This window comes from Piliocolobus tephrosceles, chromosome 13, assembly GCF_002776525.5.
Source record: "Piliocolobus tephrosceles isolate RC106 chromosome 13, ASM277652v3, whole genome shotgun sequence".
Classification (NCBI taxonomy): Eukaryota; Metazoa; Chordata; class Mammalia; order Primates; family Cercopithecidae; genus Piliocolobus; species Piliocolobus tephrosceles.
In genome coordinates, this window is record NC_045446.1 from 66,826,714 (window position 1) to 66,887,942 (window position 61,229).

Consider the following 61,229-nt stretch of genomic DNA (forward strand, 5'->3'; position numbering starts at 1 on the left):
CTCTCCCGGGCAGTCTCGGCACATTTTGCGCAAACCCGCCCCCGGGTCCCACCCCGCGCCAGACCCCGGGGTCACGGCCCGAGGAGGCGCAGGCCGCTCAGCTGCCCCACCGGAGCCCCCGCGCTCCGGCTGCAATTTAAATACCTCTCCCGCCGGCCCGCCACGCCACGCCCCCCTCCGGCGAGGCCGCGGGGTCCTAGCGCCTGGCCCCGTGCCTCGGTTTATCCGGAGCTGGCGGAGGCGGACTGGGGCGGAGCGGCGAAGCATCTTCACCACCCTGGGACCTCGGCCGGGAAGGGGCGGGGACCCAGAGGGGTGAGATGAGAGGGCGGGAGGGAGAGGGGTCGCAGAGGAAGCGCCGTGGGAGCTAGGCCCGTCCCGGTGGCCGCCGCACGTGCAGTTCGCGGCCCCGCGGGGTCCGGAGGGGGGCGCGGTGGCTCTAGGAGCCGCAGGTCCACAGAGGAAATCCGGCCAGGCCCCGATTTCCCAGCTGCTGGCGCCGCCGCACTTAACGCGGGGGCAAACAGGCTAGGTGACGGCGGGGCTGAATGCGGAAGGAAATGACCCTTCTCTGGCCCTGGGGCGGCCGCGAAGGGGGTTCCCCGCACCAAGCCGTCCGCTCTGGTGGGTCCTGGCAGGTCACTTTTCCTCTCCGAACTGTGCTCCAGCGTCTAGACCCGTACTTCTCCATCATCTGCGGGGCCCTTCAACAGCCTGTGAAATAGCACCATCAAAGTCCTCAGCTTTTGGACGGAGAAACTGAGGCTAGGGCGGGGGCAGTGTGTACAGATGAAAACCAATTGTCTGAGACTAGTAAGGTCCCTATTTATAGTTGGGGAAACTGAGGCTCAGATAGGTTAAGTGGCATGTCCAAAGTCACACAGCTTATAAGAATCAGGGATTTGAGCCCAGTCTGCCCATAAAGCTAAGTCTGCTTCAGTTTGGGCATTATCTTGGCCGATTTTTTAAAGTATTGTGCAAATATAGGGTGGCGGTATTGTCGTTTAGATCGGAGGTTGAAGCAGATCTTCCCCAAAGCCACCCCTCTTCTAGATGCCTTGTCCCCACCAAATCACAGGTACCCTGCTCTGCTGCCTGTGGGCTCCAGGATGCGGGTCCCTAGAGGAGAGGGGCCCTGGCTGTCCTCCAGGTCCTGGTTCTGGGGGTAGAAGGTGCCTCTTCCACAGTGTTTCTCTTCCCTGATGGTCACCAGTCCTAGAGTGGGGCAGGGTGCCCCATTTTACAGGCATGAAAGTGACCACCCAGGGCCTTCTGGCAAATCAGGGTAAGGCTGGGCTCAGAAGTGGGATTTCCTGAAGTCTCTACAGTTACTGTCTTTTCTTCTGCCTGTTCAGTCTTCTGTGGAGATGGATCTGAGCAGATGGGGTCAACCCAGAGAGGACAAGCTGTGACAGCAGGTGCCCCAGGGGCCTGACCTAGCCTTAGAGGAGGAAATCAGGGAAAGCTTCCCTAAGGAGGAGGCCTGACCTGCACTGAGGGGATGGGCAGGAGGTGCAGATAAGGAATCTCTCAGCAGGGCCTGGGAAAAGTATCCAAACCTCTTTCTCTTCCCTCCCAGCCACCCAAGGCCTCAGATCTATGTCCACAGGGTCCTAGCTGGTCCATCCAGCCCCCTCTCTGGTCTCTAGTGCTCCATTTGGTCAAATGGAACCTCAGTGCCCCTATCTGTAAAGTGGGAAAGCTAGTAGCTACTACTTGGAGTTGGTGCTAGAACTAAGTGCAATGGATCCAGCTGGAGCCTGCACCCAGTGGTTGTTAGGCAATTTCTCACTGCCTTTATTGTGGCAGTTGGTGGATACTCCTATATCCTGCGGGCTTCCTTTTCCAAGTCCCTGTCCAAGGGGCCAAATGTCCAGGAAAGTGCATTGAAGCTGCCCTGCAGCATGAGCAGAGTGACTGGATCATTCAGGCAGTTCCTGGCCTTGCGTATTGGACCAGCTCCCCGCCATCCAGGCCCAGGCTGACTGAGCACTGCCTCACCCTTCCCGGAGCTGCTACCAAACAGAAATCACTGGGCTATGGCAGAGCTTCTGCTAGGGCCCAGGAGGGCGGGGCTGGGGCTATGGTGGGCTGGGAGTGAGTGCCCTGCCTCTCACTCCCCTGTCCCCCAGAGGCTGTGGTTGTGGTTAGTCAGCTCTTGGGGGTCCACCTTACTCAGTGCCCGGATAGGGCTCCCCAACATTTGAGGCAGATGGGCAACCAAGTGTGCCCACCTGCTGCAGATGCCTCTGGGGACCAGAGGCTAAAAGCCGGGAAACCCACAGGCTCAGCGCCCCTTCCTTCATCTCTTCACTTCTTCGGCAGTCATGTTGTTGTGTGACTTTTGGCAGGTCGCTCGACCTTCCTGACCTCGGTTTGCTGACCTGAAAAGTGAAACTAATAACAGTACCCGGTGTATGAGAATGGCCTGTAATGACATGTGTGAAGTTCCTGGTTGCGGGGGCCTTTGCTCAGTAAACACGACCTCTCTTCTCTGGTGGGCCCAGGACAATCGCTGAATAAAAATGTCCCATGCCTACCTTTTTGGAGCTCCCAGGCCAGATGAGAGCACAGAGGATGATTGAGTCCAGAGGCCTTGAAGGCCAAGTCCAGGAGGCAGAGCTTGAGTTTGCAGAAGGAAGGGTGGGTGGAAACTAAGCAGACTCAGGCTTGCCTGGCAGCCTTGTGGAGGATCTTTTAAAGGCCACCAAGTCCAGCTTTCCATCCAGTGTCACTTAGCTTCTGCTGGCACACCTCCAGAAATGGGGAGTTCTGGGCAGCCCATCAGCAGACAGCTAAGGCTTCACGGTGTTGATACTTTTGTGGAAATGCTTCCATTCCTTCATGCATTGTCAGTGAAGATATAAGAAATGCATCTCTTCCTGTGTCCTCAGGACTACCTTTCTGAGATGAAAAAAATCCGCTCGGGCCCCAAGTCAGGCTCAAGGCTCCCTCGGAGGAGTTCACCTCAGGCCAGATTGAAACCTGAGGGTCCTACACAGGAGCTAGTGGCCCAGAAAGGTGATGATGTGCACATCCTGTGTAACCTTGGACAAGCTGCTAAACCTCTCTGAGCCTTGCTGTCCTGATCTAACTGTAGAACCAGGGTGGAAAGGCCCATGGCACCCTAGACTGCCAATTTAGTCTCCACTGCTGTTTGCTGACCGCTCACTGTGGGTCAGTCCTTCATCTCATGTGGCAAATGAGAGTATAGGCAGCCTTCCAGTTAGGTGTCTTTATTCTCAATGACTGACCAGGAAACTCAGAGACCTTTATTCTCAATTACTGATCAGGCTCAGAGAGGTTAAGTAACTGCCAAAAGTCACACAGCACAGCTATGGAGCCAGTAATTGAACCAAGGTCTTCTGATTTTCAGGCCAGATCTCACTGCAGAGATGTGGCTGTCCTCACTCCCTGCTTCTGCCCAGCACCCACATGAGCCCCTGAGAGTCTGGGAGTTCCCTCATGAGCCCCTTCTGGGCCCTGCCTTCTAGGGCAGAACCCTGGGTTCCCCAGTTCTTCCCCTGACTCCCCTCACTTTCTCCCTAGGGCAAATGGGCTCAGGCCACACCATCTCTAGGCCACCTCCTGGAGGGGCAGGAGGATGTAATAAATGGCCCAGTGGTGGGGAGTAGCTGGTCTGTTGAGTGGGAATATCAAGGGCTTGCAGGAGCAGGCCTGGGGCCAGGTTCTTTACTTATCCCCTGCCCATAGCTGTCCGACGAGGAGAGGCCGATCTCTGCCCCCATTTGACAGAGAGAGATGAAGCTTGCAGGGACTCTGTGACTTGCTGGAGGTCACACAGAGGACATGGTGGGCATGCCCATCCAAGTCCTCAGGCTCCAAGTCCTCATTCGTGGCCAGAGAATGAGGACTTACTCTGCTGGCTTTCTGTTCTTGATGGAGGCACGAGGCACCCCCTCATGGAAGCACTTAGCGTTACCAAGGCAGGGGAAGCAGGTGCTGGTGAGGCCCCATAGACCGCACAACCACCACACAAAAGGCTCCTGGCTCAGAGTCCCGTCAGTGACTACTGTGGCTGAAGGGACTGGAGGCTCTCAGAGGCCCCAAGGGAGTTGGGGGGATGGACCAGGCAGGGCAGGATCAGAAGTGTCTCCACAACCTGATGCTGTGGTGAGCTGTGGACCATGAAACCGCAGCTTTCTGCAGCACCAGGCTGCTGGGAACCCGAGGGGTTGTGCCTTTGAGCCATGCAACTTTTTCCTCCGTTTTAACTGCTTAAAGGCTAAACCCGATGTACCCTTTTCTTGATGATCCAGTGTTTATCACTTTGGGCTTTGGTTATGGTCCATGAGGTCACAAAGTGTCATCTCCAAGGTACCAGAAACAGCAACAGAGCTAAGGCCAGGATGAGGTGGCCGCAAACACATGAGCTCCTGAAAGCAGCACTCACAGGGGCAGGGCACCGGCACAGAGGAGGAGAGGTGGCCATGAATTTCAGAGCATCTTCCCTGCCTCCTCTACTCCCATGCCAAGAAATATGACAGATTCTAGGCCCAGAGAGGATGAGGACGTGGCCTGAGGTCACACAGTGGGCCAAGGGTCTGACTCTCTTCCTCCTCCACTTTCTTCCACAGGCCTCACGTAGGGTGCTCCTGGGTTCACAGAGCAACCCCTTCAGAGGTCTAGCCCAGTTCTTCTCAAGCTTTGGCAAGCATCAGAATCCCCGAGGGCTGGCTAAATAGATTGCTGGGCCCCACCCCACAGAGCCTGGTTCAGTAGGTCAGAGGTGGGGCCCGGAATCTGCACCTCCAACAAACCCTCAATGGTGCTGATGCTGCCAGTCCTCAGACCACCCTTTGAGATGCACTGCTCCAGGGAAGCACCGTGTTGATGAGGAGCAGGCAGCCTCTGCGGTGGGGCTCAGGGCAGGCCCTGGCCTCTGCTCTCACAGTTGCCCAGCCTTCACCTATGAAGTGTAGATAACACCAACTCCACACTGCATCGCAGAAACGAAGGAATGAAATGTAAAGGTTAAGGTTAATAGAATTATTAGTCTTTCTTACTGTGAGTAATTTCAAGTCGGAAAGGGAATAGGCTGGGCCAGGCAACTTTCTAATGCAGCTGTCATATTGCAACCCATTCAATCCTTAACTATACCCAAGAAGGTAGATATTATTATTATTATTATTATTAGCAGCAGCAGCTCAATTTTGCAGATGACACGTGAGGAAATGCAGCAAGGATGAGTAATTAACTTAAGCTTGCACAGCCAGCATGGGTGAGTCCAGGCAGTGGGGCTCCAGCGCCTACCCACTGAATACTAGATCATATCGTCACTTGAAGGAGCATTAATGAGCCCAAAGAACAAATTATCTAAACGTTCTGTGTGTAGTTGCGTTCCCCTCCCACCTTAGGTGGGGTGAGGAGGGGACTGAGAAGGGCGGAATGGAGGAAGGGAAGCAACCTGGGTTTCGGAGAGAGATCCACCCACATTCCCCCTCGCCGTACCCCTCACTGCTGTGTTACTTTGGGCTGGCGGCCTCACCTCTGAACCCAGTAGAGTGAGGGCAGCAATGGACAATGGACACCTAGGGCAGTCTGAAGAGTGAGTGCGCTTGTATTAAGCTGTTGCTCGCCGGTCAGTGGCACAGCTTGTGGTGCTCCCAGCCCAGATCAGCATTTGAGGGTTTTGGTAGCAGCTATGGTCTTTGTGCTGGTTCGTTTCAGGAAGAGAGAAGTGGTTTTGAAGCTTCCCCTGGCTGTGCTCAGGGGATGTAGGGAGGAAACCTGCCTGGAATGTAGCTGTGGCTGCCCCTCGGGGACAGTGTGGGTGGGCAGCATGAGGGTACAGCGTTCCTCAGGAGGGCAGGTGGAAGCCCTCAAGGGGCAAGCGAGGGGGCGGAGGCCTGGGCACACCCAGTTGTCACAGGGACACGGTCTTCTTAGGCACAGGTCACAGAGCCCCTATCTTGTCCTAGTCATGTTGCCATCTTCCTCATGACCATGGGGTGTTCCTAGAGTCCTTCAAGTACTGTCCATTGAGGGGAAGCTGAGACTCTACAGGGGCAAGGAGGAGGCAAGAGCGGGGCTGCCCTCTGCTGCATTGGACTTTTACCCCTCCCCCATGGCATTATTCCACCTGTTGGTGACAGCCACATGTGCTCGCCCCACAGACACAGTGCACCTGCATCAGCCCAGCCACAGCCACACATATACCCTTCATATGCATCCTCAGAGGCAACACGAGATGCACAGGGCCACGACTCATGAAAACAACAAGCATGCATTGACCTCACACACAAATTTCACATACACACACACACGACTCACAAACATTCAGACATTTCAGAGATGCCCTCAAAAGTCACAGTCACTACACATGGTTACATACACCCTGCACAAATCCAACTCTCAATTAAACACCACAAGTGCAAAACACAACACAAACATGTACATTGAGCATACACAGTGTACACACACTACATCCATACATCCTACACAAACACCACACTCACAAACATACCACACACATTGCACACAAACAGTATGTACAATGAAGACTTAAAATACCAAGGCTCCTCAAACCCAGTGCACCAGTGCACACACAGCAGACAGAGAGCACAGATAAGCCTCTTGCTTGTGTGCATGGATGTGTACACACACAGACACGTGAGCACGCCTGTATACACAGGCACGGGTGCACATGCTCATGGGAACTAGGCTGTCATCTCGCATGGCTCGTGACTCTGATTTTTCTCAGAAGCAGACCACACATAAGTCAAGTGGCTTCCACTAGGGCTGGTTTCCTGACGTGAAAAAGGAAGGGAGGGCTAAGGACACAGTTTGGGCTAAACAAGTCAGACAGACTCCCTTGGCCTCCCAGGAATCTCATGATTAATCCAGCTGGGATGCTGTGAGCTTTGGGCCCTGGGAGCTGGACTGGGGCTCCAGAATGCAGAGTTCTGCATCCTATCTACTGAGGGATGGATGCCAGGCCTTGTCCCCAAGCCAATCTCTCTGCAGGTCTGGAAGCTTAAAAAGGGGTTATGTGGCCTCAGGGCTACCACTCCCTGACCTCTTCTAGGCTGTGTGACTTCAGCCTGCTTGCCGGTTTTTCTCTCCTGTGATGCTGGGGTCAGGAGACCCAGGTTTGAGGCCTGAACCTGACTCCCCAAACCAAACTTGCCTCTGCTGGCATCAGTGACCACCTGGCCTCCTGGTGGATGGGCTGTGCTTCCTGCTGGCAGAGGCAGCACCTGCCTCCTGGCGGAACCTTCGGCCCAAGCCCTCGGTTACCCGCCCCCGTTTCACAAGCCCTTTCTGGGCCTTCCAGGTTCTCTTCAGCTGTGTCCCCCTCCTCTCTTCTCCTCCTAGCCAGACCCACAAGGGAGCTACCTGCAAGAAAGCCACTCTTGCTGCCTCCATTGCCTCCACTCTCCACCTGCCTCCAGCCCCTCATTTCAGCAAGCACATCCATGGCAGAACTGCTGTGGCTGGACCGAGGGACAGTGCCCAGGTCCCTTGGCTATGTTCTTCACAGCTTCCCCTCCTCCTTTAATGGCCCTTTTCCCGTGGCACCTTGGAACACCCGCTCCTGGCCCTCCGGTCTCCTCTCTGACATCTCCTTCAGGATGCTGCTGCGGGCCCTTCTCTTCCTCCTCCTCCTCTACCTGGAAGCTCCCGGAGCTCCCACTCACTCTTTGGCCTGGCGTTTTGTCCCCTGGCCCTTTCCCCAGGACTGCTTCCTGGCCCAGGATCTCTCTTTTCCCGCTCATTCACTCAGGCCCCACATGGCAGCCAGATGGAGTCTCTCCAAAACACAGGTTTGACCAGGTCACCCTCCTGCTTAAAAGCCTTTGATGGCCCAGGGCGTCTGAGTCCATGTCACACTTCCCGTTTTCCTGTCTCTTTCATGACACACAGGGGCCAGGTTCTATATCACGAACCCACATACATCCTCCACCATGTCCTCTCCCCTTTCCTGCTCTCCCCAGCTGTGCCCAGTTAGCTCTTTCGAAGTCCCTCTCCCTCTCTCTTTCTCCTGCCTCTCCCTCCCCCTCTCTCTCTTCCTTCCCATCTATCTCTCCCTCTTTCACCTGCTTTAGAGTTACCAGAGGTGAGGGCTGCAGAAACTACATTGTGGGGTTTCCATGCCAGTAAAAAGAAAGAAAAAAAAGCCGAGCCTCCAGTTCCAAAGGCTCTTCATTTCCCTGCTACATAAGTCCAGGAGGCCGAATGAGAGGGCATGGTGGCTGTGGGAATAAATGGCCCTCCAGTGCGCTTCCCCAGGCGGGTGGCCAGAGTTCATTAGTTTCTCTGCCTTTTCACTCTTCCGTGTCCAGCCTACCCTGTAAGTTCTGACCTTGACTTAGGTCCACAGCACACTCTGGCATCTGCCCCCTCAACCCTTCCATCCACATCCAGAGACCTGGCTGCTGGCCTTGGCTTCACCTGGCCTCACCTGCCCCATCCTCCGCACTCTACTCCAGCTCCGTTCGCTGGGCCCTACCTTGCAGCTGGTGACCTTGTCTGAGTCACCTTTTTCCATATAATATTTGACTGGGGCCCATGAAGCCACTAGGGTGGTGCAGGTGGTGGGGGCTTTGGAGTTGAGGTCCAGTTCTGCCCCTGGCTTGCTGGGTGACCTTGGACTGAGTCTCAGTAGCTGCATCGAAAATAGAGCAAGAATAATCTTTGCCTTGCATGATGGAAGTGAGAGGTACATTGCAGATATTCCATCCACATTAGTTCCTTCTTTCTAGTGAAATAAAGACCCTCCCATGGGCTGCCCACAGGGGAAGCCTTGGAGACAGTGCCTGGGGAGACCTGAGCCGGCCCTTTAAAGGGTTCCTGGACCTTGGATCAGTCTTGTAGTTGTTCTTTGAGTAACCACCAATGAACCAGGAAGCTGAGGCTGGGTGCTGGTGGGTTAGGGACAACATGGAGATTTGGGGACAAGGGAGTGATGGGAAAAGGATGGAAAAAGGTAAAGCAGCTTCTAGGGAAGGGACTCCTGGAAGGAGAACTGAGGCTTTGAAAAGTTCATGAAATTTGGCTGCATGGTGAGCCATGAGACGCTGTCTTCTCTGGCTCCCAGAAATTCTTCACCGACTCTCCATTTCTCATTGGTGCACTGGGTAGTTGGATGTGGTTTTAGTTTCTGTCAAAGTGAAGAGTGTGGGCTCAAGGTGGACACATGGGAAGAACAGAGACTGCGCCCATGGCCAGCTCCCACCAGCCCATGTCTGCAAGAACAATTCTGAAAATATGCTGAGAGGATATTGTGATATTCCTCAAGCTGGAAGGATTTTGTACCCGGACACAGAAGTTATGGGGAAAGTTATCTCTAGTCCGCTGATTCCAGGCCTTAATGGGTAATTAAAACTACTGATAGGAATACTTTTTTAGAATAAAAACCCTCTAGGTTGAAATTGGGGATCTGAAGGATTTGGAAGGACAAGACGGGCCAGGGCATACGGATAGAAAGGGGCTGGGCAGCCAGGGGAGAGAGCTGGCAGGGCCAGTGGGCAGGAGCTCCTCAGCAAAGGCCCTTGGCCACCAGGAGCGCACACTTGCTAAGTCAAAAAGTGACGTCGCAAGGTCTGTGCTGCAGGTAGACTAGTGGTGGGAATAGAGGCAAGAGAGCAGCATGAAGCCTGGTGCACTTGCTGTGGACCGAAGTCGGAGACCATCGTGACAGGCTGCGCAGGACTTGATGACTGATTGTGGAGGTGGTGGAGAGTTGTCATGAGAAGAACAGGGAAGAGAGGGCCATCACCTGTTTCTGCGCCAGGAGACTAGGCAGAGCAGTCAGGGTAACCCGTGGCTCACCAGGAAATGTGCACAGATCAGAGATGCTTCTCCTGTCTGTGGATGGGGTAGTCACACCTGCCTGCCAGGAGAGAGTGTGATAGGCCACAGGAGCCAGCATCCGGGAAGGAATGGTATCAAATGATCACCTACGCGTTATGTCATAGAAAATGTCAGTGTCTGGAGGCTGGACACACCCTGGACACATGCCAACTTGGGCCAGGCCTTTCCAGTGGGGAGGGGACCCTGAGATCTGCTGTTTCACATGCACAGGGGCCAGGTTCCATATCCTTGAGCCCACACTCTGCACGTTGACAGAGCCTAAAACCACATCCAGCTCCCCAGTGAGAAATAGAGAGCTGCTGAAGAACTCTCTCTGTGCTTCAGTCATTCAGGGAGGTTCCCCATGTGGGACTCCTCCGTGGGGTGCCCCATCACTCCGTGTATCCCCCTCCTGTCTCTCCCTGCTGGGCAGCCGAGCCCCGGGAGCCTGTGGGCTGGGGAGGGATGGGCAGGAGTCCACGAGTCTCCAGGGGTTGCCCGAGGGGCTCCTGGTTCACTCTGGAACAACTTGCCTGCCCCCTAGTGGATTGCTCAAAGAGTTTCTCAGGCCGCGGAAACCTGCGCCGGTCCTGATGGAGAGACTGGGGCCTCCAGCAAGAGGGACTTGTGCAGGGAAGTCCAGGTCACAGCCTATGGGAGGTGGCATGGCCAGCCCTTGAGAAGGAGCCGGGCTTGGGTGTCCCACAGCCCTGGTGAACGCAGCAGCCCACTTGGCTAGTCAGTCTCCTCTCAGAGCCTCGTGTCCTCACCGCTTAATGAAGATGCAGGGTCCTGAGACAGTGCACACAGCAGGCGCTCAGTACATGTGTGGCCTTTCCCTCCAGCTCTGTGTCACTTCACCTTCCTCTCTGTGAGAGTGTAGACTCCATTCTGTCTTTTGAGCAAATCTGGATTGTCATGCACATGGATTTCCTTAAAGGGAGGCTCACCTGCCTCCACAGTAGCCTCCTTCACCTTCCCTGGTCTGTCATATTTCTTTCCCACTGAACTTTACTGGCCAGACACTGGGGTCACACAAACAGGGTTCAGACCCACCTTTGCCCTCCAGAAGCCCCCTTCTGCAGGGAGAGGCTGACACAAGACCATACCTAGAGTGTAGTCAGTGACGGACAGGGTGGCCCAGGGCTGAGGGGCCAGAGAAGGTACTCCTCCCACAGCACGTTGGGGTGAAAGGGATTGTGTCAGGGAAGGCTTCCTGGAGGAATTGGCAGAGGAACAGAGATTTGGAGAGGAAGGAGTTAGCCGGAAGGAGTGGGAAACAGGGAGCTGGCAAAGAGCCTCCAGGCCCGTACAGGGGTTGGACGTGAGGGCAGTGGTGAGGGGAGACAAGGCTGCAAGGGGAGCCATGAGCTGACATGTTGCCTGTGCCTGGTGTGCCGGGATCCCAGCTAAGCATCAGATCAACCAAGCCCAGATGCAGAGAACAGCAGAGGAGACACCAGGAAGGCGACCTCAGGGGCTGGCATTGCCGGAAGGGAGATTATGTATTAGATGCCTTTGGGCTAGTTAGTTCCTTAATTTGTTCATTCATCAATTCAGCTTTCTAGTACCTGCCTCTTCCTGGGCATTGGACTAAAGGAAGGAACGAGATAAGGTCCCTCCTGTCAAGTGAGGGTCAGGCATGGCAGCTACTAATTCCATACCGAGGAGGATTGGGAAAGGGTTTCAGGAAGAGGTGTCATTTTAGGTAGACTTTGAAGGATGTAGAGGCATTCACCAGGTGTTGAAAAAGGGACAAGGTCATCTAGGTAGAGAAAATAACAAGAGCAAAGATGTAGCCTCATGAGGGGTTTGCAGAAGAGTATGGAGTGTGTCATAGCCAAAGAGTTGGTTGTGTAGGGGGCAGATGAGGTGGGGCCAGCCTATGTAGGGCCTTGAATGCCAGGCTAAAGTATTTGGACTTTTCTAAGGAGTCCATCCCAAAGTGTGCCCACCTGAAGAACCAGGGACCAAGCAATTCCAGATCACCCAGCCCTGCAAGGACCTTCTGGAAGCCCATAGCTCCATCTGCCATAGCAAGAACCCAACCTCTAGAAATGTGCCCTTGCTGGGCATGTACTCCAAGGGACAGGTGAATGGTCACAGGCTGCTGAGGGGAAGGCAGGGGGCCTTCATTGGCACCAGCTGGCATTGACTCATCATGTCAGCCATGACTTGGGGCTGTATCTCTGGAGTCCTGTCTGAACATGTCCATGGAAGCCCATGTGAATGCTGGGCTGGCTCCTCCTGAGGATTTCCTCAGCCTCACCTGAAAGGTGCTATCCTCACTCCTGTTCTGCAGAGGAGGAACTTGTGTGCTCACTGAGGCTGCCTCCCCTGGGAACCCTCCAGGGACCATTGCTGTTTTTCTGGGCTTTTGTAGCCCTGCATCACCACCTCCGATCAGAGACAGATGGGCTGACACATACAAGGCACTTCACCCTCGAAGCCTCCAGTTCCTCATCTGTAAAGTGCGCAAATAACTCTCATTTTAGAGAGTGGGCATGGTTTAGTCAATGTGCGTGAAGCTCCTGCCACACACCTGGCACATAGCAGGTAGCAGGTAAATGGGGAATAATTGAGACATAAAGCCTCCCAGGAGGAAATGGCCAGCCCTGGACTGGCGCATGGGCCTATCTTCCTTTGTCCCTAACTGATGGAGGAAGATTGGAGAGAGGTGAGAACCCTGGTGTGTGTTGTTGGGGTAATATGGTTTGGCTGTGTCCCCACCCAAAACTCATCTCGAATTGTAATCTGAATTGCGTGTCAAGGGAGGGACCTGGTGGGAGGTGATTGGATCATGGGCGGGGGTTTCCCCAGGCTAGTCTCATGGTAGTGAGTGAGTTCTCATGACATCTGATTGTTTGATAAGTGTTGGGCACTTCCCCCTTCTCTCTCTCTATCTCCCTGGACACCATATAAGAGTTGCCTTGCTTCCTCTTTGCCTTCTGCCATGATTGTAAGTTTCCTGTGGCCTCCCAGCCATGCAGAACTGTGAATCAATTAAACCTCTTTTGTTCATGAATTACCCAGTCTCAGGTAATATCTTTATAGCAGTGTGAAAACAGACCAGTGTAGGGAGTCTAGTTGCGTGCAGTATGTCAGCTTTGGAGCCAGACTTTCCTCCTAGAGTCCCTAGGAGCCTCTAAGAACAGAGCTGACTCAGCCTCTCTCAGCAACAGCAGTTCAGGGAGTGAGCAGAGGGGCGAGAGCTGCTCCCACCCTACAACCTTCCAGAGGGCCCAAGAGCACGAAGACCCATGGCTGAATCTAGTCACACCCTGACAAACAGCACACATGCACACAACAGGTACTTGGACACACATCACACGTATGGGCACACATGGTATGCACACAGATACATGTGCCACTGCCCCAGATTTTGGGACAGGAGGGGATGTACCACTGCCCCAGATTTTGATGATCAGACATGCTCAGACACATAACATACACAGTAAAGCTGCATACATGTAGACACACCAAAGCCATAAATGCATATATACAGAAACACACGGACACATAAATGCACATATACACAGACAACATGCACAGATGCCTACAGACGAGCACGTACATGCAGACACAGACACAATGACAACCCACACATGTCCACAGGTACAGGCACAGGCTCACTGTCACTTGCCTGCAAAGGGCCTTTGAGCTCTGGCGTCCACTTAAATATACAAGGTCACACAGATCTGTCCACCCACCCCGCCCCCCCAAGTCACATCTGCACTGTCAAGTGAGGGTCAGGCATGGCAGCTACTAATTCCATACCGAGGAGGATTGGGAAAGGGTTTCAGGAAGAGGTGTCATTTTAGGTAGACTTTGAAGGATGTAGAGGCATTCACCAGGTGTTGAAAACTTCTCAGTTGAGTGTGTGTTCACACACACTGCCTCCTTGATCTAACAGCAGCCTCGTAAGGCAGTTAGGGCAGGGGCCTGGGCCCTCCTGTGCAGTGAGGAACAGAAGGCCTAGAGGCACCAACCGACCAGCCTGGGCCACTCGGCTCCTGGCAGGTGTCTTAGTCAGCTTGGGCTCCTGTAACTGAATAACACAGATTGGAGGGCTTCAACAATAGATATTTGCTTCTCACCGTTTTGGAGCTTGGAAGTCCCAGATCAAGTTGCCATCAGGGCCTGGTGCTGGTGAGGCCTCTCTTACAGGTTCACAGATGGCCCCTTGTTGCTGTGCTCTCCCTTGGTGGAAAGAGCTACCTCACTGGCCTCTTCTCACAAGGGCACTAATCCCATTTGTGAGGGCTCCAGCCTTATAATCTCATCACCTCCCAAAGGTACCACCTCCTAAACCATCACATTGGGACTGGGGTTTTGACATAGGAATGTGGGCGGAGAACACAGGCCTTCAGTCCACAGCAGTAGGAAAGAGGAGTCCTGGTCGAGCTCTGGTCTCTTCCTGCCCAGTTGTGGTGCCAGGGCACGAACCCATGCGTATGCTCATGGATGCTCACGGCAGACACACAGCTATGCACCCAGAGGGGCTTTAGGAGTCACCTAGACCACATGCTCATTTTACAGATGAAGAAACTGGAGCCCCAAGAGAAAATCCGTAGGCCTAAAGGGGGCCACCCAGAGGGCCTGTGGAGAAGCCAGGGCCACATCTCTGTCCCTGTCCCCCACCCCACCCCACAGCTATACCACATGCACAGACACAATCACACACTAGCCATGGGCACATTCCACAGACACACGTGTGCAGATCCTCCCTGCTCAACACTCCTGCAGGCTCGCAGGGCCAGGTGTGGTATTTCTGCCGTCCTCTCATTTAACTCTCATGATGGTATGGGATGGAAGAGTAACCAGCTCTGTTTTGCATTTGAGCAAACTGAAGCATAGAAAGGTTAGGCCCAAAGTTGCACAGGTAGGGACAGGCAGTGGCATCTCCCAAAGCCAATTCTACATACATCATCACATCCTTACATACCCCTTTTCTCTTACATGTGTGTGTGCGCGTGCGCACACACAGACACAGACACACACACACACGGGCACCCTGGCCTCTGCGGGCACAGCAGCCCTCAGGCAGAACATTTTCCCAACAACCACCAGTTCAGTTCAAAGTTTTTGTGCCAGTTCCCCCATCCTAAGGGGTCTTTTGAGGAAAGGATACATTTGTTTGGGGTTTAACCTGCCTGCTTGGCCCATGCCCCTCTCCCCTCAGTTTGGAAAATGAATTCCACGTGTGCCTGATCTTGCCTGCTCTGAAATCACCCGCGGGGATTTGGTGAACACTCTTTGATGTTAGAAGCCAATTTAATAAGTTGGCTGTTGAGTTTTTTTTTTTTTTTTTTTTTTTTCTGTAAGACAGAACTCTCATCTCATTTTCCTGAGAACTGAGGAATTCTCACCTTCCCTCCTCCATCTTGAGTTTCTGAGTTCCTGTGTCCCAAGGCCTGGACTCATGACACAGTGCTCACAAGACGCCCAAAGGTTTAGCCTGGCTTGGGGAGGGAAGGCAGGGAAGGAGGCAGCGTACTTTGAGCATTTCCTAAGGGCCAGGCCCTGTGTTAGAAGCTCTGAATCCTCTCAATGCCCCTTTTAGAGATGACAAAACAGGTATGTCGCAAGCGGGAGGCCCAGCTGAGCCTGGAGCCCTTGTCTGCCTGGCTTCCCTTCCTCGTCCCAGCCTTGCTTCTGCCGGAAGCAGTTGTGCCACCTGGGGCAAATGACCTCCCCCTGGGCCTTGGGCCCTGCAGCTAGACAGTGGGCACAGGGCTCCTCAGGGTCTGCTCCCATGGAAATGAGCTCTCTGCATCAAAACCATTTGCTGAGAACAAAGCACCATGTGAAAGGAGGAGAGGGTTTCTATTTTTATTGCTTTTGTGTCGAGAGGCAAGTTCAGCTCTAGGATTCGTATGGGAATGCATCAATTACTATCACTCTGGGGCACTTAGGGTTTGGCCACCAGGGAGCTCAGCAAGGAAGTCTTTGAAGGAAGTGGAGCAGGGAGGGGGAAGGGGGTATACACAGGAGGCTCCATGCTGGTGCAGGCACCTGCCCCACACCGTTCTCCTCAGGGCCTGGCCAAGGTCTTCCATGTCCTGACAGGCTTTGGCAAAGGCCGCCCTGATTTCTTGGTTTATGAAGTCTTACCAAGGGGCTCTGGGGAAAAAGGAGAAACAAGAATCATAAAGCGACCACTGAAAGCCGCAGTCGTGGGCATTTACAGCCCCACCCTGCTGACGGGGAGCTCCTTTCACTTCCTTCGTGCTCCTAGGCCCCAAGCAGCCTGGCCCTGGGCACATGCCACCTGCCCTACCTTGAACTTTAGGGATCTGAGGCTGGGAAAGGTGAAGTGTCTTCTCCAAGGCCGTGCCATTGCTGACTCATCCACAGGTGCGGCTTCAAGCACAGTGGCCTCCTAGGAGATGGGGAGTTACCCCAGCTTCCACCCCTACTCAGGACGTGATCTTGGGAGGTTGGGAGGCCATGGTGAGGGCTTCTGTGACTCCCAGATATTATACAGATCCAGGTTAGGGACCCTGGACTCCTGCACACTTCCTTTTTCTCACTTGCTGCCCACAGGTGCCGGGAACAGGGTGGAGCTGGGTCACTGCCGTTACCCAGAGAAGAAAGCCAGGCTCTGAGGGACAGCCAGGGTCTCACAGCAACCCAGCTGGCAGGGGAGGAATTTGTGCCTGTTTGGCGAGGGCAGAGAGAGGGGGCCACTGTGTGGAGTGTCTCTGTGATGTCTGGTGAAAAGCGCTTCCGTGCGTACTGCTGCTTGAGTCGGTGGCTACACCAAGACGTGGTTGCTGGGGCGGGGGGCCTTTGTCCCCTCCCCCAATCTCCACCTCAAAATCCCCAGATAGAAAGATAAATCACTTCTGCAGATATGGGAAATACATAAAGTGGGGATAAAAACACTTTTAGGAAACTTGGCTTCAAAAAAATAAAAATCAGATTATAACATACAGTGCAAGCAAAAATTTGATAACTGCTTTATAAATGCGGCTCCAAGACAAGTTCCCATCCAGCCTGTCCCGAGCCCCTCCTGCAGAGATTCTGTGTGTGTGTGTGTGTGTGTCTGCACGTGTGTCTGTCTGTGACCTCACTTCTAGACAAGCAGAGGGGCATGTGGTGTTCCACACCCATGACAAGTGTGTGCACCCGGCGAGCTCACATGCAGGACTGGGGTACAGAGACCTCCCCTGCCTGCCTGGAGGTCTGGGAGGCTCCCATGTCAGGTGGTGCCCACTGTGACTTATCTCCGCTCTCCTCCCTCCCTCTGAGCCAAGAAGATGGAAACATTTCTGGCACTTTCTCAAGTTTCTGTCCAGGAGTGGAAAAGCCATCAGCTGAGGGGGCGCAGGATGACAAATGGCTGCCAGATCTGCAGGTTCCCGGTTCTGAGACAGGATGGGCGGGGTGAGGACTGGGAGCTGAGCTTTTCAGTAGTGCCTGAAAGGACAGACCAGGGCAGGGGACTTGGTGGAAGGTGGCTGGTGTGTAGGAGACTCAAGAGGTCACATTCCCTGGGTGCTGAGCACCGATGGACAGATGTGCCCGTGCCTCGGCAGTCTGGGACCTCCTGAGTCTTACATGGGCAGGGCAAGCTCTGCCAACTGGCAAACAAGAAATGTCAGTAGTTACAAGTGCTGTGGAGGCCACCACGCTGGGAAATGAGCTGGAGGGTGACAGCAGGGCCCGTCTAGAGTGTGTGACCTGTGCCACCTCCTGACTGAAGCAGCATTTGACTGAGACCAGGATGACAGAAAGGGCATTCCAGGTACAGGAACAGCAAGAGCAAGTGGCCGGAGGTAGGAAGAACATGGTGTGCTTTCGGGACAGCGAGGAGGCCCATGAGCAGCTGGTGAGCAGCAGAAGGTGGCAGGAGAGGCCGGGCCGAGGCACAGTCACTGGCTGGACAGCGCAGTGCCTTGGAGGCTGCATGAAAGGCTGCTTAATCTCAGGGCGATGGGACAGCACAGAAGGGTTAACAGCAGCAACCTGTCCTGTCCATCATGTCTGTGGCTTTTGTTATTGTTGTTGTTTTGAGACAGAGTCTTGCTCTGCCGCCCAGGCTGCAGTGCAGTGGCACGATCTCAGCTCACTGCAACCTCCACCTCCTGGGCTCAAGCGATTCTCCTGCCTCAGCCTCCCAAGTAGCTGGAATTACAGGTGCCCACCGCACACCTGGCTAATTTTTGTGTTTTTAGTAAAGATGGGATTTCTCCATGTTGACCAGGCTGGTCTCCAACTCCTGACCTCAAGTGACCTGCCTGCCCCGGCCTCCCAAAGTGCTGGGATTACAGGCATGAGCCACCACGCCCGGCCCATGTTTGTGTTTTTAAAAGATAATTCTGGCTGCCAGGTAGAGATGGATGGAAGGGAACTGTCTAGGAGCCCTGCGACGGGCCACCTGAGAGGGGTGGTGGCTTGGGCCAGGGTGGAGGCATGGAGGTGGAGAAGCCAGCCAGAGGAGGGATGTGTGATGGAGTGGGGGCTGCTAGGCACACACACATGCTGTGTGCAGGATCTGAGCCTGAGGCCTGGGTGGGGGCAAGGACTCCCACCTGCCTCCCCGGAGGCTCTGGAGGCTCCAGACTTGCTAATGGATGGGGGTAGGTGTGGAGATGCCAGGAGCCCGGGATGGTGTTGGGCTGTCTGACTGAGGATGTTGGAGAACCAGGTTTCAAGGGTTGCTGGAGCTTTGCAGTCTGTGGTGCTAAGAAGCCCCAGAAGGAACCACTGAGTGAGCAGCCAGAGCGATGGGAGCCTGGTGCCCAGTGGGGTGGGAGCCCGAGGCGTGTACTGGGTGTCATTAGTGTCTGGGTAGCAGGGGAGGCCCCAAGAAGGGGAGGATGAGCTGGGGCCAGAGGAGAAGGCCAGGGAAGAAAGAGTTTTTAGGAAAAGAAGGGCAGCAGGGTGAACACTGCTGAGCAGTCAAGTTGGGAACTAAAACTGTCCCCAGATCTGGTGACATGGACAGAAGGTCACTGGAGACCTTTCGAAGAGCCCTCTGGCCCGAGGGGGTGGAAGTCAGACTGTGGGGGCCGGGAAGGGAGTGGGAGGTGAGGAAGTGAAGTCAGCAGCAGCCGCCAGCTTCTGAGAAGTTGAGTTCTGAGTGGAGATGAGCAGTGGGGTGGGCGCTGGTGGGGAGGCAAGGCCAGAGGAGGGCTTACTCCTCAGGACACAGGGAGGAGAACGGGAGGAGAGGCCCTCTACGTAAGGGAAGGGAGAAGAGGATCACGGGGCAGCTGAAGACCAAGTCCAGCCAAAGAGCCCAACGGGCTCAGACAGGAGCAAGATCTGCCACACAACAGTCAGGGCCAGGCCTGAGCCCTGTGCTCACACCACGTTGCCTGCCCCGCAGGCCATCCATCACTCTGCAAAGGAGAAGGGCCCCAGCCACGTGAAGCCCTTTCCACCAGCACAAGCTGGTTCTCCCCGAGAGGCTGGTGTGTCCCTGTGAAAAGGGTGTCCCTGCGTGTCTGCACCCCAGGAGGCTCGCCGTCCTACACTGGCATCTGCCCACACACTCACTCTCTTTCCCTCCCTCCCTTGTTGGGAGCCCCTCTGGACCCTGATGTGTGTGTGGCACGGGGGAACTCAGATGAACTGAAGCCTGCTGTGCCCCAGGCTTCCTGGGTTCCCAAGGCCTTGGCCCCCCAACAGTAGGAGGGGAAAGGCGATGGCTGCTGTGACCTGCCCTGTTCACATCAGTTCCACCTGGTTGGATGATACTCAGCTTGGGCTGCTCCAACTCTGGTCCCTTCCCAGGAAGCCCATATTGCTTGTCTATGAGGGATGGGAAGGGGTGGCCTTGGGTGGGGGGCCATCTTGGAAGAGCTGAGCAGAGCCCGTTGGAAGTTTTGATGAAGGGTACATTCTGGGCAGGGAGATAGCAAGCCTGAGCTCTGGCCCAGGCACTGATGTGGTGGTGCTGTAGCACTCCAGGTGGGGCCTTGCCCTTCCCCAGGCTCAGCCTCCCCACCGGTGCAATCAGCCAGTCAGTCTCTATGGTCCCTGGGACCTTCTTGGCAATTGGCAACACCTGTGCCCCTTGCCCTCCGACTCTCTGCAGACTGCCTGCCCACTGATGGGATGGAAGGGAGTAAGGAACAGCACTTTGAAGTACAATGTTATTAACTTTTCTCTCTTCCCCAACCCCATCCACGTTGCCCTCAGTGAGGGACTTGGGTTCTAGGGGACAGAGAACAGAGGGAAGAGACAAATCACCAAGCAGGCACAAGCTCTCTGAGAATCTGCTTCTCATGGCTCCCAAAATGTGGGTGCTCTTTTTATCTAAAAATTCCTTATCTGCAGAAATAGTCTGAATAGCAATAAATGCATGATAATGTTTACCAAATCATGACCTGTAGTCAGTTCAAAATGGAAAGACTCTGCATTCTCTGCAATAGAGATAGGCTTTGCAAATCCTGGAGTGTCCACATGTTGCAATTCAGATGCAGTCACTGCGGGTATGTTTATGGGTTTTTTGTTTATCGTTTTTTGAGTCAGAGTTTTGTTCTTGTCACCCAGGCTGGAGTGCAATGGTGCGGTCTCCTCTCACTGCAACCTTGGCCTCCTGGGTTCAAGCAATTCTCCTGCCTCAGCCTCCCAAGTAGCTGGGACTACAGGCACCCACCACCATGCCCAGCTAATTTTTGTATTTTTAGTAGAGATGGGGTTTCACCATGTTGGCCAGGTTGGTCTTGAACTCCTGACCTCAGGTGATCCACTTGCCTCGACTTCCCAAAGTGCTAGGATTACAGGAGTGAGCCACCATGCCTGGCCTACTGCGGGTATGTTTATAAAGTACTCCGAACAATACAGGAAGGTGCTCAGGACAGTGAACTGAGGGCACAGTTTGGGATGAGAAGTGATCTGGGCTGCATGACCTCATGCACGCCAAGCACATGAGAAACAGGCGCGTGGGAGCCCTGCTGAAGTGCTAATAGCAGCTGTCTTCCAGGAGTAGAAAGATGGGGATTATTGAATATTCAAAGAATTCCGTATTTTCCAAGTTTTCCACACTAGGCGGGAAATACTTTTAAAATCAGAAAAATCACAAATATTGAATATAAAACAAAAACATCCAAGCTTTTTGGGAAATCTCTCTTACTCACCCAGGTTTGATGTCCACAGGTGCGAGGAGGGGCCTGGGGAAACCTGCTTTCCGCTGCAGCCAGTAGGTCTCTTTGATGCCCTTACCCTGGAAGAGAGAGGGAAGGGGATGGGAAGGTCCCTCCCCATGCAAACCTCCTCAAGCTGAAGAGCAAGGGCAGAATGTGTGATTCCAACAGCTCCATGGAGAGCAGCCTAGAGCCTGGAGATTCAAATCCTGGCTCTGCTGCCTTCTAGCTGTGTGACTTTGGCCAACTCACTTTACCTCTCTGTGCCTCCATTTCCTCAGTACTGCATAAAGTTGTAAAGATTAAATAAGTTAATATTTCTCTGTTAAAGAAATAACCCGGCCAAGTGCGTGGTGGCTCACGCCTATAGTCCTAGCCTTTTGGGAGGCTGAAGCAGGTGGATCACTTGAAGTCAGGAGTTCAAGACCAGCCTGGCCAACATGGAGAAAGCCCATCTCTACTCAAAAATACAAAAATTAGCTAGGCATGGTGGCACATGCCTGTAATCCCAACTACTTGGGAGGCTGAGGCAGGAGAATCTCTTGAACCTGGGAGGTGGAGGTTGCAGTGAGCCGAGATTGCGCCAGTGCACTCCAGCCTGGGAAAGAAAGAAAGAAGAGCAAAAGAGACAGAGAGAGAGAGAGAGAGAGAGAGAGAGAGACAGAGAGACAGAGCAACAGAGACAGAGAGAGAGAGAGACAGAGAGAGACAGACAGAGACAGAGAGACAGAGACAGAGAGAGACAGACAGAGACAGAGACAGAGAGAGAGACAGAGAGAGACAGAGAGAGAGACAGAGAGAGAGAAAGACAGAGAGAGAGACAGAGACAGAGAGACAGAGAGACAGAGACAGAGAGAGAGAGACAGAGAGACAGAGAGAGAGAGAGAGAATCATGAGCTCTGTGATCAGCAGATCTAGAGTGCTAAGATCCCACCATCTGTGATTGTCTCCAAACTTCACAATGGAAGGACCTGGTGTGGTGGCCTCCCCTGGGGTGGGAGTGCAGCTCCTGGAGGTCAGGAGTGAGGGGGCTTGAGAACATGAGGGTCGGGGCTGGCTGGGCTGGAGGTTCCATGCCCCATCCTGGGCCAGGGCTCTATGGGATGAATATTGTCCTTGGAGCCCCCAGGCCAGCCTGAAGAGCCTGAGGTTGGCATGCTGCCCTCTCCACACCTCTCTGCCCTCCTCACACCTCTCTGCATCCCTTTCTGGCATAAGTCATCCATTCCTCAGGATGCCCAGTGTTCACCCTCCTTAAATAAGACACACCTGCCCTGACTTATTCCAGCTCACTCTCCTCTAACCCCAGCCATCCAGAGCAAAGGATTCCATGTTTGCTGGCCTTCACAGGCTGTGTGACCATGAACAAGTTGCTGCCCGTCTCTGTGCTGCAGCCTCCTGCACCGACATTCCACAGTGTAGTGAAGCGAGTCCCATATGGCACCCAATTTCCGGGACCCAGTGCATCAGGCCTTTAAGCTAGATTGCTCCGGTCTCCCTGCCAGACCTGGCTTCAGCTTAGGAATTTGAGGAATAAGAAGAGAAAGGGTAGGAAGAAAATCACTGAAAGGAATGCTGAACCATTGCCTTTATAGAATGTTACCGTTAAGAGAGAATGCACAGGTTACAGACCTTTCTCTGCTTTTGAGGTGCTCATGAGCATTAGCAACCCAACATTACACTGTAACAGCAGAGAACTGGCCTTGGGACTGATGGGTACACAGAGAAGGCATGACAGTCACTGTGTGTGGGGAAGGAGGAGAAGGAGTGTTCTTGGGTCAGGGTGGGTTGCAGTGAGAGATGGTGTCTGAGCTGGGGTTCTGAGGGATGGGTAGGAGCCCAACAGTGCTATGGAGAAGGCACAAGCTTTGGAGCTGTGAGATCTGAATTACGAGCTATGTGACTTTGATAAGCCACTCTGTCTCTTTAATTGAATTTTTTCAACTGTAAAATGGGGACAACACTGCTCCTCTCGTTATTACTATGAGTGATAAATATTTTGATGTGTGTTGTACACTGGCATGCTACACAGATAGGTCATCAGGAGAAGTGACTTCTCTGTCCTGGCCTTTCCTCTCACAGGGAGCCAGATGGCTCCCAGGAAGCAATGTTTCCTTAGAATTTGGGGAGCATAGAGGACATGTAAAGGTGACCAGCTACATCCCCAACTCTGGGCAGTCACATCAGTCAGATGAGAATCTTCCCTGCTTCCCACAGAAACCGGATCCTTGGGGACTTTTCCCAGAAAGACCATGAAATTCTCTTGCCTTCAGTTCAGTCTGACCTCTGTTATCAATTTGGTAGCTTTCATCAAGGCTGAGCAGTATCTGGACAGTGCTTCGGCTGACATGAATTCTGTACACTGAGAAGAAAGGCAGTCATCAAGTCACCACCTGGTGACAGCATACCCAGTATTTGGTAAAATCATTAGGAGCCTGCAGCGACTGCAGTTCCAATCAATCATACACATAGTGATGATTTATGCATTACCCTTCTTCTGGCCCTCTTGTCCCTCTGAATTGTCGGTCACTAAAAGAGACCCAGAGGAAAAGCAAATTACGTAGATTGAGTGTTAAGGGGAACTCATGACTGAGTCAGAACCCCTAGGAACATAATTTCTACTTGTAAGGAAGTCAGTGAAGACTGAGTCAGGGAAGATATGCAGTTTTTAGTTTTCTTTTAAGAGCAGGACTTTCCAGTAGAGCCATAGTGTCCAGTTATGCAGGATGTACCCTGAACATTAAGGAGCAGCAACCTACATAGCCAGAGGCAGAGGACCTGGGGCTTCAACATTTTAGCTGCTCTAGCCAAGCCATTGTGGTAGCTCCTGCTGCCAGTAAGGGCCAAAAACATTGGGGATGTCTTCATGGTGCTGTCAGGGCTGCCCCAGCATAAAGGGAGGTGGCACGTGACCAATTAAAACACACACACACACACACACACGCACGCTTTAAAGGGTCTCCTTTTTGTACAATGGGGAAACTGAGGCCTACAGGAAGAACATTGTGCCCAAGGACACTAAGCAAGCCAGTTGCAGAGCCAGGGCTAGGACCCAGATTTCCTGCCTCTTGAGTCATTGTTTTCTCTGGCTAATGCCCTCATGAGATCACCACAAATATTGTGTGGAAAGTTAAAAGAGCCAATGACATATATCATCTCCTTCTATTAGGCTGGTGCAAAAGTAATTGCAGCTTTGGCCGTTAGTTGTTGTTTTTTTGTTTTTTGTTTTTTGTTTTTTTTGCAGTCTTGGCTCACTGCAAGCTCCGCCTCCCGGGTTTGGTGGTTCACGCCTGTAATCCCAGGACTTTGGGAGGCCAAGGCGGGCAGATCACGAAGTCAGGAGATGGAGACCATCCTAGCTAACATGGTGAAACCCCGTCTCTACTAAAAATACAAAACATTAGCTGGGTGCGGTGGCGTGCACCTGTAGTCCCAGCTACTCAGGAGGCTGAGGCAGGAGAATGGTGCGGTCATTAGTTTTAACGCCAAAATGGCTATAACTTTTGCACCACCATAGTAGTTGCTTTCCTGAAAACTAGGGTACGCTGCCACCAGGTGGTGATTTGGTTACTAAGAACTATATTAAACAGCCAGGCTGCACAGGTTATCGAAAGAGTCTCTGCCTTGGACAGGATAGAAGTATGAGATACACACACAGTCCTGTGGACTCCATCCGGGAGGCCGTGTTGACAGTGTCCCCAAAGAGGCAAGACAGAGGCATCCTGAGACCCGCGACCCCTGCTGCACAGGACCCTGAAACTCGAATGTACCCGGTGAGCTCCAGCAGGTCTTGGACCAGAGAGAGAGCCCAATGACAGCCTCACCCTTCTCTGCCGCCTGTGCCATTCCCCACTGCACATCCTGGGCTCCAGTTGTGGGGTGAGGATTAAGCTAACTGGAGTCTCCAATGACATCCAGAGAGCACCTGATGCTTGTGCCAGGCTCTGTGCCGGAGGTGAGGGGTCATAGATAGATCAGAGCTCCTCCCTGCTCTTGGGCAGCTCCCAGCCTGGTGGGGAGAGATGTGTAACCTGCAATCAAGACTGTGATGAAAGAAGCACCAGGACTGTGTCAGCACCAAAAAGGGCCCCTAATCCAGCCCAGGGGACTTGCTGGAGAAGAGGATACACGTGCTCTGTCTTGAAGGATGAGAGAATGAGTGGGCAGGGAACAGCAGGCGCAGAGGCACAGAGGCAGGGAACCCGTGTGTGTGAAATTGCACACAGCTGAGTGTGGATGGAGGGCCATGCAGGGAGTGGGGGGAGATGGGGTTGGAGAGGCTATGGTGGTGGTGGGGTGGTAGTGGCAGTGCCAGTGGACTTTATCCTGCAGGTGAGGGGAACCATGGTGGAAGGAGCAGGGACATGGGAAGGGTATATTCATGACTCTGAGGGCTCTCCCAGACCCATCCCAGGAAACATTTGGTTGTTTGCATAAACCACAGAAGGTTTCTGTCCTGCCTCTTCCATCAGACTATCAGCGTCACACATTCTCTCTCTCTCTTTTTTTCTTTTTGGAGACAGAATCTTACTCCGTTACCCAGGTTGGAGTGCAGTGGCGCCATCTTGGCTCACTGCAACCTCTGCCTCCCGGATTCAACCGATTCTCATGCCTCAGCCTCCTGAGTAGCTGAGATTACAGGTGTGCGCCACCACACCCAGCTAATTTTTGTATTTTTAGTAGAGACAGGGTTTCTCCATGTTGGCCAGGCTGGTCTCAAACTCCCGACCTCCTGTGATCCCCATGCCTGGGCCTCCCAAAATGCTCAGACTACAGGCGTGAGCCACCATGTCCGGCCTGACTCTCTTATTTATAACATAATTAGGACCTTAAAATAATGTAAGGAAAAAGAAACATAGAATGTTTTTACCATAGAGTTTTAGAATCTCAGACATCCAAAAGCATGCCACTGGAGGCGTCCCAGCCAGTGCCCCAGGGAAGACTGGGAGATGGATGTGGCCCCTCACCCTGGAGGCCCCTAGCCCGTACCTGAATGCAGGCCAGCCCTCATGCAAACGGGCACGTTGGGTGCATGCCTCATCCAGAAGTCACCCACAGAGCTGAGCATATCCAGGGCCATGTTGTTGATTTCAGCGACATGCTGACTCCCATTGCGCTGAGGCAGCCCCGACACCACCATGTAGGCATCCCCAGTGGTCTCCACCTAGAAACAGCAGCCTGCACACTCCAGCATGAGAACATATCCTCCCTGGCCCACCGCACATCCTGCTACACATGGCTGCTTCTTGGGAGTCCCAACCCGCCCCGTGGGTCTCTGGCCCACAATGCCATCTTTGCTAGGCCTCCAGTTCCAGGCACTTTAGCAACGATTGGATCTGTACATTTCAGATCACCTTTGTCTGTATTCCAGGCGACAATGGCTCTTTTTTTGGTCTCTGGTCTCAGGCCCTGAGCTCCTTGGTGGCAGACCTGGGTACCCCATCTGTTCAAGGCCATAGTGGCAGATCAGGGATTAATTTGGAGAGGACTGTATATGCTTAGAGGACGCTTCCCATTTTCCAAACCCTGCTGGCCTTCCAAAGGTGTACTAGAAAGAATGTAGGTTTTGGAATGAGACAAATGTAGGTTCAAGCCCTGGCTCTGCCATTTACCTGGACAACTTCACCTGGGTGAGCCTCAGTTTCCTCTTATGTGGAACGAATGTTAGAGGTGAAGTATTTACAGAAGCAGGCATACCAATGCTGAATACACAGAGGCTGCTGTCGTCCTCCTCCTCATCATCACGGTTTTGGAATCTCCTAACTGGAAGGGGCTTTGCTGGTCACCCACCCAATTTCCCCCACCCCAGTGGCTGTTCTCACCTATTCACATCCCTTGATAGGAAAGTTTCTCCTTCTTCAGTAGCCACTTCTCTCTTTAGGCAACTCTGATTTTCTTCTTCCTTTCTTCCTTGCTTCCTTCCTTTTCTTTCTTTCTTTCTTTCTTTCTTTCTTTCTTTCTTTCTTTCTTTCTTTCTTTCTTTCTCTTTCTTTCTTTCTCTCTTTCTTTCTCTTTTCTTTCTTTCTTCTTTCTTTCTTCCTTTTCTTCTTTCTTTCTTTCTGTTCTTTCTTTTTCTTTTTTTTTTTAACAAGGTTGCTCAGGCTGGAGTACAGTGGCACAATCTCAGCTCACTGCAACCTCCTCCTCCTGGATTCAAGTGATTCTCATGCCTCAGCCTCCAAAGTAGCTGGGACTACAGGCGTGAGCCACCATGCCTGGCTAATTTTTGTATTTTTTGTATAGATGGGGTTTCACTATGTTGGCCAGGTTGGTCTCGACCTCCTGACCTCAGGAGATCTGCCCTACTCGGCCTCCCAAAGTCCTGGGATTACAGGTGTGAGCCACTGCCCCCGGCTGTAACTCTGATTTTCAAAACTTGAGTTGAGTTAAAACCTGCCTTTCACCGGTTGGTTCCAGCTCCACCCCCTGAACTGTACCTGTATACCTTTCCTAAGCACATTCTTCTATTCCTAAGGCCCTGTTTCAGGTGCTCGGAATACAGATGTGAATGAAGCATAGCCTTCTCCCCTGCCACAGGCCAAGCCTGCCAGGGTGAAGACAGCAACTCTACCCTCTGAGTCTTTCCCGGCTCCTGCACTGTTCCTCCTACAGCAGGCACGTGTTGGCCTCACCAGTCCTGGGCAGCAGAGCCTCCCCTGCCAGGCACTTCTGCGCTTAGTATCTGGTGCACAAGAATAGTGATGCACCACCGCCCATAGGGGGCGCTGTAATTCAAAAACTTTCTCACGCGACACACAAGTGTGGACTGTGCCCCACTACCAACGCCCACACAGCCCTGTGATCTCTCCCTCACCCTGGCTATCCTCCACCGCACTACCAAAAGGTGATCTGCCCTAATGACATCACATTCCGCTCTGATATGCACTTCAGTTTGCTCCCTTTGGTCAGTGGCTTAAAATTCAGGCCCCCTGGCCTAGCTATCAAGGGCCTCCTTCATCTGCATGATTGCCTGACGTTTTCTACTAGTTGCTTCTGGTTCCCCACGCTTCAGCCAGACAGAAACCTTTTCTACCATTTCAAGAGACACCCAGTGCTTGCTCACCTCGAGGCCTGGAGCACCAGATCCCTCTGCCAGAAAAACTCTCCCCAGTCTCTATCTGCTGAAATCCCACCCCTCCATCAGTCCCGCTCACATGTAATCTAGGGCACAGAATCTTACCAGTCCCCAGCAAGAAAGATGGCTCCCTCCTCTGGGCTGTGGCCTGCTCTCCCACCCTGTGGCCTGCCTGCTGCTGTCCACCCAGCATTCATTGACTGGTGGTAAGAGTGGCAGGGGTGGTGGCAGGGCTGCCCCAAGCTGTGCACCTTTCCACAAAAGAGATTTTCCACTCCACTCCCCAGGAGGGAAAATTATGAGAGACTCCTGGCTTTCCCTGCTCTCTCTTCTTCCTCACTGCAGGAGGAGGAATGCCTTACTTGATAGGCAAGACTGGAAAAAGGACTAAGTGCCTCTTAAACACTCATATAGTGCTTACTATGTGCCAGACACAGTCCCAAAGCCTTTGCAATTATGAACGCATTGGATGGTCACAAGACTTCTGGGATATGGGTACCATTACTAAGGCCATTTTGCAGGTGAAAACTGGGTCAGAGGCATTAAGTCCCTTCCCAAGGTCACTTGCAGCCAGTGCCTGGGTTTGAACTTGGTCAGTCCAGTTCCAGAGTCTGTGCACTATGCTGCCTCTTGCTGCACATAGCTTGGGCCCTTTCTCTCTCTCTTTGAGGAGGTTCTGCTCTCACCCTGCCTGCTGGGTGTGCAGCTGTGATACAGGGAGGGTGCACCAGCTCTGGGGACCCAGCCCTGCCTCAGATGTGTGACCCCACAGTCCAGACTAGGGGAGAGGAGTAGAAAGCCCCGCGGTGGCCATACAACCAGACCACATTCTCTGATCTGCTAAAGCTGATCTCTAAGCTGCTGACCTGCCTGAGGCCTGAGCTGGAAGGGAACGCGCAGGGTGCTTAACATTCACTCCTTAACCCTAGAGACAGAAAGCTGACCAGGCACAGGCATGTTCTCCAGGGACTCGGAAAGGCGATGTACTCAAAGTTGCCTATCATAGTGGGCTCTCAGCTGAAAGTGAGGCCGTGGTTCCCTTCACAGATGGGAGAAACAGCCAGGGGAGAGGTGCAAGCAAAGGGTCCCTACTATCAAACGCAGATGTGAATTCTAACCCCACCACTGACTTGCTGTGTGACCCCGAGTGAGTCATTTACCCTCCCTGTGCCTGCGTCCTCATCTATACAGTAAGGATAGTCATCCATACCCTGAAAGGCACTGAAAGGGTTAGATGAGATCAGTTGTGAAATTTCCCCAGCCAAGTGAGCCTCTGTAGGCGATTAACTAATGCTGTCCCCTCCCTCTGTGCTTTCAGGGATGCCTCAGCATCTGGCATGTGGCAGGTGCCCAAGGGTAAGGTGATGACTAAATGAACAATGGTGCTTTCTCTCACATTCCTTAATCTGCAGAGCAATCCTATACCAGAGACACTTTCATCCCTGTTTTATAAATGGAGTACTGAGGCTCAGAGAGGTGACATGCCCAGGGTGGCTTGGCAGTAGGGCCAGGGCAAGACTTACGTCTGGCTGAGCCACAGGTGGGGCTGAGGCCTTGCCTCCGCGACAGCCCCCAGTGGCTCCGCTCTGGAGTCATGTCCATGAAAGTACACACTCGGCCGGGCGCGGTGGCTCAAGCCTGTAATCCTAGCACTTTGGGAGGCCGAGATGGGCGGATCACAAGGTCAGGAGATCGAGACCATCCTGGCTAACACGGTGAAACCCCGTCTCTACTAAAAAATACAAAAAATGAGCCGGGCAAGGTGGCGGGCGCCTGTAATCCCAGCTACTTGGGAGGCTGAGGCAGGAGAATGGCGTAAACCCGGGAGGCGGGGCTTGCAGTGAGCTGAGAGCTGGCCACTGCACTCCAGCCTGGGCGACAGAGCGAGACTCCGTCTCAAAAAAAAAAAAAAAAAAAAAAAAGAAAGTGCACACTCAGCGAGCGCGGGAGGGAATCGCAGACCCCTGCGAAACCAGGAAATGATTGCCTGGCTGCCTCCCAACCCAGACCGGATTAAAGAGCAGTAACCAGATCCTGTTGGGGATGAAGGGGAAACCGAGGTGGATGACATGAGTGATGAGAGATGCTCGCACATCATGAAGAAGGGGCCTCCTCTTTCCCCACATCTGGAGGGTTGTGTGGGCCTTGTTTGATTTCATTTCATTCTGCCAGAAAGATGCAGACCTCCTGGCCAGAGTTCAGAGCAGATCAGAAGGGATGATTCAGAGCCAGGCGACACATGTGTGAGGAAAGATTAGCAGCGGAGGAAGAGATGAGGCCGGGGTGACTCAGGGCAGATCAAAGCTGTGGGGCTCAGCGAGATGAGATGAGGAATCTTTTCCTGGGGCTGTGGGGCCAGGGCGACTCTGGAGACAAGAGGGAAACTCAGGAACGCCTTGGAACCGCGGGCCAGGGCGGGGATCTAAGGTCCTGAATGGGGAATAGGAGGGAAGCTGCACCCTTGGGTGTCGGTGGCGCAGGTCCTGTGGGTGCGTGTCGGTCAGTATGGTGCAGTGGATGGAGCACCGTGGTGGATGCCGTAGGTTCCTGTTCTGGCTTTGCTGCTGGCCAGCTGTGTGACCTCAGGCGGGTCACTTCCCTCTCTGTGCCTCAGTGTCCTCCTCATTCTGTCAACACACATTTCCTGAGGATCTATGATGTGCTAGACACTGCCAGCCACTGGGGAGTGATTCAGGGTGGAACCATAAAGTACAATGTGGGGGGAGTTATGCAAGCATCAAACAGGCGCCCCTAACTGTGTCTGGGACGGGGGGAAGACTAACCTGAGACCAGACACACGGCCAGAAGGGAGCTAGGTGAAGAGGAGGGACGGCACTGCTCCAGGAGGAAAAACAGAGGTACCAAGGCCTGGGGGCTAGAGATAGCGAGGCATGTTTGAGGATCCAGAGGCCTGCAGAGGTGGAGACACAACTGGGGAGGTAGGTGGGGCAGCTCCTGGAGGGCTTGTGGACCACTATGAACCCGCAGCTTTATCCTGAGGATGTCTATCTCATGGGGATGGTGAGCCTCCCTGATGAAGGGCCTTTGGACCAAATCTTGGCCTCAGATCCCACTGAGATTATGTTAACAAACAAGCCACTTAGCCTCTGTTGCCTCATTTTCCTCATATATAAATTAGCAGTACCAGTCCCTACTTCATAAATTGTTTTGCTGAATAAATGGGCTAATACATATAAAGCATTTGATACTAGCATCCAGTATACACTAAACACTCCATAAGTGTTGGCAATTATTGTTGTTGGGATACCATAAATAATGCTATCAGCAGATTGTCTGGCATCTCAGAGTTCATCGTGTCCTCGAAAAATTCCTCCCAAGGCATCCTTTTCAATCTGGCTCCAGCCCTCGGGGCCTGGCCCTCCCCTGTCCCTGCCTTTGTGGAGGGCTGTGGCTGGACAGGCTGGTGAGTCACAAATTAGGGCTAAGGCCAATAGAGCCTTGGCGTGGTGTTTCCTGGGACCTCCCTCCATACCTTCCCCACCATGTCTGAAGCTGCCTCTAGACCCCCTGGATCAGAACAAGGGGCAGTGTTGGGGTTGGAAGGTCCCCACAGCATGGGCAGAATGGAAGAGGGGCGGGCAGGAGGTGGCTGCCTCTCACACTCCGTGCTTGACACCCACTTGTGCATGGGGGACAGGATCCTCCCATCCTCTGTGAGCCCTCCCAGAACTGTGGTCACCATTCATGTTCACAGTCAAAGAAACAGAGGACCAGAGAGGGGAAACTGTTAGCTCAAAGCCACACAGAAGCTGGTGGCCAGGCTGGGACTCAAACCCAGGACTGAGAGGTGCACAGGGAGGGGCCTGAAGGCCCTGCTGAGGCCTCTGTTGTCCTCTCCAGTGCCCCCAGCTCCCCACTCCTGGCCCATTCATGCCCAGTCAGCCCAGCTTATTCAGCTTCCCCACATTCACCAGGCCCTCTGAAGCCTCAGGCTTTAGCACATTTTTCACCCATTGTCTGCCTGGGGCTGCCACTCCCAGATGGGACAATGCTGGGAAGACAGCACCTCTTCCAGAAAGTCTTCCCTGCTCTTTACACATCTACCCCTAGCTGGGTTGGGGCCCTCTCAGCCTCCTCCGCCTCCCAGGATTATTACTTTCACTGCGGGTCATTATCTTTTACCTATAGGTCTGAGAGCTCCTTGAGCATAGGAGTGGGAGCTGAGTCATCTGTCTGCTCATGCCCAGCACAGGGTCAGGCACAGAAATGCCTGCTGATAAGATTGTAAAGGGATGGATAGACAGAGAATGGACAAGTAAACACTGTGGTACATTAAATGCAAAATGGCCCACATCCTTCACCCACTCCATGTTCACCCCATTGCAACGAGACTCTGAAGCTTCTCCCATCAAGAGGTGGACTTTGTTTCCTCAGCTCTTGAATCTGAACTAGTCTTTCATTTTGACCAATAGAATACATCAGAAATTGTAATATGCCTGATCCCAGATTAGATCTCAAGAGCCTTGTGTACTTCTGTCCTCTGTCTTAGAACCCTGCCACATCATGTCAACAATCCCGGGCTAGCCTGCTGGAGGAAGATAGGCTGTGGAACAGAGCTGAGTTCTCTTGGCCGAGGCTCCAGAGACATGAGAGAACCCAACTGAGATCAGCAGAGCCGCCACCTCACCCATAGCTGACCACAGATGCGTGAGTGTGTCCAGAAGAAACTTCTGGTGGCCCCATAGGCTTGTGAACAATAGTAAATGCTTATCATTTTACCCTATTGAGTTTTGGGGGGTATTTATTACACAGCAATAGCTAGCTGATACAAACACATAAATAAATGAATGGAACTAAATGTACTATCAAGACACAGTAGTAAAGGGAGGAATGGAATGCCAGCCTCCTGGTATTCTCACCTTACACACGTCATGGCTGCCCAGAACAGCATCAAACAGCATGTAGGGATCGTTGAGCAAGCCCACCACCTCAATGGGTTCACTCAGGGCTGAGATGATGGTGAAACCTACAATATTACTGAAGTATATGGTAACCTGTTCCACAGTTACCCCCATTTTCAGAACTTCGGCCACAGACCTGAAGGGATGGGAGGGGCCAGACACATAAGGTATGAGGGCCTATTTTTGACAGTTTGGAGGCTAGGAAGGGATATTTGGGAGGAAACTGTGTTGAGCATCAGCAGATCTGGTACAAGTCTGTTGGTGTGCTGACTGTCCTGGAGTGAATACTTGCCCTGTCTGGACATGACTTCCTGTGAAGTGATATTGGGGTGGGGGAAGCATTGTGCCTAGCTCCTTGCTCCCAAGGATGTGAGAGAGCAGAAATTCCACTCACGTGCCCAACAGAGTACCTGGCATATAGAGTGAGGGCTCTATAAAAATATGTTGTATGAACCATGTGCAGTGGCTCACGCCTATAATCCCAGCACTTTGGAAGGCTGAGGAAGGAGAATCACTTAAGGGCAGGAGTTTGAGGCCAGCCTGGGCAACATAGTGAGACCCTGTATCTAAAATAATAATAATAAACAAAACTAACTAAACTAACTAAAGTAATGTGCTGCATAAGAAGAATGTTAGATAAATAAACATGGATGAGTGAATTGAATAAATTCATGGAATCCAGATCTGCTGAGTACCTACTATATTCCAGGCCCTGGGCTTAGAGCTGAGGCTAGAGGCACACTCAAGTCCAGGGGCCACTCACAGGGGAATCATCTGACAGAGCAGCCTTTCTATCTTCTCTCTCTTCAGCTCCAATTCCTCAGTCCGCTCCTGGATCAGGTCCTCCAGGTTCTGGGAATATTTCTCCAGCAACCGCAGCATGGAGTCAGCAAAACTGGTCTTCTTGCCTTGGTTGATGCTTTTGAACTGAAGATGGAACAAAAATGCCAAAATGACGTGAAAGTCAGCACACCTGGTCCTCAGCTGGGAGTCTGGGGCCACAGAAATGCACCAAACAGAATCCCTGCTTGAAGGAGCTGCATTGTTGTGGGGAACAGATATGTAAATGACAGGGGGACGTTGGCTCTGACAAGGGAAAAGTGCAGTCAGCTTTCTATCAGATTAATGGATTAATTTTGTGTAGGGTGGGTGGGCAGCAAGAGGACTTTGCAAAGGAGCCTGTACCCAGCACAGCATTATGGTTAACAAACACAACCCTCTTGCACTGGGTCTCACAACAACACTGTGAGATTCTTTGTTCTTCTCAAAGATAGACAGACAGATAGATAGATAGATAGATAGATAGATAGATAGATAGATAGTAGACAAACAGATGGATGGACGGACAGATGGACAGACGGATGGATGGATGGATGGATAGATGGATGGATGGACAGATGGAAGGGTAGGTGGATGGATGGGTGGATAGAAAGAATATATGTAGATTATTTATATGTATAATCTATCTCGATTTCTACTTTGTTTCTCCAAAATTTTAAGGATGAAGAAGAATAAAAGCAGTACCACACAATAAAAGAATAAACATGTGCAGATATTAGGACCAAAGGAGAGTAAAGGCTTTTTTTTTTTCAAAAAAAAAAAAAAAAAAAAAAGGTAAATCTAGGACTGAAATCTGTATGCAAAATCTATGCTAGAATTTGGTCACCATTTTGGATATGAACTTCCTAGCAACAAAACAAAGAGGGAAATATAGATTACACAATCCATGGGGTCCATAAGACAATGGAACATTAAACTAATTGCTCAAAAGAAATATAACTACTACTAGTGCCAAGCAAAGAGAAGAGCCTCTTAGTTCTTTGTATGAGAACCCGTATGTGTGATCATAAACTGCATTTTCAACAACCTTACAGGAAATCTGGCAGCAGTTTTCCTAGGGAGACTTGCCAAAACCTTACCCAGTGTGGCTTGCACCTTCCCAGAGTGCAGTCAGTAGGAGAAGCAAATCAGTGATGGTCAAAGTGAAGGGGTTCATGCTTGTCAAAATCCAGCATCTTGAACTTGTGAGTGTGTGTGTGTGTGTGTGTGCTCTGTGTGTGTGTGTTATGTGTGTGTAGGTATGCACATCCAACCTCCATTAATGCCACATCTCTCAGCCAAATGTCTGCAAGGTAGGGAGTGGCAGCAGCCCTGAAGTGCACCTATTTTGTATTGACCAAGAAAAGCAGAGGCACAAGCTTTACGGGGTGGGCATGACAGCTGATGACCTTGAGACATCAACAAGGACCTGAAGCCAACTCCAAGGTCACCTCTGCGTCGAAGGTCTTCATTTCATAAATGAAGTGACAAAGGATCTGAGAGGTGGAATAACTTGCCAAGGAGCACACAGTGGTGGATCTGAGTTTCAAACTAAAGTATTTTATATTAATTTTATCACCAGACCCCCAATGAATTATTTTATCATTTGGAATTATACATATTTCTTCTTCCTTTGCAATATTAATTTTCTTGTCTAATTGCATTGGCTACTACTCCTAGAACAATGTGAAATGAATATAAACCTAAGCTTTTTTTTTTTTTTTTTTGACAGAGTTTCACTCTTGTTGCCCAGGCTGGAGTGCAATGGTGTGATCTCAGCTCACCACAACCTCTGCCTCCCGAAACCCAGGCCTTTTGGCTTTAATATCAGTGTTCTTTCTCTTGTACCTTACTCACTCTCTCCTTCTCAAAGAACTACATTTTAAAAAAATTAGTGAAGGGGTGGCCTGCCCCTCCACACCTGTGGGTGCTTCTCGTTAGGTGGGACGAGAGACTTGAGAAAAGGAAATAATACACTGAGACAAAGTATAGAGAAAGAAAAGCGGGACCCAGGGGACCAGTGCTGTGTTTTCAGAGGACCCACACTGGCACCGGCCTCTGAGTTCCCTTAGTATTTATTGATAATTATCTTTACCGTCTAAACGATAGGGGAGTAGCTAGAAAATAGGATCATTGTAGGGAGGAAATCAGCAGTAAGACATAAGAACAAAAATCCTTGTAACATGAATAAGTTTAAAGGAAAATGCTGTGCCTTGAGATGCATATGCAAACATCTCCATAAACCTTTTAGCAGTATTGCTCCAGCAAGCCCCACCTTATTCCTAAAGGCGGTTTCTCCTTACTCAGTAAACAAGGCACACAATGGGTTTTACACCGAGATGTTCCATTGCCCAGGGACGGGCAGGATTTTTAACCATCAAGCCTCTTTCAGGTACTTGTTTAACAAAGACACATCCTGCACAGCCCAATATCCTTTTAACCTTAAATCACCTTCGCACATGTCTCTTGCAAGGACAAAGTTGGGGGTAGGGTCACAGATTAACAGCATTTCAAATACAGAACTAAATGGAGTCTCTTATGTCTACTTCCTTCTATATAGACACAGTAACAGGCTGATCTCTTTCTTTTCCCCACAATTAGTTATCTCACTGGATGGTCACACCTATCTGGAGAGTTAGGCCAGGGTTAGTTATCTTTCCAGGAAACATACAGGGAGGCTGAGGCCCAATAGGAACATTAACTTGTCCAAGGTCAAACAGTGGGTAAGTGGGGTAATATCCATTGGATTCTCACATAGATGTGAATCCAGGCACCCTCACCTCCCCACAGTATGATGCCATTTCCCCCTTCTTCAGGCTGAATTCATGTGTGCCCATCTCAGCCTTGTTTGCTGTTGGGCCTTGGGCAGGAATCTTGGGCAAGAATCCCACAGTCGCCCCTCAGTCAGGGCAAAAGCCCTTCCCCACCTCACTGGCCATGGCAACCTCTGATCCCCTGGAAAGATCCCAGGCTGGTGCTTTATAAACTGGTTGCTCATCCTAGTGCTGCTACCCACCATTATGGTGACTGCTTAGAGGTCATTTACTGTGAGCTCCAGATTTCTCATCTGTGGAGTGGGGCACCACCCCGATGCCAGAGCTAAGTGTGGAGGGGGTGTGGGAAGACAGGTGATGGGCAGGGCTTCTCAAAGGACACCTGTGTGCGTCTCCTTGGACTGCCTTGCTGCTTCTCTCCCTCTCGTCACCTGTCCTAACCCCTTTATTGCTCCCTAAACTGCTCCTTGGCAACTCTCCACCATGGCTGGGGAGTGGAGGATGGGGAGGGGAGGCACTGTCCCCTTGGGTCTGATGGGTTGGCCCCATGGACGCCATCAGCCAGCTTGGTCATGTTCATCACACATTCCACTGCTGCCCTGCCAGCTTGCACAGACTTGCCTTGCCCCTCCCACTGAAATCCCCAAGGCAGTCCTGGGGGTGCCCCAGGGCCCCTCACATTTTCCCCTCACAGACTCAGGAAGTAGTACTGTCTCCACAGCCACAATGGCCTCTCTCCTCTGGTGCCAGGAGGCCTGGTACAAGGTGGGGTTGCTGGCGCAGCTCTGCAGACAGACAGACCTGGGTTGGACTCCAGCCCCACCTTTCACTCACTCAGTTACCTTGGGCAAGTCCCCCCGCCTCTCCAGGCCTCATTTCTCTCCCACGAAGCCAAGAAACTAACACTGTTTCTTCAGAGGGCTGTGGTGAGGATGAAAGGAGGGAAGCATGGCCCTTAGCGTGGGGCTTGACACTCAGGAAGGCAGGGGATAAATGTCCCTGGAACCAGTGGCCCTGAGAAAGCTCTCCTTAAAGGGCGAACCTCAGGGGTGACAGCGCTGGGCAGTTGCCTCTTACTGCATGACTTTCCAGGTCCCAGGGAAAGCACAGGGCTTGCAGTAGGCTAAGTGAGCTGAACAAATGGGCCATTTTTTGTGAGCACCCACTCCTCTGGGGAGCACTCACCTGGCTGTAGATCTGGTCCACGCTAGGTCTGTCCTCTGGAGCCTCCTCCCAGCACTGCTTCAGCACTCATGTGGCCTGTGATTAGGGGCCACCAGCAGCCAGCAAAGAGGAGGGGGATATGCCACTCTCCTGATGATTTCTGCAACAAACACCATGTGGGTGGGCCTGGGGTTCTGGGAAGGGTCATGAAAGGAGCCTGGCCTCAGATCCTGAGAGTGTGGGCAGGGTAGGCTTACAGCAGTGCCAGGTTCTGGGCCTGAGGATATTCCTCAGCTCCTGTGTCCAGGGTATGGCTGGCCAGTGGACGCGGCATTGCTGCTCTCCTGGGTCGACCCTGGGTGTGGCCAAGGAAAGGGTCTCAGACTGGGAGCCAGGAGAACTGCGAGCTGGTTTTGAATTCCGTATCTGCCATCACAATACTAGGGGATGATGGAGAAGACAATGATCTCTCTGAGCCTCAGTCTCCCCATCTGTGAAATGAGCATAATGAATTGCCTTCTTTTTTCTTTTCTGTTTTTTTTTTTTTTTTGAGACAGAGTTTCGCTCTTGTTGCCCAGGCTACAGTGCAATGGCGCGATCTTGGCTCACAGCAACCTCCGCCTCCCAGATTCAAGTGATTCTCCTGCCTCAGCCTCCAGGCATGCACCACCATGCCCGACTAATTTTGTATTTTTAGTAAAGACGGGGTTTTCCATGTCAGTCAGGCTGATCTTGAATAAACTGCCTTCCTGAGAAGAGTGCTGAGGTGGAAGATGATGGATGTTAGGTGCCCGGCACCTGGCAGACTGTCCCCCACACTCAGGCCCCGCAACAACTGCCGCTACTCTGTTGCCAATGACGACCACCAATGATCTTGAAACCTTGACAGTGCAGCTTTTTCCTGCAGCTCTGCCACTCAGACACTGGCGTGCCGGTTCCCGGCAGGTGTGAACGACACTGCCTGCTTATCGTTATCATCATCATTATGATTCTGTACTCAAGCAAACCTGGCCATGCGTCATCCTGTCTCCACACCAGGCTAAGTCAGTGTTCTAGTTCTGCTGTGACTCTGAGCCTCAATTTCCCCACCTAACAACGGATGGAAATAACCCCTGCCTCGGGGGGCCGAGTGATTCTAAAGTAGGCTGGGAGGAAGAGGGGCTGACACCGAGCTCAGGTTCTGGAATCCACAGAGCAGAGCGGGACTTTAGATGACCCATTTACGGTCCACACAAGGCGCATCACCTCTCTGAGCCTCAGCTTCCTCACCTGGAAGATGGGCACAACCACACTATGTACTTGCAAGGGTTGTCACAAGGCAGAGTAGGTTAATCTCCGAAGATGGCCGGGATCCTCCTCTCGTGAGTGAGGGAGGTGGGAGCCCTTGGAGCCAGAGAGGAGAAATTTCTTTCTGGGTTTCAGTCCCCTTCCCATCCCTTTTTGGCCTTGTTGGGGATAGTGCAGGAGTCACCATCCCATTCTATAGACAGGGAAACTGAGGCTCCTGGGAGTGAAATCAGGTACCCACATAGGGCCAGTCAAAAGCAGACACTAGACCTAGGCCTGGTTTGCACCCAGCCTGCATGAACTCCTCTGCCCAGAGGTTCCCAGCCTACAGGCGTTAGACCCTGAGGGCCCCAGAGTGGGGGATCTGGGAAGTCATATGTGCTTACAAAGGACTGTGTGCTGATGGAACCAACCATACACCACATGCACACATGTACTGCTGTTTTTCAAAGGTATGCAGATGGCACTGCAATGAATAAAATACAAACCCATGTCAAAGTGTTGCTGATTTCACAGCAGATTTTATCATTGGGTATGTTCTCAGTTAGTGGATATTAGAAGTCAAATAGTAGCATGTGAGGCTCTAACCATTTTTGACATTAAAATGGAGTCTTCACATGTGAACATGCTGGGAACCCCTGCCCCAGGCCAGGCCAGGTCTCATGCTCCCCTCACTGCACCAGGCATACGGTCCACAGCCCAGGCATAGCCATGATTGACGGACAGTGCTGAAAGCTGAGGGAGGAGTCTGAGCATCCAGCTCTGGCCGGACCTGGCTGGGCTCTAAGAGGGTGCCCCACAGATGACTCCAAGAGATTTTAGAACACTGAGCTTGGACCAGGAATGTCCACCCAATCCCAGGTCCACAGCTTCCCCTCTGAGAAATCCCTTCCCCTCTCTGAGTCTCAGCTAACTCTAAAAAAGGGGCGATTAGCTACCTCCCAGGGTTGTCAAATGGTATCATGCACATGAAAGTGCCTTGGGAACTGCAAAGTGACCCCCCCCCCCCCCATCCACAGGATCCTAAAGAGATGTCAGAGTCAGGAGGGAACCTGGATCCCCTTAGCATGCTCCTAACATCACCTCGCAGATATTTATTGAGCTCCCACTGCATGCCAGGCGCTTTGTTTACAGCATTTCACTGAATCCTCACAGTTGTTCTGGAAGGCAGACATCATGGTTCCCATTTTACAGATGAGAAGACTGAGGCTTGGAGTCTAAAAGGGATTTACTCAAGGTCACGAGGCAAGTTGGTGTGGAGCTGGGCTTAGGTTGGTGTTCCCTGGAGCCTGTGGCTTGAGCCCTGTACTCCCTGAGGCCAAGGAAAGCACACAGCAGGAAGCAGTGGGCCCTAGGCTGACAGCCTCCTCACGGGTGGCCAGAGCATTCCAGGCCTGGGTCCCTGCACCCAAAGCTGGGTGGAGCGAGGCCTGGAGTGCCTTGCACTGGTGGCATGGCTTGCAGATCCCATTTGGCCTGCCCTTCCCTCCTCAGAGGCAGATGATGGGGAGGCAGCCGAGGAATGTTGAACAAATGGTCTGATAAAGCCCCCCTTCTTTCCACTCCTCCACCTCATAAATTTGGGCCTGGAATGCTCATTATTCATGGGGCAGTGCTGTGGTGGAGAAAGGCAGTGGGGCTAGGCCTCCTGTGAGTTAAAGATTATCCATTGGGGTAGGATCTGATGGTGGGCTCAGCTCTGTACTGGTCTGCACTGTGGGCCAAGGTACCCAGGTGTCTGTGGAGTGCCAGGTCCCTGGGACTGGGAAGAGGCAGCAGGAGGATGACAGAAAGAGCAGTCTGGGATCCAGGGAGCCCGGACAGAGAGCACAGAGGGGAGGAAACATTTCTGGAGTTGGGCCCTGGCACTGGGGCTAGAAGAGAGAAAGTGTGTACAGGCCAGGTGATGATGGGGAAGCAGCCAGGGGTTATCCTGGGGAGCCAGAAGTGTGAGGACAGAGATGCTCTGAAGGAGCCTGCCTGGGCAGGTAACGAAGCCCCCTGGTATTGAGCAGCCTGGCCACGTTGGTCATGGGACTGGGGATCTGGCACATTTGTTATTGGATTCCCATTTATAGATGAGAACATTGAGGCTCAGAGGGTAAGCGGTTTGCGTAAGGTCACAGAGTAAGACAGTGACACAGCTGGAGTAGGGCTGAGCTCTGTGTAGCCTGTGCTGGGCATGGAGGGGAGGTGCAGTCGGGGCATGAGCACCTACAGGCATGGCGGTGACACTGGGGAGGAAGGCGGGGTGGAGATTTTCACCCGGAGCACAACGTCCTTAGCCCCTGGAGTGGGTCAGCTGCTATTCTGGCAGAGTTGCTGAAGGCAGCCCGGCTTAAGTCAAGTTCTCATGGTCAGACTTTAGGTGTGCATGTCTATGTGGTTATTTTCAGGCCCAGATTTCCTGATTGCCATAGAGTTTCCCACTAGGCAGAGACTCTAGCCAAGGACAGCCAAGGAGGGGGAGGAGGGTGCCTACCTTCCACTGGGAATCCTGAGGAGCAGTAGGTTGGGCCCCGAGGCAGCACCTCCTGCAGGATGATGGCAGTGCTGAAGATGTCCCCTGTGAGGGTGCCCCACCCAGGGCACCCAGGCCCTGGCAGCAGCTCTACAATCATAGGGCAGGGCCACGCCACCATCACCTACTGACCATCCAAGCCAGGCCGGGCGCATCTATTCTCCCCAATTCACAGGTAAAGAGCCTACAGCTTGTTCAGAGAGGAGAAGCGATCAACTCAAGGTCACCAATGCCAGAGGACTGGAGATTGCCCTCTCCCCGACCTTACAAACACCTGGTTAAACAGAGGCCCCAAAACCTACTGGCAGCCCCCTGTGCTGAGCTGACCTGGCCAGGGTTGGGGAGCCTGCTGAGTGTTCAGGGGCTCTGCATAACCATGGTCAGTGACCTTGAGCACAAAGCGTCTGTCCACCACACAGTTTTGGGACTTGAGGCAGCCAGGAGGGAAATGTCAGTGGCGCAGAAACCTCATGCCCTAAGATGGACATAATGGGGGTCCGTTGGATCTGTAACGAATGAGAGGAAACCTGGTTCTCTCGGAATTCCCAGAGGCCCCAGAAAGCCTTCCTGCCTCCCCGTTTTCCTGTGGCCATGCTGTTTGGACATCCCTGGGTTAGACAAAGCTGACAGAGCCCAGCTGTGGGAAATCTGAGCATCTCCTATCTCCCTGTCCTCCCCACTTCCCTGCAGCGCCAGGCCCAGGGAGGGATCTCGGGCAGATCAAATTCAGCAGCAGGGAGGCCTTGAAGGTCCAGTCTAGGTGCAGTTCCTCGTTCCTCATCAGGTTCTCCAGAACCAGAGCACTGACCCCAGGGGTCACGAAAAAGCCCAGTGACGACGTTCTCACACTGCAGTTCCCACATCTGTCAGGGAAATGGGCACCTTAGCAGCCCCCAGGGGACCTTCGAGGGCTGGACCAGGTGCAATCCACATCTAGGCCACCTGCACTTAGCACCAAACACAAGGTTAAGCATGGAGAGGCATCAGAAATGTTGAATGAATGGATAGATGGACAGACGGATGGATGAATGGGTGGGTGGTGAGGGATGGATGGAGGACGGGTGGATGGATGAATGTATGCATGGATAGATGGTGGTGGGTGGTGGATGGATAGATAGATGGATGGGTGGGTGGATGGGTGGGTGGGTAGCTGGTGGGTAGGCAGGTAGATGGGTGGGTGGGTGGTTGATGGGTGGATGGGTGGATGGGTGATGGGTGAATGGGTGGGTGAATGGGTACCTGGTGGGCTGCTGGGTAGACGGGTGGGTGGGTGGATGGATGAGTGAATGGGTGGGTGGCTGGGTGGATGGATGGGTTGGTGGGTGATTGGTCAGTGGGTGGATGGGTGGTTGGTGGGTGGGTGGGTAGATGGATGGGTGGTTGGATGAATGGGTGGATGGATGGATGGGTGAGTGGATGGATGGTTGGTGAGTGGGTGGTGAATATATAAGTCAATAGGTGGATGAATGGCAGATCACTTGAAGCCAGGAGTTCGAGACAAGCCTGGCCAACATGGTGAAACCCTGTCTCTACTAAAAATACAAAAATTAGCTGGGCGTGGTGGTGCACATCCGTAATCCCAGTTACTTGGGAGGCTGAGGTGGGAGGATTGCTTGAGACCAGGAGCTGGAGGTTGTAGTGAGCTGAGATCCAGCCACTGCACTCCAGCCTGGGCGAAAGAGCAAGATCCTGTCTCAAAAAAAAAAAAAATGTACTCACATACATTGCAAGATGCCCACTGGGAAATGCCTAACTTAACTTCCAGTGTCTTAATCCTTCTGAACTTTATTTCAGACTGTGGTGATATTGGAGATATCAATAAAATTCCCCATGTAACAAAAGCACACCACTTGCCAGGAAGAGTTCTAGGTTATTTCATGTGTTCTCTGCAATCATAATCCCCCCAGAAGGTGATTATCACTAGCTCCACTTTACAGGAAAGCTAAGAGTTCTGTGGAGGCAAGACTCCACCCGGATCTTCCTGACTCAAGTCTCATGCTCTGTCTCCATCCCTCAGTGCTTCTCAGGATGGTGACGATCTCGGGGGTGAAAATGCTTATGTGGTTAGTGATGACAGGTGCTTAGGATCTCCCTGAGGGAGGGGACTTTGTCTCTCTTCTCCACTCTGTATCCCCAAAGCCCAGAACACTGCACATAAGTGCCTGGCACATAAGTGATGCTCAGTAAACAGCAAATAAAAGAAATGATGGGTTGAGGGAGGGGGCTGCAGGATAAGGTCCCTTCATGATGAGTTACCATGCGAGGGCATTGATGGAAGGCACTGTGCCCTGGTGGTTATGGGGACTGTGGGTTATGGGGTGGTGATGTGGCTTTAAGGATGCTGGCATGGGACAGTGATAGCAATATTGAATTACTGTGATTGAGGCACTGGCAATGGGCAGGATCATGATGGCAAGAATAACTTCCTCTTTGAGACTAATCTGGACCAGTAAGGGTCTCCCGAGCAGCGTCGCTCCTCACCCACCCTCTGTGCCCTTTACAGCCCTGCCTTCCTCAGGAGGCTGAGGCAGCTCGGGCGCAGTTCAGGGTCTCAGCACACTTCACACTTCTTCAGCCACACCCAGTCTCCCTATTCAAGGAAGAGCAAGAGGTTAGCTGCTGCTGCTCCTCAGCTGTGGGACCTCAGGAAAACCCCTCTACCTCTCTCAGCTGTTTCTTCCCCATCAACGCATTCCTTCTGTGTGTTCTGAGCCAGGCACAGCCTGGTAAATGGAAACATTTGCTATAACCCAGGCAGAGCCGGGAGCTGGGCTTTGGCTGAAGGATTCCAGTTCCAGTCCTGACACCATCACTTTCCAGCTCTGTGACCTGGGGTGGGTGACTTCAGTTCTCTGAGCTGCAGGTTCCAAATCTGCAAAGTGAGGATGATAGCGCCCACCCACATCTCAGGGGCTTACTGAGATGGTAGGTGTCAAGCATGCTGGCCCCTGGTCTACAGATCAGTTTTGCCCTGCAGGCCTCAGGCCCTCATGACACTCCTAGCCCTGTGAACTGCTTGGGTGGGGAGCTCTGTGACCCAGGGATTCATGGGGAGGAGAGAAGGGCCGGTGGGAGAGGAGGGGTCTCAGGTGGGGGCTCTACCCTTGCCTTGGCCTGGCCCAAAGCTAGCTATAACCCTGGCCTTCTCTCTTCCATCACTGATGGGTTTTGCCTTCTCAGCCTCACCTACAACCCATCAGCCAACTCAGAGAAGCAGACAAAACACTCTTTGTCACCATTAAAGCCTCCTTGCAGCAGAAAAGGAAAAAAGATGGAATTCCCTCAGGGGACAGGTAGAAAAGAAAGAGCAAGCACCTCATGTTGCTTCCGTAGAAACAACTAGCCTGGCTCATCTACCGTGAGAGTCTTGGTGTCGGTGAATCATAGCATTCATGAATTGTTGAACTTCAGAATGACAGCACCTGGGAAATGGTGGCATCCCCAGCATCCTGAGATCTCGCTGAGCTCACCTTTGACCGCCCAGCCTCCCCGCCAGCTGGCGACCCCAGCTCTTCCTGAGGCTATTCTGGGTTGGGTGCTGCCCCCACACATCAGGGCCTGGGAGACCCAGGATCTCACCTTACCTAAGCAGACAGGAGGGTGAACTAGGCTGGTCTTGGTCCCTAAGAGAGGCCCTGGGGTGAACTGAATCGGCAGCATCAAGGGCCAAGTGCCTGGGACCTGGTTGTTCCTTCAGGTCAGATCATGAACCATGCTGGGCCAGGAGTTGGGGTCCTACTTCCCACTCCTAGCCCTGCTGCCAATTTGCCAAGTGACCCAGGAAAGGCACTGCGCCTATCTGGGCCTCAGTTTCTCAGTCTGTAACAGAAGTAGGCCATACAGAGGCTCCCTCGGCTTCTCCCAAACTGACTGCCTAGGCCTGGGCATGGGGGTGGCAGAGGCCCTCGTTTGGTATAGGGCCACACTGGTGGGTTCCTGGGGGGCTGGCAGACTCTTTGCTGACCCCTGGGCCACTGATCTCAGGCTCCCAGCATCTGCCACACTTCCCCATTCATCATTCACATGCAGCCTCTGGAGGGGGCAGGCGTGATGAGGAGCGCAGACTGGGCCTCTGTCTGCTGTCCGCTCAACTCAGCCCCAGCCCTACCCACCCATCTGTTCAGGGGTGGATGGATGAAGGTGAGCTCCTGGGCTGTCAGCAGGATCTGGTGGGGGCCCGCACCAGCTGCAGCTGCTGGATGCCCAATCTGGAGGCGAGAGAGGGGGCAGGGCACTGGGAGTGATGCCATCGCCCCTCCCAGCATCAGTCTGGCCTCTGACTCAGAGCCGTCACGTTTCCTCTCCCTATTTCCATTTCTGTCTCCCTGTCAGTCCCAGCCGGGCTGGGAGGGCACTGAACATTGTCTCCACGCAGCCCCTCTGCCTCGGGCTCGGGTCTGGAACCCCTGGGCCTGATGCATCTGCTGGTCCCCGGTTGCACGGTTCCCAAGTTGCCAAGAGTCCTCATGCAACAGCCAGAGAGGGCGGGGGGTGGAAGGCTGCTCGCTTCCAGATATGCCTGAGACTTAGGGATTGTCTGGATTCAGGGACACAGAGGAATGTAGACCCCAGGGAGAATTGTTTTCAAAGCTGGAGGGCCCCTGGGAGTCATTTTGGCCAACCCCCTCACTGTACAGACGGCGAGCCTGAAGCTCAGGGTGTGGAGCACGTCCAGGGTCATGGGCTTCTTCCTCAAGTCTCAAACGGATCTTCTCAGGAGGCAGCCAGGGCCTTGACAAGTCCCATTTTACTTACAATAAGTTCAGACTCCTTGTGGCCCACAAAGCCTTACCTGCTCAGGCCCCAAGCTCACCTCAAATTCCTGTCTCATCGCCCATGACACCTCAGCCACTCCACACTCCCTCCTTCCTTTTTCTCCATCAACTGGAGCTCGCTCTGCCTCAGGCCCTTTGCACTTGCTGCTTCCCATGACTGGTTGCTCTTCATCCAGATCCTCATCTAGCTGTTTCCTTACCATTTGGAGCTCAGCTCAAGTGCCACCCCTCAAGTGCGCTTCCCTGCCCATCTAGCTCTTGTTGGCCACTACTCCATCCCGCTCCTCTATCACTGTATCCTGTTCTGTTTTCTCGGTGGCATTATCACTATGTGAATTTAGTTATCTGCTTATTTGGTTATTGCCTGCTGTCTCCCCCTAACAGAATAGAAACTCCTTAAAGGCCAGGTCTGTCTTGTTTGCCACTGTCTTCCTGACACCAGACGTAGTGGCACATGAGAGGGACTCAGTCCACATCCGTCAGATGGATGACTGCCTGAATGGCCACCATCAGCACCCACATCCCTGTCACCACCTTTAGGCACTACTATCTTCTTAACACCAAGAAGCAGGCATCCCCAGGAGACCCAAGTTCACTGAGTCCTGTAAGCCAAGCCAGGCAAGCAGTTGTGTCCCCCACCACTAACACTTCAGATTCACAGCAATGACTAGAGAAAATCCTCCCCTCTCTCCCACTGGGAAAGTGTGCGCTCCCAACACTTTCCCCTTCTGATCGCTGTCATTTGCTAGGGAGATGCAGAGCCAGGAGAGGAGAAACGCGGGCAAAAGAAAGAGCAGCTGGGCCAGAATGAGAATTTCAGGGACTGAGAGAGCTGGAGATAGATAAATAGAAGCAGAAGAGACACAGAGGAGCACTGACAAGGCAGGCCAAAAAGGTGAGTGATATGGGGAAGAACAGAGACAGACAGAGACGTGCGGGAGTCCCCCCTTATCTGCAATTCCCCTTTCCGTGGTTTCAGCTACCCACAGTCAATCAGGATCTCAAAATACTAAGATATTTTGAAAGAGGCAGAAAGACCACATCCACTAACTTGTATTACAGTATATTGTTATAATTGTTCTATTTTATTATTTAGTTATTGTTGTTAATGTCTTACCCTGCCTAATTTATAAATTAGACTTTATTATAGGTATGTGGGTATAGGAAACGCAGCATATACAGAGTTTGGTACCATCCACGGCATCAGGCATCCGTTGGGGGTCTGGGAACATGTTCCCATTGGATAAGGGGGACTACTGCAGACATACACATATACATACATAAGCCACCTCATGGTAAAAGCCATATACATATACAAGAAGGAGAAAGAGATTGACCACCCCCAGGGACTAGGCAGAGAGATGCTTTGTCCAAAACAGGCCATGTGCCCATGGTGGAGATGGGCCTGAGCGCATGCACCCCTGCTCCTGGGCCCACACTCAAGGCATACGGGGGTCTGCACTTGGAGCATATCCACCTGCTCTGGTCCCAGGTGGGCAGCTGCCTCTCCATAGGGCCAGGCAGCAGCAAAGGCCTTGTCTATGGGGCCAGACTCTAGGCTGAAGGGTGAGCGTTGCATCAAAGGCCTCCCGCAGGGGCCCACCAGTGCTGAGAGACAGGTAGGAGTGGTTGCAGTCAGGCAGGGAGAAGAGCAGCGTGTCATAGGGCAGGAAGACCAATCTCCCATCCATCAGGCCCTCAGCCCAGGCATGGCTCAGCAGGGTGGTCATCTCCAAGCCCGCTAGCACTGCCAAGTGCATCCAAGCACCACAACTGGGGACAGAGATGGCAGAGTCACCTTTGCAGGCCCAGTTCCACTGTGGTCTGCCCTGAAGCCCACAGTTCTCTAGCCCTGGAGAGCTGCTCAGAACTCCCGGGCACCCGCTCTGCTGCCACCCCACCCCCACCCCCACTGGTCTAGCAAAGGTAGAATTTCCCTTTAATCTGCCCCATAACAATAACAGCCAAGGCCACCAAATCTGAGTTTGATCTGATGAAAAATATCCCTTTAATGGAGGATAGATTTGTATTAATATGGCCCTCCTGGCCTGTCTGCCCAATCATTTTGACCAACGTCCTGCCCTACCCAACCCCATTGACCCTGACAATTGCTAATATGTATTGATGGTTTTTTTCTTTCTTTCTTTTTCTGAGACAGGGTCTTGCTCTGTTGCCCAGGCTGGAGTGCAGTGGTGCAATCATGTCTCACTGCAGCCTCACATTTCTGGGTTTAAGCAATCCTTCCACTTCAGCCTCCAAGAGAGCTGGGATTACAGGTGTGAGCCGCCACACTTGGCTGTTGACAGCTTTCTCTGTGTTGTCCTAAAGAACCTTCTCAAACATTTTGTCATTCAGTGTTACAACAGCACTAAGAAGCATGTTGACCATTATCTCTGCTTTTCTAGAGGAGCAGTTAGGGAGTTGCCCAGGACTCATAACCACACAGGGGTACAGCTAGAATTTGAACCCAGGCAGGTTGGCTCCCAGCTTATAATCCTTTTTTGTTCTTTTTTAAAGAATTATTTTAAATTGAGATACTCACATGTCATAAAATTCATTCTTTTAAAAATGTACAATTAACTGGTTTTAGTATATTCACCAAGTTATGCAACCATTAATACCGTTTACTTATGGAACACTTTTATCACCCCAAAAATAAATCCATTAGCAGTTGCTCCCCATTCCTCCCTTCCTCAACCCCAGTCAACCATGAATCTGCTTTTTGTCTCTGTGGATTTGTTTATTCTGGACATGTCATACAAATGCACATAATACATGGTATTTTTTTTTTTTTGACAGGGTCTCACTCTGTTGTCCAGGCGGGAGTACAGTGGCACCATCTCAGCTCACTGCAACCTCTGCCTCCTGGGTTCTAGAGATTCTCCTGCCTCAGCCTCCTGAGTAGCTGGGATTACAGGCGCCTGCCACCACACCTGGCTAATTTTTGTATTCCAGCTAATTTTTGTATTTTTAGTAGCGATGGGGTTTTACCACGTTGGTCAGACTGGTCTCGAACTCCTGACCTCGTGACCCACACCCCCTTCCCGGGCCTCCCAAAGTGCTGGGATTACAGGTGTGAGCCACCGTGCCTGGCTTGTGTCTGGCTTCCTTGACTTAGAGTAATGCTTTCCAGGTTCGTCCTCATTGCAGCATACCTCAGTACTTCATTCCTTTTCGTGACTGTGTAATACTCACTGTATGATAGACCGCATTTTGCTTATCATCATCCACTTGTAATCTTAACCTTGGTCCTGGGTGGCTCCTTAAGGTCTAAGTAGACACGGATACATTCATCTCTACCTTAGTAAGAGAAGCAGCCCCGAATAATAAAGCTGCCAATTTCACCCCCAGGCACCAGGACAGAAGGGAGCCCTTGCCAAGGTCGGGGTCCACAATGGACTTCCTTTGCGTCTTTTCCGTCTTCCCCACTTGGGTCCTGACCAGCATGGCAATGGCAGCCACAAAAGGGCCACCACTTGTTTGGGATGTGGCCTGGGTTCCCACTACACTCCCTTTCTGCAGAAAACCCAGGAAGGCTGAGGGTCTCCTTGCTGGAGCCTGAAGACCCCTCATCACGTGGACTTCAGAGCCTGGAGTCCTGGCTTCAGCTGAGCCTCTGGGGGCCCGTACTGTGGGGGCCACAAGCCCACCCCTCCATGTCTTAGGTAGTGCCGGAGGTCCTCAAAGAGAGGCCCACCAGGACTGAGTGGAAACAGAAGCCAGGTCTTTGTGCCATCTGCTCTGCTGGGCCAACTTCCCAAAACGCCCTTTCTCTTAAGGGTTGGAAGTGCTGTTCTGTGTTTGGCCACGCAGGGGAGCTGCTTCACACAATTCGGAAGTAAGCCACCACACGGGAAATGCCAGCGCGGGCTGCAAGCTGTGCGGCTCTGTGAAGGCACGGTAGTGAGCCCGCTGTCTGCAGTAGATCAGCCTGGTGCCATTAATGAAGAAACCATAGCACAGAGAGGTCTGGTGACTTGCCCGAGGTCACATGGGTGCGGGATGGGGTGGAGGGGGCGGCAGTGGGACTCCCCTCAATCTGACTCCAGAGAGTGTGTCCCTCACCCCTCTGCCTCCTGGCTCCTGAGAGCCAGCACTGTGGCTGGAGCTCAATCCCCTGCAGCAGGGGTGGAGAAGGAGTCTGAGGGTCTCCCCACCCACTGCTGCCAGGCTCTGGCTGTGCAGAGCCAAACTGTTGATGTTCTCCCAGTCCTGCTGTCATGCTACCTCCACGCCTTTGCACTAGCTGGAGTGTGCTCTGCCTGGAATGCCTTTCCCTGTCAGCTCCACTCCAAAATCAATTGCTCATTGTCAGGCCCTGTCCAGTGTCACCTCTTCTGTGAAGCCCTCCACATCTCCAAGCAGATCCGCAGCTCCAGCCTCTTGGCTCCCCTTTGCCTGGCATACACATACATACCTGTCTCCGACCACACTCAGGCTCCTCGTGGCTGGAGCCCAGCCGGATCCTCCCCGTGTCCCCAGAGTACAGCCAGGGTCAGGCAGACTGTGCCCCACAGTAAGAAATGCATTTTACCCTGGTAGACTTACGAGGCTGAATGTATAGAACTTGAGTACCCTGAAAGGACATCTCTCAGAACCACTTACCCTTGCTATCTGCAATGCAGTCTCGTAGTTACTACTGTTCTTCCTATCTATTTTAGTTTATTCTGCTCAATTCTATTCTTCTCTTTTCCTATTCCACTCTCTTTCTTTTCTTTCCTTTTCTTTCTTCTTGAGATGGAGTTTCGCTCTTGTCGCCCAGGCTGGAGTGCAATGGCGCCATCTCAGCTTACTGCTATCTTCACCTCCCGGGTAAACAATTCTCCTGCCTCAGCCTCCTGAGTAGCTGAGACTACAGGCACACACTGCCACATCCAGAGGCCCTGAGAAGGACTTTTTACTCCCTTTTACAGAGGAGGAAACTGTGACTCTGGGCGGGACAGTGACTTGTCCAAGGTCTCACCAAAACTTAGGACTGAACTTGAACCAGAGCTTGGCTTCCTGCCTCCTAGTCCAAGACAAAAATCACCTCTTTTTATTGACACCTGGAACATCAGAGCTAAAGGATCCTTGGAGATATAAACATCTAAATCAATTCATCTGTGTACAGACAGGGAGACAGGAACAGAAAGGAGTGTGGGTAGCCCTCAGTCCCACAAAGCTGCAGCAGGCTCCCCTGGCCTGAGGTCTTGCTGGCCGTGCTCAGTATCCTGAGAACTCTGCAGTGGATGGCCTGCAGGGGCTCACAGAGGGCTGAAGATCTTAGCAGGCCAGCACTGGGTCAAGGCAGGAGCTAGCTTTTAATCCCAGTTCTGTCGCTGATTTATGGGACAGAGTCTACAACCCTTTCTGTGCCTCAGTTTTCCCAGCTGTACAGGGAGAACTTGGCTTAGACATTTAGATTTCCAAAGATCATTCAGCTCTGATGTTCTACATGTTTACAAAAATCCAGAGACGGGTGGTTTTTGTCTCTAAAGCTGGCCACATCTCCTCTCCCAACCCTTCTCCCAAGAGTGTGTGAGCCTCTAGTGTCTCCACCTCTGGGCACAATAGACTTATGTGCCATCCTCCTGGGGAGAGACCATTTGTATTTTTAGACTCAGGGAGATGGGCCCCAAAGATTAGCCACAGACTGCTTGGCTCATAGAGCCAAGCTCCTGGAGTTAGTCAACTCCACAGCCCCATAATCCCCAAAAGTTGAAGATACCTTTAGCTGCACTAACAGATAAATGACCAAAATAGGGAAGGTGACAGGAACCTGGGGAAGAGGGATGGGGGATTCCTGTCATAGCCCCTGCAGCAAAGGGTCATCCTCCTGTCCCCCAACCTGGTGCCTCTTACCTTCTTCCAGAGCAAGCTCCCCACAGACCGACCTGCCATTCTGTGTTATTGGAGTCGACTCCCTGCCTTTTGGTAGGCCCTAAAGTTCCTGCAACAGGATCCCCAGATGTCAAGCTCTCAGAGTAGACTCTGGCCTGAGGGGTTCCTTTCCCCCAATAGCTTGTACGATCACCACTCCTCTGCCTGTCCCTTTCTGACCCTGTTCCCTGGGAAGAGCCTCCTACATGGCTCATTCCCTACCTGTCCCTCTCAGGAGCCTGAAGAAGCCACTTGGAAAATTAGATCTGTTCAGACCCCAGTGCTCTGGGGAGCCACAAGCAGGAAGAAAGGAGGGAATAAAGTAAAGAGAGACACATAGAGGGGGATGGAGAAAGAGAGGGGAGGTCTTCAGCACTCCGGACAGCTCCAGACCTGGTTGGGGGTGGCTCCCAGGGGGAAGGATGGGCAAGCACTAAAGAAACCCTTATTTTATTTGAACCTCTGCCGTGTGCCAGTCCCTGTGCTAGGCACTATTCACACAACCCATGGAGACAGGTATTACTATTAGCCTCACCTTATAAAGTATGGCCCAGAGAAGTTAGGTGATTTGACCAAGGGCACAGAGCTGGTAAGTGGCAGGGCTGACTGTAGGTCTGGGCTTTGCTCATGGATACAATGTGTAATGACCAAGTCAGGGTAACTGGAATATCCATCACCTCAAACATTCATCTTTTCTTTGTGTTGTGAACATTACAATTCTTCTCTCTAGCTATTTTGAAATACATAATAAATTACTGTTAACTATAATTTCTCTACTGCACTATCAAACACTAGAACTTATTCCTTCTACGTAGCTGTATTTGTGTACCCTTTAACCAATTTCTCTTCATTCTCCTTCTCCCCGCTTCCATTTCCAGCCTCTGGTAACCATCTTTCTACCTTCCACCTTCATGAGATCCACTTTTTAAGCTCCCATGTATGAGTGAGAACATGCAATATTTGTCTTTCTGTGCTGGACTTATTTCACTTCACATAATGAAATAGTGGCCAGAAGGGAGGCCACTCCCTTCTGGGGTGAACACTTAGGTGGAGATAGAGACCTCAGTCCATGGGCTCCAGGCTTCCTCTTCCACTTGCTTTCTCCTACCTAGGTGAAGTTAGCTTTTACTAGGTGCACTCAGCATCCACTCTGTGCTAGGGGTTATGCATACCCCATCTCATTTAACCTTTACAGCAGCCTTGTGAAGCAATTACTGTGTTTCACTTCCTTCATGTCACTCTATTCGTTCAACAAATGTTTACTGAGTGTCCTCACCATGGTTCTGCCAAGGGGCCAGCCTTCCCTCCACCCCACCTCCCACCCCTAATTCCTGTTGTTTCCCTCTTGCTCCCTTCCATGTTTCAGGCACTGTTCTAAATGCATGAGCTACATCAACAAACAAACAAATCTAAAAAAAACAAAAAAATAAAGATTTTTCCCCCTCACAGAGCTTACTTTCTAGCAGGGGTAGGGAAAGGTGTGTTAGTAAACAAATAATAAACATAATAAGTAAGCAGAAGTATTTTTGGTGTTTGAAAGTGATAGGTGCTATTTAAAAAATAAGAGTAATAATGCCATGTTATAACTTTGTGGAAGTGTTTTTTGTATTGCTACACAATTGTTATAATTTCAATTTGTATAATTTCGTATTGCTACACAATTGTGGGCAAAGAACACATTGAATGGATGTGCCATTCGTTAGTATGGATGGAAGGATCTGAAGCCTCTGTGTCTGGTCTTTATTGGGTTTCCCCATTTATCATTGACCAGGACTGGACAAGGGAGTATTAAATGGCTCCCCAGTTAGTATATGGGGTTCTGGTCATGGTCCTGCCTGTCCCCATTGTGAGGCAACAATCCTATTTCCTTGTGATAATTGGAATTGATTACTTGGGTTTACGCAGTAATTCCCTTCTCTGTCCGTTGATTCAAAGTCCTGAGGAGCCCAAAATGGCCAAGCAATAGTTTCAGTTTTCATTTCATTGGAAAAATTACTACATTCTCTGGAGGGAGTGTTTCTCCCCTGGGAACTAGGTGCTCCAAACCACTGAATCCAAGGCCATGGGCACAGGCAGGAAACGTTCTTCTGGTGAGTTCGTAGGTAATGGTGAAAGAGGCCACTCCTATCTTTCTTCCTTGGTTCCCAGCCCATCCATTCTGACTGTAGGAAGATGGCCCACTTGACCCCTAGTATAAGGCATATACTGCATCTTGGAAGCACAGGATGCCATCCCCTAGGTCATTTGGCAACTGAGCTATTGCCTGATGGACCATTCCACATTTCTGTCAAGCCAGATGCTTTTGGGTGATAGGAGATGAGCTCACTGCTTCAGTTCCTTTGCAGTAAAATGCTTCCCCTGGTCAGAGACAATGTTGTGTAGGACAACATAGTAACATATAGGGCACTCTTATAAGAGTATGAATGATGGTACTGGCAAAAGCATTGTAGGCAAGAAAAGCAACTCTATACACAGTTATATTTCTATCTCTACAAGTAGAAAGAAAGGCATTGCTGCTTCTATGAAGGCAGAGCTCTCATATAATCAAACTGTCACCAAGTAACCGGCTGACCCCCCAGGGAAGTGGTGCCAGTTTTTGGGCTTAGCAGTGACCTCTGCTATCTGCAGGTTGGGCACTCAGCTGTGGAAGTAACTAGATGGGCCTTGGTGAGTACAAGCCCATGTTGTCGAACCAATGCAAGTCTCCATTCTGACTGCCACGGCCACATGGCCATTGAGTAAGCACTGGAGGAGCCATGGAAAGAAGCTGACTGATAGCCACAAGTCATCCTGTCCACCTAATCTTGAGGATTTCTGTCATAGATGCCCACTGGTGGGGCATTCATGTGAAGCGTGTGTATCTTCACACCTGTGACTGCTCTGAGAGGCCTATCCACATACCTCATTGACACCAATTTTTAATTTTGTTTATAGCAAGACTGTGGCCATCCAGACAGCCCATTGTCAACTGCCCATGAATCAAAGTAAATAAGTACCACTGGCCCTCTCTCCTTCAGCACAAAATGGACAACTAGCTGTGCCCCCCTGAAATCCTGCCCAAGAGGCTTTCCTTCTGCCACTTGTATGTCAGGACCAGCCTTGATTGGAGAGGTAATACAGCTGCCATCCATTTCTGGCTGGTACCAGCATACTGTGATATCCACCTGTGAACCAGACCCACACTTCTTCCTCCTCTACCAACTGCTGATGAGAAACTCCCCATGTATGGTTTTGGTATCAGGTATCAGTTGAGGGAGAAGTGGCAAAAAATAAGAGACGGTACTATGGCAGTCTGGGCCATCTGCTTGGTGACATAGAAGGCTTCTATGCGTGGCCAATCTTCTGATCCAGTGAATCAGATAGCCCCTGATTCAGTGGTCAATTCTGATAGAACAGTCATTCAGTATTCATCGTCGTAGTTGGTCTCCACCAGGAGTAGGAGCAAGTCAGAACTGCTTTTCAAGTGGATGAAAGTTGTCCACAAAAAAATAATATATATGGCTTTATGCCCAAAGCCTAGCAGTCTATGCTGTGATTCTCCTGTTGGAAGTTGAAGAGGCTCCATGTTGCATCTCTGTCTGCCACAGATACCATGGGGTCTGTTGGGTCATAAGGTTCGGTGGCAGGGCAACTTGCATAAATCTGCTGTTCAGCCCTGGGATCTACTGAAAACTGGCAGCTTTCTGGGCTACCTGTTAAAATAGATCAAGACAACACTCCCAAATATGGCATAAAAGTATGGCAAAAACCGCAATTACTTTTGCACCAACCTAATACATTGCTTCTAGAATCCAAACGGGCTTACCAAGCACTATGTCCCCTTCTATGTGATGTTTGGTACAACATGCCACAACTTGCTTCTCGCGTTAGAAAAGGTATTCCACTGGGTCCCTAGGAACTTCACCAATATGACAGCCCCCTGAATTTTTGCAAGGTGTACCTCCTTCTCTCTGGCATGTATCACTAGGATATTTAAAATACTGGCTACCTCCTAAACACCAGATCCAATTAGCAAAATGATATCAATATAATGAACCAGCATGATGTTCTGTGGAATACTGAGCTGATCCAAGGTCCCTTTGAGCTCTATTATGATAGCAAACTAGAGACGTAACATAGCTCTGGGAACAAAACAATAAATAAAGGCATCCTGTTGTCCTGCAAACCTCTTTTTCCTTACTGATAGGAATGGAAAAGAAAATATTTGCCAGGCTAATGGCTGCATACCAGGTGTCAAGGGCGGTACTGACTTGATCCAAAACATAGCTGGAACAGCAGCTTCGCTTGGCATCACTTACTAATGATTAATAAGTTTGTGATAATATACTATTATTCTCTAGGACCCAGCTGGTCTTTGCACCAGTCAGAGTGCAATTTAAGTGGGAGTGTGATAGGAATGACCACCCCTGCTTCTCTCAAGTCTGTGATGCAGACACTAATTTCTGCAATTCCTGGAGGGGGATTGCTTTTGCTGTATTCACTGGGTGGGGGGAAGCTGGGTAGGGAGCTCAACACTTTTCCCCATGGAACCCCAAATCCCCAGGCCAGGGAACAAATCGAGGGATTCTGTTAGTGGTTATATATGTCTACTCCCATCATTCATTCTGAAACTGGGGAGACAACCACAGAATGCAGGCATGATCCCACCGGACCCTCCATTAGAAGGTCTCAGGCCAAGATCACATGTGTTCCCTGACCTTGCTACTCTTTACCAGTGGCCCTCAGAGCATTTTGGTCCTTAAGGAAAGAGTGGCCCACTGGCCTAGTCTCTAGTAACCTTCTGGATGGGCTGAATCCCTCCTCAGAGAACAGTCACCTTGGTTCATACCACAGGTCCTCCTTGGAGGAAGAGGCGTGATCTATAATTTCCTCAAAGGGACCCAGATTCCCCTCAGTCAAGGACTCTGAGTCTGTGGACGGCTCAGTCTGGGAACCTGGTAAGAGGCAATACCTTCTACTATAATGACTGAAGGTGGGTTTCCATCTAGCACACTTTGAAGTTTTCTTTCCATGTGTGTCAAGCACATATACGTGCCCCTCCTTTAGTGTAAGAGAAAGAGACTGTGAGGATGGAGGTGTTACAACACTGCAGCCTTTAGCTGAATCCTGGACTTGGTGCCCTGTTATACCTTCCTTCCCTGCACCCACATGACATGAGGTACTCCTTCAAGCTGTCGTGGAAGCCTTCTGATGGTCACATGTTCTCAGTTGTATGGTCATAATTTTAAATTTCATATTTCACATACCCATGGCTGTAAGAAACAGCCAGGTTGCTTATCTTATCTGATTCTAAGAAACAAAACAAAATAAAACAAAAGAAGTAGCCAGGAGCTTCCACCATGTTCGTAAGCAGTCTCATTGCCACCGGGCTAAGTGCCACAGCTGCCTCATGGCCCGAAGTCTGGCTTCTGACCTGCACTTCAGCCCTTGCTCCCACCAATAATAACTTGCTTGCATCCTATTTCTCCCAGCAAGGAGATAAACCCTGTGTTGCACAAATACAGAACCAACCCAACTCCAGAATCCTGTTTGAAGGGTCTGCTTCCTAGGGCCACTTCTGGTATTAGTCCATAGCTGCTCGCCAGGCCCATCGGAGAAGGCATATCAGGCAGCAGGACCAGCATTAGCCAGTGTCTGGAGGCACAGGGGCACGGAGAATGCCAGGAAGAGCAAATACTTGGTTTCCTGAGGCTGGGACATGGCAGGAAATGAGGGTGGAGGGGTTGGCAGGGGCCAAATAAAAAAGGGCCTTAAATACCAGGCTTGGGAGTTTAAATTTTACCCTAAAGAGAAGGAGCAGGTAGCAGGAGGCTCTGGAGAGTTCATGGCTTCATCTGCATTTTTGAGATGTTACTATTGTTGTCTTCACTTCACAGATGAGGAAACTGAGACTCAAGGTGGATGAGTAACTTATACAAGGTGACATCGCTTGTGCAAGTCATGTGACATACACCCTAGAAGCATCTTATCTCTTTGAATTCCTGGGGAGAGCAGCAGAGTATGGTGTCATGCTCTAGTTATCTAATGATGGGAAACTACCTCAAACTTAAAGGCTTAGCACATTGACAATTGTTGATTTTGCTCATGAATCAACAATTTGGGCAGGGATTGACAAGGAAGCTTTGTCTCTATGCCATACAGCATCAGCTGGGGCCGCTTGCCCAAAGCAACTTGTAGAGTGCGGGGCATGGCTAGGACCAGGAGGCAAATCCCAGGAATTGGGGGAAGGTTGGCCACCAGCTCCTAGGTCCTGGCAGAGACTGAGTCACAGGCAGAGGGCCATTGCTCTGGTGAGTGTTACCGGGAGACAGGATTGTCCTGGCTGGTGGGGTAGTAAAGGTCCATGAAGGGTGTTAAAGGCCACTCCATCTGTTCCCCAGGAAAATGGAAGTCCTTCGCCAAGGAAGGAGTTTTAAGTGGCCTCTATGCCACCGCTGAGACAGGACAGCAGGTCCCTGTGGTATCTCCACTCAAGCTTGCACACGTCCGCTGCTGAGTCATTCGCTGCTCCCTGCTGTGGAGCTCTCGGCCTGCAGGCTTCTGTCTTTGGAGTTGGGAAACCGGCCTCACTCCACCCTCCACACTCTGGTCACTGTTCTGCGCTCTTTGCCCACAGGACAAGCCTGCCCCGCTCCCCTTGTCAGCCCCAGGTAGTCAGGCAGCAGCAACAGACATACAACACAAGTAAATCACACCCGCATAGCCTTTGCAAACCCAATTCACGTCTCATTTAGGACTGTCCCAGGTGCTTTGCAGTCATTCAGTTGCCACCCTCCTATGAACAGGAGAGGCCTTCCCTGTCTTGCTCATCACTGGGTCCCCAAGACTCTGCCTGGCATATATTAGATATGCAATAATCATATGTTGAATTATTAACCCTATTTTGTGGATGAGAGAACCAAGGCAGAGTGGTTATTATTTGCCGAAAATCAGACAGCTCTGAAGTGGCAGAGCTGGGATTTACAGCCAGGCACTCTAACTCCAAAATTCATGCCTTCAACACCACTATGTTCTGCTTTTTAATGAACATAATGTCAGCCGGGCACGGTGGATCCTGCCCCTAATCTCAGCACTTTGGGAGGCCGGGGCAGGCAAATCACCTGAGGTCAGGAGTTCGAGACCAGCCTGGCCAATGTGGTGAAACCCGGTCTCTACTAAAAATACAAAAATTAGCCAGGTGTGGTGGTGGGTGCCTGTAATCCCGGCTAGTCAGGAGGCTGAGGCAGGAGAATGGCTTGAACCTGGGAGGCAGAGGTTGCAGTGAGCCAAGATCATGCCACTGCATTCCAGCCTGGGTGACAGAGCAAGACTTCATCTCAAAAAACAAAAATTAAAATGAAAAGCCGGGTGCGGTGGCTCATGCCTGTAATCCCAGCACTTTGGGAGGCTGAGGTGGGTGGATCACGAGGTCAGGAGATCGAGATCATTCTGGCTAACACAGTGAAACCCCGTCTCTACTAAAAATACAAAAAAATTAGCCAGGTGTAGTGGCGGGCACCTGTAGTCCTAGGTACTCAGGAGGCTGAGGCAGGAGAATAGCATGAACCCAGGAGGCGGAGCTTGTGGTGAGCCAAGATTGTGCCACTGTACTCCAACCTGGGTGACAGAGCAAGACTCCTTCTCAAAAATAAATAAATGAACAAATAAAAATAAAAATAATGTCAACCATTTCCTCAACTTTTCTTTTTCCAGGAAAACATTTCCAAACTTTTTTCTTACATAGGTAATAAGAATCACATGACATAAGTGGCACTTGTATATGGCCCTGGAATATAGTCTCATCTCACTGAAGCCTCATCAGAACCTCTACAGCATAAGGCTCAGAGAAACAGTGGTCTTTCCTGCCCTGTTCATTGTGTACCCTCAAAGCCAAGCCTAGTGCATAATATATACACAATTAATATATGTTGAATGAGTTACATTTACAGATGTGGAACTGGGATTCAGAGAGCTGATTGTTGACAGAATCAGTAAATGACAGAGCCCTGATTTGAAACTGGTCACTCTGTCCCCAAAGATTATTTCTACTGCATCATGCTGCTTGGCCTTTCTGGGTTTCAGTTTCCTCACCAGTTAAATGGGAATCCCAAGGCTCCTTAGAGTGTTTGTCATGACAAAGGATATAACGGAAGCGAAGGTGCTCTGCGAAGAGGAAGGGGACACATGGGTTGGGGGGCGTCTTTCTTGTTTCCTTCACTGAGGCCTCTGCAGGGCCTAGTGCAGGGGAGGAGCTAGGGATGCTGCAGTGAGAGAGAGAATGATGCCTACAGGACATGAGTAAAATTGAGATGGATGGATGGACATATGGATGGATGAGTGGATGTAGGGATAGCAGATGGATGGATGGGCAGGTGGGTGGACAGATGAATGGACAGATGGGTGGATGGATGGATGGATGGGTAGATGGATACATGGACAGATAGTGTCTTAGTTCATTTTGTGCTGCTATAACAGAATATCACAGACTGGGTAATTTAGAATGAACAGAAATTTATTTGGTTCATGGTTCTGGAGGGGCTGGCATCTGGTGAGGGACTTCTTGCTGCATCACAACATGGTGGAAGACATCTCACGGCAAGAGAGAGCAAGCAGGTGAGGAACTCACAATAACAACCCATTCCCACGATAATGGCATTAATTCATTAATGGGGGCAGAGCCCCCATGACCTAAGGCCTCACCTTGTTAAGGCCTCACCTCCCAACACCTTCACATTGACGAACAAATTTCCAATGTACAGACTTTGGGGGATACATTCGAACCATAGTAGATGGAAAACTAGATGGATGGATAGAAGGGAGATGGATTGGTTGGTGGATAAGCGAATGCAAGGATGATGATAGATGGATGTGAAATAGACATTACTGTACAGTGTGGTCTCAGGCTGGTATTTTAGTCTTTATCCAGCAGAGGGCACCAAGGCTCCAATAATTGGCCTACGCTGGAGTTTTTCTCTGCAGTAGAAAGCCACCTGCAGGAGAGCACACCTGAAATCAGAAGCCGGCCTGGCCTGTAGCTTATGGGCAGCTCAGGTAGGTGATAGGTTTAGGACACAAAGGACCAAGTTAGAGTCCTGGGGTGTGGGGCATAAAAAACACAGGTTTAGGGCGTGGTGGCTCA

General features: G+C 51.6%; 1 protein-coding gene across 1 annotated transcript; it reads right to left on the reverse strand.

The window, feature by feature from the left end:
• Positions 1-17,131: 17,131 nt before the first annotated feature.
• LOC111540965 (olfactory guanylyl cyclase GC-D-like) lies at positions 17,132-52,132 on the reverse strand. Its single transcript, XM_031933828.1, is given in 19 exon segments — positions 17,132-17,186; positions 20,910-20,995; positions 23,183-23,277; positions 24,570-24,668; positions 25,905-26,079; positions 32,871-33,048; positions 33,676-33,839; positions 37,691-37,752; positions 37,755-37,829; positions 41,439-41,594; positions 41,799-41,953; positions 42,194-42,325; positions 43,979-44,067; positions 45,381-45,509; positions 45,590-45,685; positions 47,806-48,025; positions 49,608-49,768; positions 51,960-52,010; positions 52,094-52,132. Coding segments are annotated over 19 exon segments (2,217 nt in total).
• Positions 52,133-61,229: the final 9,097 nt, after the last annotated feature.